The following is a 70,494-nucleotide window of genomic DNA, read 5'->3' on the forward strand; positions in this document are numbered from 1 at the left end:
TATCTAAGTTTCAAATTACTTTATCTTCATGGTGAATTAAAACATCTCTACATTTTATTGGAGATTTTATAAAAATTATGCATGTTGACTTTTAATGTTCTGTCTGCTTAATTTCTTTTGGACTTGAGAATTTATTTCATTCATACATTGTAATAACTGATAGGAGTTGAATTTAATTGCATCATCAAATTTTGTACTTTTTATTTTCTTAACTATCTTTGGATTATTATTGCTTATGTACTTATTTACCATTATGTGTCAGAAAGTTGAATACAATGTTTCTGTTCTCATAGTTATTTCCTTGGAAATTGCATCACAGTTCCTTAATCTAAATGAAAGGTTAATGAACATATTTGCCCTCTTTAAGTAAAATATAAAATATTTGAGACACTTTAAATTCAACCATTCTCAGCAAATTATTGGTACTTCCAAGATAATTCAATTCAATTTTTAAAAAAGTAATCAGGATTTTATTCTTGATTAAAATAGTTGATATATGTTTAAGTAAAAATTTTATCATCTAATTAATCATTTGATTTTGCATCTCAGAACTCTGTTTTGTTTCAATTACTTCTAATAAAACTAATCCCTTTAGAAGTCCATCTCATGAGGAAAAAGGCAAACTCATTTTCATTTATCAGTAAAATTAATTTGAGAGACATTTTTGCTTTACAGTCTTCTTGGTTTACATTTTTTTTTTTTTTTGGTCAGGACACTAAAGATAGTACTACCATTACTTGATTTTTTTTTTAAGATAACTTCAGTCATAGGTTTTAGGTAACTTACTTTATATTTTACCTAATTTCTCCCTCTCTGCTGCATTCTTGATTATCTTTTACATCTTCTAGCTTATTAATTCTCTTATAGATTATTTATAATGTTTTTTTTAATATTTTAATATTTTTTAATATTTATAACATTTTTATGTTTTTCATATTTTGAAGTTGATACACGCATCTTTCAAATCTGGCTTAATATTTTTTATCCTTTTTCAACACTATCCAACTTTTGTCTTCTGTTTTTATTTCTTTAAATATTCGAATATTAGTTTTTAAAAATATAAATCAGATAATTCCAAAAGCTGAAGTAGAAAAACTAAAACCAAACAGATAAAGCCAGATTGAGACCCTCTAAAATATTTGGCTGAGGGCTGGGGATGTGGCTCAGCGGTAGCGCGCTCGCCTGGCATGCGTGCGGCCCAGGTTCGATCCTCAGCACCACATACCAACAAAGATGTTGTGTCCGCCGAGAACTAAAAAATAAATATTAAAAAAAAATTCTCTCTCTCTCTCTCTCTCTCTCTCTCTCTCTCTCTCTCTCTCCTCTCTCACTCTCTCTTTAAAAAAAATATATTTGGCTGAGAGGACATGATAGGACCAGGCTCTGTACCTCCTCATCAACTTTTGACCCTGTGTAAGCTGTACATCCTTTTCCTACAACATACTGAAGCACCACGGGACCAGAACTTGTTACAGCCTGTAGTTTATGTATAAGAGCTATAGTTTTTATTAAAGCAGAACATTCCAAGCCTTACATAGCCTCCTGGGTCATCTTGCCCCTAACTTCCTTCCTTTTCGAAGAATGTCTTTGCTTTTGTCCATTCCTCCTCCTTTTCTGAAACTGCTTTATGCATAGTCTTTAAATTACTCAACCCCTGTCTTACAAGACAGCTTGCTATCCTGACTATATCAATATAAATTCCTGGTAAAAAAAACTTCCTAGTTGTGAGTTTTGCTTTAAAACTTATTTGAATTCCCTAAGACTCATATTAGCTGCTGAAAAATTTTGTCTCCTGAGTTGTAAATCTGATCAGTCCAAATAAGCTCTTTTTGTTTCTTTATCACTTTGTGCCTCTGTTTCTCCTATGAGTCAAAAAATCTTGGTGAATCTGGTTGGATTTGTTTGTAATTAATTCATTTGTGGTGTCTGATTTTCTTCTGCATTTTACATTTCTTTGCCATATTAACTGATGCCTTTGAGGTATAAATTAAGAGTATGAATTCTTCGAAGAAAGATAGTCTCCCCGGCCAGAGGCCTAAGAAAACTACCAATATAATACGTCTTTATTTTCATTTTACATTATTTTAGTTTAAGCAATAAGAATAAATTCAGGCTGAAAAATCTTATAAAGACTAGATTGTAAGTCTGGGTTTATAAGATGTACCTTTTCCTCTTATTTTTTTTCCCTCTTTTCCCCTCTCTTCCAGATTTTCTTTCCTATCTTCAGGTGGGCAAAGAGCAAGAATATTTCTAGCTCATTCAGTGACATTTTGTGTCTGTATCTTCTATTATTTACCACATATTGGATAAATTCTAAACTTTGTCTTATCTATGTTCCATGAAAACTAAATTCAAAGTAACAGAGCAATAGGAAACTTTCTCAAGATGAAAGCTTCATTGATCTCCTTATCTCTTTTGGTTCTTTGCCTCCTTTTATTTTTGGCTGTAAATATTACTAACTACATTGCCTATGTAGCAAGTAACTATTAAACTATAACTTTTATGTTTTATCCAGTATTATTTAAAAAGTTTTGGTGAGGGGAAGGTCTTCCAGAACATAAAACATATACAGTATGCAATATTACCATGAAGAAAATGGGAACAATAAGAACTGGGTAGTGAATTTGAACTTATTTATTAACCAGGAAGTATGAAATATAGGAAAAACTATTGAGAATTTTAGAATTTTTAAAATGTGGAAGAAAGTATAATTATTTCAGAAAATAATTAACAAACTAAATACGTATAGACATGATAAAAAATAGTGGACTCATATAGCTTAAAACAAAATTTAACTGTGATCCACAGGAACATGTTGATATAAAATAAGCTGAGCCTCTCTTCCTTTCTTTTGTTTTTGTTGTTGTTGCTGTTGCTACTGTTACTGTTGTTACTTAGCCATAGAAAAAATACAGAACCAGACCAGCAGCTTGAAACATTATCAATTAAATTTTCTCATTAGCTATATTTGGTTCCTTAATTGGCCTTTTTGACTGTGTAATTTCAAGTGATAATTATTCGTGGCACTAGCCCATTCCTATATCAATGTTATCTCTTAATTAATTCAAGAAATTGACTTAACATTTTTTTCCATCTTCAGACACAGAAGTAATTTGTGAGTTACTATTCCTTAGACGGCACAGTCAGCAGCACTTTGAAAAATGACACTAAGAATGTCCAGTCTCACAGACATTAACCACAATAGCATTGATAATGATCTTAGAGAAGCTCTGCTCAGGAAGAAGTGTATGTATTTGGTGTGAAATCAAAAAAAGCACATGCATATAGATGAGAAGATGAGAGAAGCACAAAAAATTAGACAAGATAATATTAATTCATCTTCAAGAAATGATGTTCTATTCTCTAGACACACCGAAGGCCAAAAACTCTGTTTCTCCTGCTCCTCACTCTTTCCAAATCATTCCTAATTATTATTTTGTTGTATTTATTGTTTGCATACTTTGGCAAACAACTTAATATAACAAAGGGCAGAAATGCTTCTGTTAGTTGCTAAACTGGAAAAATGATGGAACTTGAAGTTTCCACACAACAATGTCTTGGGAATTGCTATTTCAAGGTACTGCTTCCTTTGCTGTGGCAAAGAAAGAAGTCCAGGCTGCCACAGATAATCCAGAGATTCTCTTCTCAGGATAACACACTTGCAACATGAAATAACAAATAAGAAAAGACTGAATGGTAAGCTTGCAATACGAGTCTTAAATCAAACTGACATGTTGTATAAAGGTGATATTCTATACAAATTTCCATAGAAAAGGAATATGATGAAAAGTGAATAACCTAGAAAAGAATCAGTATAATAAGTAAAGGAAAGAAATATGCACTTAGTAGAAAGCAAAGACAGAACCAATCAATATTAAGAATGAAATAAATGCATATGAAATAATACAATTGGGGCTGGGGATGTGGCTCAAGCAGTAGCGCGCTCAGCTGGCATGCGTGCGGCATAGGTTCGATCCTCAGCACCACATACAAACAAAGATGTTGTGTCTGCGAAAACTAAAAAATAAAATATTAAAATTCTCTCTCTCTCTCTCTCCTCACTCTCTCTTTAAAAAAAATAATAATACAATAGAATCAGTGGAAAACTTATTTGTTAAATATGGGATTTAGAAAGGGTGCTATTTATTGGCAAAGCGAAAATAAAATATAAATAGTTATCTTTTAAATTCATCATACTACTTAGATTATTTAATTCCTATAAATAAATTTTTGTAAGAAATGTGAAGCAACATAAAGAAGCTAAATGGAAATAAAAGCCATGTTTTGTTCTAAGATTTTAGAATTATGAAATTATGTCATAATTCACATATTAATTTATAAGTAGAATTCAATTTGAATCAGTGGAATTTTTCTTCTTTTTTTAAAAGAAATTTTGTACTTGAATGTACTTCTAATGTTTAGCTCTGTTATATAGTCTATAATAACCAAATATATTTTGGAAAAAAAAGTGATAGTTATTTTTAAATTAAATCTGAATACTTTTTCAATGAGATGCCCATATGGAAGAATTGCACAAGAACAGATACACTAGCTAGTAAAATAAAAACAAAGCATTACTATATATATATATATATATATATATATATATATGCTTTCTTATAAATTATACATACAATATCACACACATTATTTCAGTAGGATAAAACAAATTAAAAATTAATAATTACAATTAAATTTTTTAAAGCTCAAACAATATTAATTTAAAAAGTGAATAATCAAGCAATAATTAAATACTGTTTTTTATTAATTAAACTGATAAGATAATAAGAAATAACCTCACTGTTATGAACAAAACAAGATATCTAGTACACGGACATTGGAATTACAGTTTGTTAAGGTATTTTTGAAAGACATTTTTGTAATGTGGAAGAGCTTAAAATATAAATGACCTTCTAGTTTTGAATATTCACATGTTATGCAGAATGGGGAAAGTGAGTATTAATATAAGTAAAGTGCTTAGAACTTTACCAAGATTATTACTGATATACTTTTTAAAAATGTTTTCTACAATAATTTGGCTTTTCTGCTAAGCATGTCTGATAAACTCAATTTTTGTTGTTTTTGTTTCCTTCTCTAATTATAAACATTTATTTTCTTAGAGCAGGAAATTACTAACCTGATAAAAATCTCAGAGCTGCAAAAGCCCTTATTCCAAAACTGGAATTCACAGACTTTCTAAAGACGTTATGTTCAGCTGGTTTAAACTATCTTTTTTTCTGAAAGGGTTAAGTATTACACCTTACATTTCTTTGTTACCAAAACAGAAAGATTAATTCTGAATTAGGATGTGGAAAACAACACAAGGTTCCCCCTAAATGCTTTCGCACATTCTCTAAGTGTTTGGGCCATCAGCAGAGTGAAATTCAGGCATATGAAGTGATCACATTGGCTGCGTGGTGGCACAGGCCTGTAATCCCAGTGGCTTTGGAGGCTAAGTCAGGAGGATCTTGAGTTCAAAGCCAGCCTCAGTAAAAGAAAGGCACTAAGCAATTCAGTGAGGCCCTGTCTCTAAATAAAATACAAAATAGGTCAGGGGATATGCCTAAGTGGTCAAGTGCCCCTGAGTTCAGTTCCCAGTACCAAAAAAAAAAAAAAAGGTGATTACACTGATATTACACAAATAGAACAGTGGGGACCTTGGGACCAAAGGCCTTCCTAAAAATCTGGGTCATATGAGGATTGTGTTCCAAGTAGATTAAATTTCACAGGTTTTGCTTATCCCAGCATAAATTGGAAGTGAAAGACTGTAACCTTAAGATCATGATCTTAAATAGCAATTGATAGGATATAGAAAACTCTTTTTGATTCATTAAGTTTTCTGAGTCTAGCTGGATGCCTGAAAAAGAGGTCAGGTGGCTTTAGATTGTAATGAACATTGTCAACAACAGATTTGCAGGAGTGGACTAAGGTATGAGGGGAAATTCTAAGTTTTTTTTTCTGCCTTCTGGCTTTCAAAATCTCTTTACAGTCTTTTACTGGTTTTATACCCAGAACTGTCTTTCTCAAGGACCTGGGAGCCCTCTCTTGAAAATGCAACCCTCAAGGAAGATGGTGTCCTTATCTTCTAGTCTCTATGGGGAGGTAGGAGCCCAAGTTTTCTGAGCACCTTGTTTCAAATTATGAAACTTTCGTCATGAAGACAATAGTTTACTTTCCTTTAGTAAAACCAAATGGCAGACACAGATGGCTTACAATCTCCTTCCTGTCCTTTGAGTCTTCAGAATTGATATCAGACTGTCTTGAGTCTACTCTATTGCAATAATTTTGAATAAAGTCTTTCCTGCGTTTATCCAATACAATTTGCTTTGATAGCAGCATACCACCTCGTGTTTCTAGAGAACATCCTTTTCATTTCTAGATAAATTATTAAAACTATTTCATTTGATATTACCTCAGTGTTTTTAAAATCAAAAGATAACATTATTTCTTATTTGTTTCTGTACCATTAATCTTCCTCTTATAAGAGTTCTCTAAACCCTGCTGGGGTTGCTAATTGCAAAAGCAAAGTAAAATCTGATTTGCAAAACTTAGCATCTGAAAAACCACTGTCAAATTGTCAAATTCTTTTACAGACTATTTCACCCTTTTCCTTGTTTTCCTTTATTAAACATATGCACAATTTCAGGCCTTTCAGAGCCTTAATTTTCCTCTCAGACTGGGATGTGAAGAAAAGTAGTATGAAATTAGTGGGCCAACATCCTGAAAGATTAGTCTGACCACTCTATACACATAATTAGAACTAATTGAATTAGTCCCACTCCTAGCAAAGAAGTAAAATCAATATTATAATTAAAACTGAGTTTCTGTATAATTGGATTTTCAAATGAAACCTGAAAAAGGGGGAGGAGTGGAAAGTGATTCTTATGTGTAGAAGTAATTAATATTTGTATTAAGTTTATATCTTTAAAATAATCCTACAGGAATTTGTGGCAATATCCTCAATTTCATTAGCCAGAGCTGATTGCAGGAGTTCTTCACTTTAATCCTTAAAGAAATCATGCTTGCAACAAAAGCCTTCCTGTCTGTTGCCAGTGAACTGCCTAGCTAACTGGTTTGCCTCTTCTTTCCTACTTCAACTATTTCACTCAGATTCAGCATTGAGGGTCTTAGGACTGTTATTGTTTGATATAAAGTATCCCCCCAAAGACTTGAATCAGAAGCTTGGATCCCAGTGCAGCAATGCTTAGAGGTGGGGCTTTGGAGAAGTGATAGGATCATGAGGGTATTAACACCATCAGTGGATTAATCCACTGATCCATTCACAACCTGAATGGAATAATGGTAGGTAGGGCAGGCAGTGAGAGGTGGGATGTAGATGAAGGAAGTAGGTCCCTTGGAGACATCCCCTGGAAGGGTATTTCTTATTCCTAGCCCCTTTCTTTCTTTCTCTGCCTCTTGGCTGCCATGAGCTGAGCTGCTTTCCTCCTCCATGCCCTTTTGCCAGAATGTTCTGCCTCACCTCGGTTCCAAAGCAATAGAGCCTGCCAACCATGGACTAAAATAAATTTGAGTCATGAGCCAAAATAAATTTTACTTCCTTTAAGTTGTTTATGTCAGGTACTTTAGTTGGCTAACACAAGGATCATTTTATTCAGTCTAATTGTTTAAAAGTTTTACTTGAGATTTTTTTTTTCTTCCTAGAACAAAATATATCAATCTGAATAGGACTGGGCAGCTTAACTCTTCATCTGTTAGTTATTTTCCTGGAAATAACTGGCATTTCTTCAAGTGCTTTTGCCACATTCTTATATACAAATGAAATTCCCTTTTTCAGTGTAATGTTAGAAGAGGGTCACAATTCATTTAAAAAAACAATAGTGACATGATTCAGATTACATGAAGAACACAGTTTGACATGGCTCTTCTCTCAGAACTTAGTGATTTAAGAGGTTTAATAAATTAGCATGTAGACAGTTTCTTAGGTCAGGAAGATTGTTAAATCCTGGGTTGAGAGGGAGGAAAATACATAGAAAATTAGATGCACTCTCAAAAAGTTCTGTGTAATTCGGAAAAGTATATATTATGCGCCAAAAGGTAAAGATAAAAAAAAAGTATAGTTCATGTGCCAAATGAGTGTCACAGAGCTATAAGTACACAAATATAAAAAATTGGAGACATTCTTGAAAAAAATTTGAAGACCTGGTTTCTATCATTGATAGCACATAAGCCAGTTGATCCCTGGGCACATAAATCAGTCATCTAAGGTCCTAGTTTTCTCATTTGTAAAGTGAATTGTGGAACTAGATTAGAATGTTCCTTCCAATTCTGAAATTCAGTGGAATTCAGAAGAGGGAGATCATACTTTGAGATGATTTGCTCATGCAAGATTACATGAGGCATATGAAACATGAGCTGAACACTGAAAGAATGAGGGGATAAAAAGGAGACAAAACATGAGCAAAGGAAACAGTTACCATGTCTGTTTTGTTCACTCTGGTATCCTCAGAGCTGGCCACGTTATCTGACACACATCTATCAATTTTATAATATCTACTTAATGTTTAAATGAATGAATTAGGAGCTAGCTGCTCCCATTGCTTACCAGAGGTGTAACATCTAAAAGATCACATTCTATATTCACTTCAAAACTCCCAAGCTTGGAAATAACCAAAGAGACAGATTTTCATGGGAACATTCTTCAGTGCTTCATATGGATGAAACAGAATTTTTTTCATCTCAGTCCATTTTGCCTTCTAGTTTGTATGCTAAAATCTTATGTTGATATTCCTTAAGTTACATAATTGATATATGACAATATCCAGAATCAACGCATGAAATTTCTTTTCTGACATCAGTTTCTAGACCAGGAAAGTCCCTAAATTGTCTTTGAACTTGATATGCAATATGTACTTGACTTTACATTCCTTTTTACCATGTTCTTTTGTCAAGCTCTTGACTTAAGTTCTGCATTTCCATTGCAACTTTTTAGTTCTTCAGTCTTCAGAACTAATCCTCACATAAATTAGCAATATGTTCTAAAATAACCCCAGTCTGCAGGCATCCCCCACAATCACTCCTAGAACTCTAGTTTTTGCTGTACCTTCTTTCCACTCTGATGGTATCTTGGGGGTGCTTTTAACCAGTTATCTGCAGGATTGATTTTGGATGCTAAAGAAAAGAGAACATTGTTTTGATTTCCCCTGAGCTTGCTGAAGTTCTAATGCCTAAAATAAAAGTGCTCTGAGAGGACATCTTTGCTTGCATATCACTTCTTGGCAATAGATAAATTGTTTCTTCATAGTTTTCTCTTTGAATTTTATGTTGGATCAGTTTTTAACTTAGAAAGCATTCTCTTTTGAGTAATACATTTTCCAATGTGTCACACCTTGAGATTTATTGCACTAATACATCATCAGAGTGGCAGCTGGCCCTGATGATGTATAGCTTAATACATCATCAAAGCAATTTCTCATTCAGGTTACATATTACATAGAGGTGTTAGTGTTTTATTTTTAAAAAAATGTATATATATATATATATATATATATATATATATATATATATATATATATACAAATAAAAATATTACAATACATAAAGAAGCTTCCAGAAAGCTGTCAAACTCTCAAATTTGTTCTGAATCTACATGGACAATAAAACTAGCATCAAGTCCAAATAATAAAAGTGTCTGCCGATACCTCTCTGCATCACTCTGCATATTTTCTTTTAAGGTTTTCTTTTTTAAAACCGGAATTTGTGCACTGTGTAAAGAATCAAAAACTACTAAATATCCCTTCTCTTCATAACTGGTAGATATCCATAGCTCTCTTCAGAGGGAAAAACTTAACACTTCTTTTGGAGGAAATAGAAAAATGTAAAGACATCTCTTCATATATTGGCTTTGCTTCACGTTTTAAAGGCAATCAATAACATACTCCTCTGCAATTGTTTTTCCCTGTTAGTGGTGTAAATTTGAAATTTCTACATATAGGCACATAGACTCAACTCATTATTTTTGGAGATAGCATAGTAAACTATTTAATGGATGCTGTATACTTTAAATATTTCTTTGGTTCTAGTATTCTACTACTATGAATATTGTTACAATAAAAATTCTCACATAAACCTGGCATATTAGAATGCATATATAAAATTCCAAAATGTGGAATTTGTGGGGTAAATGTTTTGTGCATACATTTTTAAAAAAATATTTTTTGCCATAATTAAACTGATGTGTTTTATGGAGTTTGGACTCCTCCAGCAAGGTTCAAGAGTTCTTCACCAGTGTAATCCATCTTGTCCTCAATGTTATGAAAACCTATATTTTAAAATATTTCCACATGAATTTGAGGTTATTCTTTAATTTTATACTCTTTTCCTACATGTCTCTTTGATATTTTCCCCTAGAAACCATACCATAAATTGTAAATTACTATAGATTTCAAAATGTTTTCATAATTCATAAAGAACTACTAATTTCATTATCTTTGGTTTCCAGAACTTTCTGGTGATACTTCATTCAATATTTTTTTCCATGTCAACCTTAAAACTTGTATAGTTACAAGAGAAAATACACCTGTGTTTTAATTGGTCATGTGAAATTTACAGGATAACTTAAAGGAAATTTGACAAATTTATGATAATAATTATTTCTATCTAGGATCGACTCTATTTTTCAATTCTGCTCTCTTACTCATAGAAGGTTTTATGGATGTTTTAAATATAGATCATATTTAAATTTTTTATTCATTGGAAATAATTTTTTAATTAAATATTTCAAACTATGACAGAAATTACAATGAAAGACAATATATAGAGTAGTTTGAAAACAACGAATCTCTCTTGAAAAGCATAGTATTTTTATCATGGCTATCACTATTGTAATAGGCAAGTCGGCCCTTCACCAATCCTTCCTTTAATTTTTACATTGATGGTTTCTGAGAGTTATTCTATATATCCATTACAAATTTGATTTTTAATTGTTTGCTAAGTCACTTCCTTTAGCATTTACTTATAAACCTAAATCCACAAAGAGAAGCAATTTTAAAACTGTTTAACTAAGTATCTTTTTGTGTGGATGTGTCAGACTCAAGTTTTATTTCTCTGACCTCCTTGGTTTAACCACTTTAATACACTTTAAGGGTGTACGAATTTGTAGATATTCAATGACTGTGATATTCTCTCTCTCCCTCTTTTTTTTTTGTAAATCTTTTAAAGAGATGACATGTATCAAGCAATGCTGCTGGGAAATTTACATGGATGAAATTGTATGTGCCTGTACATGTGACTATACTTATTTCCTATAAAAACTGCAGAGCTGGTGGGAAGAAATTAGTTTGGAGAGGATGGGAGAGAAAACATTTTATCTAAGGACATATTCATCTCAAGGCACTCTTGAGAGTAGAAGTTGTTAACAAGGGTTGGGGAGTATAGAAAAGAGGGTAAGACAGAGCTCCCTGAGAAAGAGATGGAGGGGTAATAATGACAAAGAGCCAGAAATAGAGGAAACTGACCATTTTGATGGCAGTGTGTACTCCTCATTGTTCAATAACTTTTATTAAATAAAGCTAATGTTAACTAACTTAAAATCTAACTTAGAAATCAATGTTTTTAGAGTTCTATCTCTTTGAATTTTTTTTCTGGTTATGAAGTGGAATAAATTTAAGATTAAAAGTATGCATTAAGTCCCATCCAGACAGCATTACCTTGGAAAATAAACATTTTTCATTAGCAGAATTAATGGCCATTTTAAGATGCTAAGATCCATTCTTTTTTAACATAATGAGGTAATCCTTAAAGACTGAATTTGTAAGACCTTAGAGACTACATCTTCCCATCTCTGCTGGTTTCATAAGTTGCATGATTCATAGCCAAGCAGGAGTAGTAGAGAATAATCCAAGGTCTGAGTTTCCTTCCCCAATACCAACATTTAATACCTTTGGCCGATTTAGTAATTCAAGGGATCTCAATTTTCTTATTTAATTCTCACTCCAATTTCTAAGTTTTTTGTTTGTTTGTTTGTTTTAGGATTAAGCCGAGTATTACCTGAATTAAAAGCTAAGATTTTTGAAATTCACTTAATTTGTTAATAAATCTTGAACTTATTTTTGTACTTCAGAAATCAATAATTGGCTAGGTAGGAGGATGACAACTGTATAGACTATTTCCTTTTGAATTCAGTTCATAAAGTACTAGAAGGCAATACTACATAGAAAGGAAGAAAGTATTAAACCACATTTGACAGAAATGTGTTTTTTTTGCTGAATACACCTGCCTATAGTGTTTCTGATTATTCACAAGGGTTTATTGGAAAAAAATTGTACTCAGATATATTGTCAAATGACTTTAAAGGAAACACTTGTATCAAGTTACTGTATATACTTACCTTCATCCTACACTCCAAACTTCAATTACTTGTAAAAAGTATAGTCAGATTTATAGAATAATATATCTTGATTTTTGTTTTTAAAATAGCCATAAAAATGAGTTAGTGCAGAAATAATCTTGTATATAATTTATGAACTAACATAAGAGCAAATAATGTCATAAAGTCATTCTCTGATCATTGAATATGACATTATTCATATGTAGTTATAAGTTGAAATTTATAAAATAATTACATGTTTAATTCAGCCATAGTTTGAATTTAGGCATTGAAATTATTTCTTATAAAATCTGAAAATTTAATAAGATAGTATACCTTACACATTTCTTAACATGATTAAAAAGAAAATCATATCTATTTGTAATGAATAAATTTAAGCACTATTTTTTTATTTTGATTGAATATAAGAAAATATTAGTAAGCCTTAATACAAATACAAATTGTCATTTTAGAGGCAGAAATATTTTTATTGTTTGTTTTATTCACTTCATTTTTTGCTTTTATTATTCTAAGTGTTAATGTTTTTATACCTTTAAAATATGACTGTTTATTTTCCCATTCTCCTCACAACCTCTTATATGTAATTTTGTATAGCAATGAGGGTCTCCCTCATTATATCAAAGAATTCATTTGGTATTTGTTTTTTAGGGGTTGGCTAGCTTCACTAAGCATAATCTGCTCTAGTGCCATCCATTTCCCTGCAAATTCCATGATTTTGTCATTTTTTAGTGCTGCGTAATATTCCATGGTGTATAAATGCCACAATTTTTTTATCCATTCATCTATTGAAGGGTATCTGGGTTGGTTCCACAGTCTAGCTATTGTGAATTGTGCTGCTATGAACATCGATGTGGCAGTATCCCTGCAGCATGCTCTTTTAAGGTCTTCAGGGAATAGTCCGAGAAGGGCAATAGCAGGGTCAAATGGTGGTTCCATTTCCAGCTTTCCCAGGAATCTCCAAACTGCTTTCCAAATTGGCCGCCCCAATTTGCAGTCCCACCAGCAATGTACAAGTGTACCCTTTTCTCCACATCCTAGCCCGCACTTGTTGTTGTTTTACTTCATAGTGGCTGCCAATCTTACTGGAGTGAGATGGTATCTTAGGGTGGTTTTGATTTGCATTTCTCTGACTGCTAGGGATGGTGAGCATTTTTTCATGTACTTGTTGATTGATTGTATATCCTCCTCTGAGAAGTGTCTGTTCAGGTCCTTGGCCCATTTGTTGATTGGGTTATTTGTGAAATGAATTACAGTAGATGGGGTAGAGAGAGAAGATGGGAGGGGAGGGGAGGGGGGATAGTAGGGGATAGGAAAGGTAGCAGAATACAACAGTTACTAATAGGGCATTAGGTAAAAATGTGGATGTGTAACCGATGTGATTCTGCAATCTGCATTTGGGGTAAAAATTGGGAGTTCATAACCCACTTCAATCTAATGTATGAAATATGATATGTCAAGAGCTTTGTAATGTTGTGGACAACCAATAAAAAATAAAATAAAATAAATAAAATAAAATATGACTGTTATAATTTAACTAGCCATATAAATTGACTTAAATCATTTAATTAACTTTGCCCATACGTAAGTTTGCCTTTATTGAAGCTTGCTTATAAAAACTGGAGGAAAACTACAGATGTATCTCCAAACTTTCTCCTTTCCTTCTATGAACATACTTACATTTGTGTATGGACATTAGAAATACCAAAGCGTTAGACAGCAGTAATGGCTAACTTTGTTAGCATCATTACTATTTACTTACCAGATACATTTTTCAGTATTTTCTATGTGTAATCTTGACAATAAGACTATGGAGGTAGTACTATTGCCCATAATTTTACATAAGAAAAGTTAATACTTCATCCAAAGTTATTTATCTTGTAATTGACAATGTCATGATTCATAATGACATAATCTGTCTTATGAAGTGTGGCAATTAGCCACCAAAATTTACCATCTTAGTATCATCATATGTCAGATATATTACAGAAAATATTTGGAAGTGTTATGGAAAGCTTTATTTAATACTATCCATGAGTTTTCATTTTTTCAAAAACCGGATGTTGGAAAAATAGAAGATTAAAATATATCAAATAACCCAAATACTTATAAAAATATATTTAAGTTGTGTTAAGTATTTCTGCCCATTAAAAGAATTAAAAATCTTTTCAGTGGCTTCTCTTCTCTGTTTCAGTTTTATTTTTGTCTTAAGAAACAGAACTAATTCTTAAGAAAACAGAATTGTTTTCATTTTTACACTCACTAGACATTCTAAATATGTTTGAAATGTCACTGCACACTGCTTACTAACTTGGTGGTAGCAAGTGAAGTCAGAATTATTAATGAGAGACCTTTGCCAACAAAGGCAAGGGATAGTGAGCAATACCTTTCCATAAGTACAAATGAATGCGCATTGCTGGAATCTCATATAAGATGACAAATGTCCTACAGTGCTGATAGGAAGGATAAAAATAAGGACTGTGGTGGAAAAAGAACTCACCACTTATGTACATTTGAAAGAATTCATGGAAAGGAGAAAAACAGATGAAAAAAAAAAGATAGAGGGGGAATATTTAGAGGTTGAGGAGGAAAAGGACAATCAGGAATTAAAAGAAAAAGTAGGCTAAATGCAAAGGAGTATAAATTAACTAAAGTAAAGGAGCTTAGAGTGTAAGGAAGAACGAAATAGAGAAAAGGGTCTTAAAAATACTGTGTCTCCAGTTTTTTGCCTCCCATTTCTAGCCTCATTATTTGGTTCTCTTTCTACATATATGTAATGTTTGCCATTATAATTTCATTAGAAAGTGCCTTGAGACACTTTTTAGTGTATCAGAGACTTTGATTTTCCTTTCGGGGTCATAGATAAAAGATTTTTTTAAAAAAAATTATTGGGTAACATCAAACTTTTGAGGAAACGTCTTTTTGGGCAATGCTGTTAAGATTTCAGAAGAGGGGCTGGGGTTGTGGCTCAGCAGTAGTGCACTTGCCTGGCATGTGGGAGGTACTGGGCTCGATTCTCAGCACTTCATATAAATAAATTAATAAAGGTCTATTTATAAGAACTATTTTTTAAAAAAGATTTCAGAAGAAACCATTTTTCCCTAAACAAACTTAATTTTATACCAAAGCAAAAGCATAGAGAGCAAATTTGGAAAATATAAACTGGACTCTGATTTGAAAAAGCAATATAAAATCTAGAATTTTAAAACTGCTCCTGTCGTCTCTTGATCACTAATAAATTCCTCTATGTACCAATGTGATCTCTGAAAGAATATTTCCTCACCTCATCACTATAATCATCCAACTCCTGCCAGGACACTGGCCTTCCTTGTAGTCTTATTAAGTAGCATTATTTTTTGCTCCCATTCTCCTTACTTTGGACCTTAGAGTTTGCACAGGTATCATAATTCTTCATTCTTTCTTCTAGGCCATTTCTCACCTTTATTCTCTAAGGCACACTAGTTTTGATCTCCCACAAACTTCTCTTTGCTGCAATCATTCCCATTTTCCACTCACACAAATAAGGTCCTGCTTCAATTGTTCACATGTCTTTTAGTAGTAATTTCATATTTCCAAACACTGTGGCTAAAATATTCTGTAGTCACCCAAGGGGATTGTTTGTTTTTGTTTGGGGTCTCACACCTTTCATCAGAAAATTCAGTTGGTTCTCTCTTCAAAATATATCTGGAGTCTTCCCATTTTTCATCACTGCTCCTACAATCACCATAGGTCTATCTCCATATACTCCTTGCACTGAATTTTGAAATAGCTTCTTCTTAACTGGTCTTGTAGCTTTTATCTTATCTGTCTATTCCATAAATTGAATTCTCAGCAAAGCATTCTGGATAGATCTACTTATGCATACACAGCAGGTCACTCTTCTGCTCAAAACCCTCCTTCTATCTTCAGATTTTCCTTTGAATGAAAGCCACTGTCTTTAAAATCGCTTAAAAATCACCTATATGATTTGTCTCTTCACTCTTTACTACCACTATGATTTCCTTTGCCACTACTTCCTGTCCCTCTCATTCTTCTTCAGTTATGCCCATCTTCAAATATGTTAGGCAGACTACTGTCTCTGCATTTTACACTTGTTTATGCCCAATACCTATGATGCTATCTCCCAAGATACCTACATGGTAAGCTTCCTAACCTCCCTTACAGTCTTTGCTTAGCTTTCATCTTCTTTACAGTAACTATCCTATTTAAATTATACCCCACTCTTCAAGTGTGCCCTAGGCTTCCTTTCCTACTTTATTTTCTCAGTACCACTTTTCATCTTCTAACCTACTCTGTAGACTAAACAAGTTTTACATTGTCTTTCACACAGAATCTCTGTGAAGACATGGAATTTCTTTTTTATTTACTGATGTATATCCCCAATACCTAGAAAAGTGCCTCTCATACAGTGAGCACTCAATATGTACTTTTAGCTATTGACAAAATGGGTGAGTGGTCAAATAAATGAATACTATTTCTTTAACTGAAAATATAAGTTACAATGGTCCTTCATTTTGAATGTGTCTTCCAGAACTATCCATAAAATATTAGGGACCATCATTGTTTTACCTAACTGCTTAACTACTTGTGTTTTATGAATACATGGATAATAATATGTTGTAGAGCCCTAAAAATTTAGGTTAAGAATCATAGCTGTTAGAATAGATATTGATTTAGAATAACTTTCTTAGTCTCTTCAAATCCTGACATTTGAAAGGTATTCTGAATTCAGTGGCAAAACATGATAGTACTATTCATAGACAAAGACATACACACGGTATCATTCTTCTTTTCACTCATTTTTATCAATATTTTGAAGGCTCATAGACATCATTTACTGCTACTCATTTTATACTTGTTATGGTACCCGAATAAAGGTTACTGTGATAGCCAATAGTAGTAATTTTGTTTTTAGCATTTCCCCTGTGATTCTGATTCTTAAACATGCTTATAATTCAGTTTTTGATGAAGACCATTTTTAGTGCTACATGAAATCTGGAAGTTGGGCTAAAGATCTTTATGTTTTATAAAACTGCATCATTCAGAATTCCTATTAGGTCATCCCTCACACTGGAAATGTAGGTACCCAAAATCATAAATACCACAGATGGAAAAGGAGGAAAATTAAGAGATGGCTGGTCTGCCTCAATACAGGCACCTGATTCAGAAAATATGTGTATTTGCACAAAAGTTCTGGCCCACATGCCATCCACCACTGTCCCTGAAAGGGAAAGGATTTTCTGAAGATTTTTTTGAGGAAGGGAATCTGGTTATTTCTGATGACAATAAAATTCAGTGATAGGGAAAAATTCTGTTTAAAGAAAATTTCCTGGACTTGTTGATCTGTCCAAGATTCTGACTCTTAGAAGCCCAATTATTCTGAGTTCTTAATTATGAACCTAATATTCTTGATATATTTTCTGAATTCTTTACCTATTTTTTCCTAAAAAGCTATTCTGGGCAGAGACCTGAGTTCTCAAGCTAGTTAATATACTCAGGTTCCATTTAGACCATAATATATCTGAGCAATGTACTAAATATTTATGAAAACATTTATTTTAAATGGCTTTATTATACTTTGGTATTATTTGAAAGCCCATTACTCATCCGAAAAAGTCTACTATGATACAGCATATGATTTAGTAATCAGTGTGCACTTTTCCAGTTTGAGAATAAAGGTTTATTTTGATTCAATCGTGTCTTACACTCTTAAAAACTCAATATAATTAATTGTCAACAGAGATTTGCATTTCCTCAAGCCAAAACAGTGTTGCAGGAGATACAGTAATATAGAAAGAAAACCTGTATGTAAGCTACTTGCTGAAATGCAGATAGGCAGAGTATTCTTTAACTGATATTGTGGTATTTCAACCTAACAGTGGCAAAATCCTAGTCTTGATGGAAATGTAATGATGAATATGGCAATTTTCAATTATCACACTTATATTATCTGTATGATTATTCCAACCTGATCTTAACTTTTTCTATGTTGAAAACAAAAAAATGCAAGGAAAAAAACTTTTAATTACACAAATGGTGCATTGCAAGGATAAATTACACCATTTCTATCCATAATATTATTGAATTTTTAGACAACTAATACTATGCAAATGCAAAATGCTATTATAGTTTCTTTTACAGAAACTGAAAATACTGTACAAAGGATTGAGGATGGGAGGAAATGAACCATTTATGTTAGTTTTATTTCCGAAGAAACATATTTGGAAATATGTAAGCTTGAGCACTCTTAGTTTTTCCTCCTTCAGAATGCATTTATCTTTGTTCATCCACAAAGAAAAATAGTTATTTCTAGCACTTGTTCAGGATCTTGATCTCACACTCACAACGATACTTCAGCTCTCTGCACAGAAAGAGCCATTTGACAAATTGAGCATTTGAGTTATCGCAATCTTATGTGATCTCCCCACAATGCTGCACACCTCTTATCTGATTCCAATAGCTCAGGGACAACTTAACACATTGCATTTATCTTTATTGCAATTTAATTTTGAACAGTCAGGATTCCGAATGAAAGAAGAAACTGCCAGAATTTTGAAATCAGGTTGTTCTGCTTGTAGTTTGCTTCCTCTGTTAAATACTTGGAAAGATACCCACTATGATGTTTTGACACCCAATCCATTAAAATCTCCTCTTAGCATTCTTGACCTTGACTATGGATGGTTAATTTTTTTTTGCTCCATTTTCCCCACAAGTGGTGCCAGCCCTTAGAACAGAGAAGCTGTCATGATAGCGCTGTCCTCAAAATGGCTGCAGGAGCAACCCCCACTTCATCCATCACCATCTTTTGTACCTGCCACTACAGGGGCTCACCTCAACTTCTATCTTTTCCTTACCTATAGCTATTGACAGGCACTTGTCAGGCTGAAGGATGGTCTTAATACAAGATAAAACTAAAGATCAGAGAAGAACAAAGAAACCATTTATTGGAAGTGAAAGTGTACTCTAGTGACAAGGGGAAGAAATTGCAGGAGGATGAAATTCAAGAGATGACTTCCAATAGCAATATCATTATTGGAAGTTGTATAATATTCAATCAATAGCTGTGATTTTTTTAAAAAAATATGTTCTCCAAGATTCTTGGTGTAACATGGAGGTAGTCCAGATAGTTTTCAGGTTACTAGTGTATCAATGTCTTGTAGATGCTAAAAAAGAAAAAAAAATGTAAATCATATGAAAAGTTAATGGCAAATATTAGATATAGCTTCAATTTACTCACAGATAAATCAATGTGTACCTTATTCAAATTTATATATTTAAGTCATAAATTTAAATGTAATAAACATGTATAATCAAAATTGGCCTGAATAATGCTTTTAAAATGCTCCTTCTCAAAAAGGTATTGTACATGAATTTATGTTATGTCCAATGCCATTGCATTGTATTTAAAGACTTCCCTGGTAAAAAATGAAAAATAAATTTAAATAGAGTCACATTCTACCTAGTAAAATACTCATGTTACAAAATGCATGCAGGAGAGGAGATCAGGATTAGTATCTCCCATTCTGTAATCACTCAGAAGCATGTGGGATCAATGATATAAAGTTGCTCATATGTTTGGTAGCTTTTCAATTATAAAAATGCCAGTTTCATACAGTTTAACAGTAGGTAAGAAGATTACACTTTTATTTCTGACTGTGTGCAACTAAATATATATAAATTAAGTATGGGTATAATGAAAATTTCTTTACAATGGTTGTGACAGTGAGTATTGCTTCTGGTTTTTGAAACATCATTTAATGTATGTTTATTATTAAATTATTTCATGCTATATAATGACTTTTGAAGTTTCTTCTTCCATCTTAAGTGTGTCTTTACAATACTTATGTATAATATTTACATTTCAATAACAAATGCATCTGTAGAAATGATTTTTGATTACTATATAAGCAAATTTGGTTGAAAGTGGGAGTTATCATTCACATAGTGTACAGTGATTAGATGGGATTAAATGTTCTTATAGGTTCTTTGCCAGCCTCAAGATTTTGAATTGTTTCACTTCAGAGTAGATTATATGGTAGAATTTTTGAAACCTATAAAGTAATGGAGAGGTGCACAAGTTTACAATTTTATAGAAAAAGCCTCAGAACTGAATTTCAGGTATAGATAGATCGGTTACCAGCTCCTTGTGTGCAGTGAGCATTTTACTTCAACTTTGTGAGTTTAATTTTTCCATTTGTAAACTAATAGAGTATAATTTGGTGATTATATGTTTTGTTTAGTTTTAAGATTCTAGAAATAAGTGAGACTTTGACCTGAATTAAGCATGTACATCACCCACTAATAAAAATAGTGGATATGGCAAATAGTGGCAAAATTTTTTATGTTCTGTAAAAAGGAAGAAAGTATGCAGAATCTATACAGGAGAGGTCCAAGAACATTCAAGAACATTTTCCATTACCTTTGAACCCTCTGACTCAATGAAGAGCATAAAATAAATGGAGAGGGAGGATTTGCAGACACATACAATGCTAAGAGTTGTGGCTATGCCCACTCTTAATGAGTCAAAGCTCCCATTCTATCAAAGGGTACTTCACTTTCTGTGACTAACACCCTCATTCCCATCCTCAGTTGTTCATGGATTCTGTGCTGTATCACTTCCTATAGTTATGCAATATGGAGTCTCCTCCATATTATATTCATCAGTTCGTAGCGAGGAGGGGTACTGCCTTATTAATTACAAATTTAGTGAAGAGGTGATGAGATCACCTTTGATAACAAGTTTTCTATGGCTTCATTTATAATCCTTATAATTTTAAAGACATATTTTTATTATTTTTGTTCTTGGAGAAATAAACATTTCAGCCATGTGTTCCATATTTTATTGGAATCAAGTTTCTGAAGTGATCTAGGAATAGTTAAAACAGAGAGAAAGATAAAGGAAAAGGAACTGTATATTCAAGGTAATATTGTCACATGTAAGAGGAATTTTCAATCAGTGAAACAATACAAAGTTGGGAAAAGAGAAAATCTATCTTACCCAAATTTAACTCTTCATAGGACCTTCCTGCTAATAATTTGACCAAGAAAACCAAGTTCATTTAATTAGCAATAATAAATGCATTAATAATTATAATGATAATGCAACAACAGAGTAAAATAATTACATTAAAATAGAGTGTAAAGGCTGGGCATGGTAGTGCACTCCTATAATCCCAGCAGGTCAGGAGGCTGAGACAGGAGGATCATGAGTTCAAAGCCAACCTCAGTAATGGCAAGGTGTTAAGCAACTCAGTGAGACCCTTTCTCTAAATTTGAAAAATTACAAAACAAGGCTGGAGATGTGGCTCAGTGGTTGATTGCCCCCTGAGTTTAATCCCTGGTACTGCCCCCTTCCCCCAAAGGGGTAAAGGTCAGAAAATCTCAGTAACAAGAAGCAAATTCATGAGAAAAAAATACTTAATGGATCTGATAATACTATGAAACATCATTCCAATGTGAATTTAAATGACATTCTCATGCCATGTACTGTGGCACATGCCTCTAATGCCAGCAACTGTGATAGCTGAGGCATGAGGATAAGAAATTTGAGGCTAGCCCGGGAAACTTAGCAAGACCGTGTCTCAAAATGTAAAAATAAAAATTATGAATAAAAAGAAAAAATTCTCATGTTATATTTATAACCATAAAATAACATTAAGAAACTGAAAACTCTAAGAAAAAAATGGTTAAGATAATTAACTCTAAACAAAAATGGATATGAATTAATAATCATATAGAAAAAAATCAGTCATTGTGAAATAATCACTAAATAGCAAAATGTCAGATCAAAATGCCAACAGGTAAGAAAATAAAATGCAATAAAGGAGGGTATAAGTGGAGTATAAAACAAAGGGAGAAATACTAAAGACATACAAAGGTGATCCAATAAATATACAACTGGAATCCAAAAAGAAATAGCAGAACAATGGAACAAAGCAAATATTTTAAGTTACAATTAGGAAAATGATCTTGAAATAAAATAAAACATGCATCTAAATAATTAAAGGGCACATTCTGCACAAAAGAGAATTGATCCAGAATCATCAATATCAAGGTAGTTTCTGATGAAATTATTGTATATATAAGGAAAGAGAGAATACTGTCAGTGGCAAGCCAAAAACATTTGTTCAGGATGTGCTGTTTAACTACAGTAACAAAGGATCCCAAAAGATAATCTCATTGTAACTTTATAGTTGATAAGGAGAGGTTTGCAAGAGGGAGAGGAAAATGATACATTCTAATTTTATTGTTTATCAGTTTGGGGAAAAATATGCAATCAAAAATAAAGAACTGAGAGTATCATGGGATGGTAGTAATATAAAGATTAACAATTTGATACACTAAAAGAATATCCTAAGTATTAGAAAATCAAAGGAAAAATGAGAGTATTGAAAACTATCTCATAATGAAAGATATCTAAAGCAGTAAACACATAATACAGTAACATGTCAGAACTGACAAAAATTGTCATATCAAAAAATGGAAATGAAATTAAGTTGCTTATTAAAAGACAAAAAACCTTCAGGTTGCTCACAAAGCAAAATCTTGGTCTCTTGTTTTATACAAGAGACAAGTGTAAGCAAAGGCATTCAAAAAACCTCAAGGTCAAAAATATAACAGACATGCCAAAAAGCAGGAAGGATATAAAATTGGTTACAACAGGGTAGAGTGCAGCCACAGAAGTGTTAAACAAGCAAAGGAAAGAAGTTTATAAATCTGAAGTGTGTGCCTTACAATGATGACATGACAGTTATGAATATTTATCTACTAAACAGCAAAGCAGAAGCTGTCATAAAGCAGAAAGTATAAGAGATTTGAGGCAAAATGGTCAGATACACAAAAATAATAGGAGACTTTAGTATACTGTCTCTGCCAAAGCCAGATCAAATAGTCAGAAAAGCAAGAATATTCAAGACCTCAACAAGGTATGTAATAAAGTAGAGCAGCTTTTGTATGTACAATGAACTTTGTGATCTAAAAACTGAAAATAATTAGTAAATTATTAAAAATATTAAAGTAGAATTCAAGGTAGAAAACACTAAAACTAGTAAGAGTAATTTTGTTGACAAAGAGACAAATAGAATGACTAAGACATGAGTTGGTGTGAATATACTTTGTATAGAACCAGAGATATGAAAAAATATGCTCTATATGTGTAGTAAGAATTTTAGTGCATTCTGCTATCACATATAAATTAAAAAAGAATAACTTAAGCAAATAATGGAGAAGAAATAAATAACAATAATCAGGAGCAGGCAGGACATAACAGTCAAAACATGAGGTGTTTTGCAAAACTCTATGCAGTCAATTGCATGATTTTTTTTTTCAGTAAAACATACTTTACCAAAACTCATCACAGAATAAATGGGAAGTTTCATTTTATTGACACAATGAAGCTAATTACCAAAGAGCAGTCCTCCCAGGATTCAACATGTATCCACAGTGAATGCTACAAAACTCTGAAAAATAAGTAATTACTATGTTACTTACAGTGTTTCAAAGCATCTTTATCCTCCATACAAACAAAGTGGAGCATTTATAATAAATCTTCATAAACAATACACTAAAAAGAAAATTAAATACAATCTTATTTTCCCACAGATCACTGCAAAGTATAAGTAAAATACTAGTAGAGTTCAATATCTTATTCTTTGTTTTAAAGCAATAAATAACAGTTAAGTTTTATTTTAATATAAGAAGTGAAACTAGTATCATCTGGCATGCAGACCAGAAGCATTTGCCATCAATTAATATACATTACAGGAATTAATGTATCTATGAGTGTGAGAGACAAGAAATGGTAATAATATGATATCATAGTTTATTATAATATTTTTAATGAAGAAGTTATATAAGAATGATTATCAATAATGTAAGAATTTTAAAGAACAAAGTAGGCAGTTTATAAACATTAATATGTTATTATTACAACATCAGTAAATGCATAATTTAAAAAGTTAAAAATAATAAAAGGATATCATGTGCTCACTACCTATTTATAAGACTTCTGTCCTACGTAGTTTACATTTATTTTTACAGATATCTTCTAAAGTGCAGGTGTGTTTTAGTATGTGTGTTGTATGTGTCTATGTGTTCTGTATATGCCAGAATCAGTCTAAACTTTTTATTCCAAATTAAAACATAGTACTACTTTATATAATACCCTACTTGATGGTTCTATTTCTGGAACTCCAACAAATAACACCACATTAAATGAAATTAATTTTTTCCAATAAAGATATATAATCAGTTAATGAGAAGGGAATAATTATTTAGTTAGTGTCTGCTCTATGCTAGTTGTTCAATAATTAAATGACAACTATATCATTTAATCAAAAGTAATATAAAAAGAAAAATACCAAAAGATATATAGCATTATCCAAATTCATTGAAAATAATGAATCAAAATCATTAATCTCCTCTTGTACATCATTCTAGTAAGAGAATTAAGATTTGCAGCTAGTCATAACTAAGCCTGAGTTGTATTTCTGCTATAGCTTTCTTCCTCATGGAAAATTTCTACACATTTTTTCATCATTTTCTGGATGAAACCTGATATTTTCTTTGAATATACGTGAGGAACATTTCCCATTTGTGGTGCAATTGTTGTCACTATTGTGATCAAGTATCCAGTCGACCACCAGAACTTGCATTCTCCATTCACATGTTGAACTCTTCTCAAAAACTGTGCTATTGCTCCATATAAAAAAGGGGAAAACAAAACAAAACCCTCTCTAATTCTTTGAAAATAAATAAACTCACATTAAATTTAAAAAAAAAAAGATTTGGGTGTACAGCTCAACAACCTTCTATGCCCAAAGCATCTCTCCTGTATTTTCCAGCCAGTTAGCAGCAATGTCCATACTCTCAGTAATCACAATGTGTACGTGTGGATGGTTATCTTGTAGGATAACTTAGTATATAGGTCTTCAGGTCCAAAAGAAAATAAATGGTACAGGTTATTTTGTGTGTGTGTGTGTGTGTGTGTGTGTGTGTGTGTATGTGTTTACTGACCATAACTTTAATGCTTATGTGCCAAATGAATAAGGGTTATGATTTTCTTGAAAGCCCTCTGAAATTTATTTCAAAGACTTTCTTTGGCCAAACATGCATATTGGCCCATTCTTTGCCTTATTTCATGTTTTAAATGAGTGTCAACGGTTACTCGTTGCTATTAGAGTAAGACATGGGTGGCAGCAGAGGTCAGGGACTCTCTGGCATTCCATTAGAGCCATAAAAACAAAACAGAATGATAATTTCACCTGCTCTAACCTCAATTTTTCCAGGATGGGATGGACATTGACCTTACTGTTTGTCAGTCATTGACTCTATAAACTTCAACTACTTTAATTCTGCTTACTAAACAAGAAGACTTTTTTCACAAAAAGGATAAAAATAAAACAATGGAAAACACTCAGCAATGACTCAAGGGAGAGGCATATACAGGTGACAGAAAAGATAAAATAACATCTTCTTTAGTCCTGGGTCACATCTCTCGTTTGGCTATTTTACAATAACCAACAACCTTCAATTTTATCTTCTTTTGTAGAATACCTTATAACTTCTGTTATGTGATCAAGTACAAGCAATAAATCTAATAAATTGTTCATTCTCCCTAAAACCTATTTGTGGTACTTGAAGGGTTTATGAATTTCTATGAAAGTTTTTTTTTTTTCTACCATTCCCAACCTTCAAAGTTTTTAGCTGAAATGTCCATAGAGAGTTAAGAGAATAATTAATCTTTTAGAATTTCTTTTCTAAAGAAGCACAAATAGCAGTTAATAAAGCATATGTTAAATGTGTTTCTTTTAAAGTTATTTGGAAATTGACTTCTTAATAATAATTTAATGAAATAAAGGCTAGAACCTGAAATAACTTTCCTCCAGTTTTATTTTTTTGACAAAAATCATTATTTGTTGGTGGTTTTTCATAATTAAATGGGAAACAATTTAAAGTTTAAGTGAGGTTATTCAAGTGCAACTTTTCATGAAAAAGCACTGTTCAAAGGACATCTGAATATCTGATAAATAGTGCCCTTTAAAGCAAGTCATTTTCTTCTCTTAATTTGTTCATTGTTTTAAGTTATGATTTGAGAGTTAATATTAAACTTTGGATTTTCAGAATAACAATAGGTCTTCACTTTTAGTTCTCATCTTAACATTACCAAGACAAAAAACAAAACAAGAACAAAAACAAAAACATAACAAAACAAACAGAAACACAGATAAATTTCTTGTGGAAATTATTGATGTTTGTTAGACTGATAGATTGCAATTCCCAAATTAATGAGATGCCACAGAGTTGTTAGGTCACTCCTTAGAAGGTAGACATGCATTTCTAGGGACATGATTTCACATATAGACATTAATACAGAAAATTAGTGATATTTTAATTCCTTGATTTTTCTTACAAAAATTAGTGATATTTTAATTTTTTTATTTTTATGTGGTGCTGAGAATTGAACACCAAGTGAAATAAAGTGATCTGATACATGAAAAAGATTAGCTTTTTAGCCATTAAAAAGTAAAGTTTTTTATTCCACAAATTGATTTTGAATTTTCCATGAGTGATTTATTTCTGCTTATTAATAGCTAAAATAACATAATTATCATGAAACAATGTGTTTTTTTTCTGTATTTATCTGACCAGGAATCAATGTAAGGGGATCAATAACTCATTAACTGTATTAAAAATTCCTTAATATCCAGTAAAGTTAGCTGAATTTTCAATCAATTTGATCAGCTGTGTCTTTGAGACAACACTGATTTTCCTCTTATGCTTCGATGGGTTGTTAAATCACTGATGCTGCTGAGCTGAATTCGTAAAATTTGTCAAGGTGAAGAGTTATTCTGATACCAAAAAGTTAGATCAGTTGCTCACTTTGAAAATTCTAACTTTATTTTGTATACTTCTTTCTCTTCTACCAGGTGAGGGGTTCTTGCACCACTGATTTATGGCAAATATCTCAGATATTCGGTAACTATTTTCTCAAGGCTTGAAAAATTTCCTGGCAAGGTCTTATATCTCAATGAAGAGTGGGTGGTGTGACTGTCTCATCAGCTTTCCAGAACATAGATGTCCCCTTCATATAGCAGTTCCAGAGACAAGCCTATCGCTGGGCAGATAATAGACTCAACAAATGAGCTGATTCTTTTACATTTGACATTCAGGTAGGTCTTGGCAAAGAAAATTTAATGTATTTTGATGATAATATTCCAGAAATATGTAATTATAGGGCATATATATTCTTAGAATTAACTGACTAAAAATACAAGAGAGAAAATGAAGGGGAGTCTTTATAGTATTATTTTTTTAAATATGTATTTTTTAGTTATAGGTGAATACAATATCTTTATTTTTATGTGGTTCTGAGGATTGAACCTCTGAGTCACAACACCAGCCCCTGTGGTGTTATTGTCATATAAACTAAATTTCACATTATTTAAAGAAGGATCTAAATTTGACAAATTCTGTGTTATTTCAAAGAAATGGATGGTTTCTCTTATTAATGTGTGTTCTCTAAACCCATACATGAATGAGCCCTAATAAAGCTCACACTCAATGAACTCTAATTAACTGACCATTTCTCCAAGTTCATCTTACAGCCTCTCACACAAATACCTTTGTTTGAACCTACACTTTTGAAAGGCATTGATTTCTTATCATTGACAATGCTTTATAAATAAGATGTTAGCCATAAGAAAGGTGCATAAAAGGATGGCATGATCTAGGTTTTAGGAATATTTAGAGCAACAATGAATCTGAAAAGAAGACAATCCTATTTCATTTCCACTGAGGTCCGTATCCATGGAAACTCCCTTTTAATAGCATCCACATCACACTGGAAAAACAGGTATGCTACCTTTTGAAAGTGAGTGCATTAAAAGAATTTAGCTCTTTGCTAAGAAGGTCAGCTCTTGAAAGCCTTCAAGAGCTTTGGTAGCTGAGAAAGCTGGAGGGCTGTAAATCCTTCCTTTCGTTGCTAAGAAGCTTGGCTCCTGAGAATCATATCAGTGCTCTCTAACACAGAGTGTGGAATGTGAATCCTTTGTTTCCTGCCTATGATGTTACACTCTTGAGTACTTGTTTCTTTAGCTAAGAGAACATGCAGGAGAGGCCTATTACATGAACCCAGAGATTAATTATGAATAGACACAAACTGAGAAAGACAGGTAGAAAGATGTACAGTGTGTGAGGAAAGAAGACTTATTTGCAAGAATGCCAGATGGCAAATGCCACTACAGTAGAAATATATGCACTAAAATAATATTCACATGGTAACATTTTAAAACATTTTGTAATCTCAGCACTTGTTTTTTTTTTTTTTTACTATAATAAATTTCTGTCAAGGAAAATGCCTTCCCTATTGGATTATTCAACATACTCATTGAAAATGAAGGAAAAAAATACTAAAGGTCATTGTGTTTTTAAATCAAATTTGTGACACAGCAGAACTACTCTTCTTTTACTATATAGTAAGAGAAATACTTTAAACAACTGGATGATAAATAATTATGATTGTTCAATAAAAAATAAGTACAGTATATTTTAGGTACACATATAAGTCAAAGCATCCTTTTTTTGTATTTACACAACTAGAAAATAAGCCAAGAGTATTAATTATCTGATAAACTTTTCTATTTAGGAGATTATCATCAATATCTATAAATATTAGGATACTTGTGAAAACTGAGGTACTACTTTCTGTACATATTAAGTTAAAAATTTTATATGGCCTAATAGACCATAGCATCAACATTAGATGGCCAAATAATAAAAGTTATAAAGTTAGAAATAATGTTAGTATTAATAATAGCAATGGCATGTGTCAACTTACTCTGTGGTTCATTTCTTGACTTACTAAGTGCTATATACTTTCATGAGCATCTTGAATCCATCATGTAATGATCTTCAATATACTCTCCTGAGTTGGTTACTACTAGCAGTTCATTTTACAGAACAGGCAGAGAGTTTGATTGATTTGTTTAAGAATAAGATTTTTGCATAACAAAACTGGGATGTTTTTGTTCCATGAGTAGAGCCCCAGACAGAGAAATAATGATAATCATTTTAGTTTTCATCCCTATATATGTTACAAAGTAATATTCCATATATGACCTATTTTGATCTTTATAGCCCTTCTGTAACTAAAAAGACTGATACAGGGATGTAAAGTGAATTCCAATATCAAAAGTTTACTAAATGCCAGGATATGGAATCAGAATGAACTACTAATGCTCCTTCCACAACTTGTATTCTTTTTATAAATGAATATAATACTGCAAAAAGCCTCCCATCAATTCAAATGATGATAAAGCAACAAAACAATAGCTAATAAATATAAACATTAATCACCATCTCATTTACTTTCTCAGAATCTTTCCACTTCCCAGTTTCCACTGCCAACAGCACAAGCATTTTGCATGACTCAGAGACTTGTGGCCATTTTCATTCTTCAAAACCCCCGTCAGCAAATTGTGATTTAAATCCATTCTTTTCCTTTCAATTTCTACAATTATGAAACTAGTTATAATCTCATGGTTGGATAACTCCCAAAGCCTCTTACCTGTTTTCATTTGAACTTTCTATTTCAACCAAACCTCAATAGGACAAGTAATCTCCAATACAGTACAAAGAAATGCATGCTGAAGCTTCTTGCTGCCCAGATATCTAAAACTTTCATACAAAAAGTAGCATTGTATGTGGACTAGGCAGTTTAGGACTTGAACCCTTGCTCTGAACTCATGAGCTGTGTGATACTGAGCAAATGTTTAAACTCTTCATGCCTTGTTACAGTCCTCTTTAGAGCAGGATGATAATGCTACTTACTCATGGATTGATATGACATCTGACGAATTGTTACACCTAGAGTGATAAGGAAAGTATCTAGCATGTGAGCACTTAATATATGTTACATAGCTTAATAGCCCTACTCATTTTGTTTCTGAGATGTATGGGTGAATGCATCTTCCAGTCTGCTACTCTTAGGTTTGAATTCTAAGTGTGTCTTTTAGCACTTGTGTGACCTTGAAAAATTCACTTGAGAGTCTTCGTCTGTAGATTTCACCAACAATTTTCTAATGAACATTAAATGAGACAGTAAATGCCTAGTACCTAGCACTGAATGTGGCTTATAATAAACACTCAATAGTTATTAACTATTATATTGAAAATGTTTTGGAAGGGTTGTTTCTTATAACAATTTCTTAGGATTTCATAGGACACCCATGAAATGTGCTATAAAATTGACGATAAGAAAAATGTTCAGGAAACTATTGTATCAACATCCAAATCTACCAGATTTTTTTCATCAAATGTAATGTCAAAACTTCATCTCCTATTTTTTTAATAATCTTATGGCTATAATCAGTTTTGTAAATAAATAGCTCTATTTTCCTCTTTAATTAGCTTGCTATAACTCAAACAAAAAGCCAAACAAACTTGGAATCTAAATTCAGAAATTGAAAAAATGTCATAAAATACATTTATTTTCTCAACATATGATTGATCCATTGGCTTCTTTTAACTTTCCTGCTTTAATATTCTTTCCTCCTAAATTGTCTATTTATATTTTGGGGATACAATATTTTACTTTTTTTCTTCCTTATATTACCATTAGATAAAATGTAGCTTCCATTTTCAAGTTAGATAGGATTTCAAAAATTCCTTAATAATTAAAAATACTTTTTCCATTTGAATTTCATTTCCAATTGAAAATCATATTTTTCATATTCTGATTTCTGTACCCTTCTTCTGGTAAGTACAAGAAAATCATCTGATACATACTATACAAATGTGATATCTGATACATTTACAATGGAAATATTGGAAACTCAGATGGAAAGTTGTGATACTGAGGAAATGAAAAATGAGTGCATTGTGAAGGTCATTTTCACCATCTTCTCCCTATGATGTGATTCTCCAATAACTATTAGAAATTCCCTGTTCTTCCTAATGATAATTTGTCAAAGCCATGTGCCAAGTTCCAGGACTTCAATGACAGTGATGAAATTTGTTAAATAATCTTGACCAAAATGAGATATTATATCAAGTAAGAACTCATCCATCGACTTTATTTTGGATGGAAGAAAACCAAAGGCATTGAAAAGCTCAGAACCCAGCCCTAAGAAATAGCCTTTTTTTTTTTTTCCGTCAGGTGTGAAATTTAACTTATGTTGTTTTTTTGAAGATAAAATTTGAATTTATTTCTTTTGATTAACTTGCTTTGTTAGTCTCCTCTTATTTGACAACATGGCCACCCAAGAGCCTTTTCTTTTTTTATGACTTCAATCAGATCTAGGGAAAAATGATTACTATTTTTCATTACTTTTTTTTATCATTGCATTCTGGTCTGTACCTTATTAAAAGCCAAATATTTTCATTCCCTGTAATGGGAACTATTACTGCTGATAGTTTCCTTTTTATTTTTTATCTTTATCACTAAATGAAAACTTAAACCTGTTTACTTTATAGAAAAATATTAAGTACCTATTTGGCGACTGCACAGTTGCCTTTAATTTAATGGAATAGATAAATTCTAGTAAGTCTAGCTGAAATATTTACCACAAATCCTCATTATAAATCAGAAACTTATTTCTATGCAGGGGTAGAAATGTACCAAATTCAATTGAGTTCAAATCAGCAAATATTTATTGAGAACGTACCTCAGATATTGTGCTGAGTACTGCATGATACACACAGAAGAGAAAGACATTGCCACTGCTCTTTAGTAATTAATAGTCACCCTAGAAGGGATACTAGGTATGCAGATATGTCTAATACAGGAGAAATACTCAGGTCTTAAAAGGCATGTAAACAATGTGTTACAGGATTTTATTTTAAAATGATTTCGTGCCCTGTTTTGGGAAAAGAGGTTCTGTGACATTTTTACTACTAGAGGAAGGAGAAGGCTTCCTAACAGAGTAAAACTAAGCAAAAACATGGAGGTAGTAATGTGGGGGCCTCTTAGTAAGGCCACTTTAGACACAGCATGGGATATGTGTAGAGGAATACTAGGACATAAAGTTTTGCAGATATTGCATGGTCCTAGGTGATCAGTTAAGATAATTATATATGATTAAATAAATATTTGGGAACAATGGAGGCTTTTGAGTGAAAGTATAAAATATCTAGAACTGTTGAAAGTATGCAGAATCAATTCAGATAAGAAACCAATAAAATAAGCTTTTATTACCATGACACCTTTTCAATTTCCTCCTCTTTGGCACAGATGAAGCTCTGAAACTCCTTTCTGATATGCCTGGTAAGTTCAGTCTTTCCTCCAAATCCCAAGGAGGATTAGGTCCAGGACCTCTGAAGATATTAAAATCTCTGCTGATGCTCACATTTCTTATATTAAATGGAAGAATACTTGCATACAACCTATGTGTATATACCTATAGTCTTTAAATCATCTCCATAATACTTATAATACTTAATGCAGTGTAAATATTATTTAAATAGCTCTATACTGTGCTGGTTAGAGAATAATAACAAGAAAATATCTCTACATGTTCAGTATAGACATAATTAATTTTTTTGAATATTTTTTATCTCACATTGGTTAAATCCTTGAATGCTAAACCCATAGTTATAGAGGACTGACTTTAATTAAGATATAGCAACCAACCAAAGAGTTTGAATATTGATAAAAGGACAAAAACACAGAATAATACAATTTGTTCCTGGGCAGGGGGGTAGTAAAATTAGTAAAAATTCCATAATAAGTACATATTTATCTCCGAGGCATACTATTAAATGAAAACAGCATGGTGTAGAACACTGAGTGCATTATCTCTCATTTATGTGAAAACCATGATAACTCTTCTCCCCTAAAAATGAAAACCTGAAGGGTAATCTTATATAGGTATAGAAAATTTATTAAAGATTTCACAGAAACTGTCCTACTTGTTATATTTTGGGAGATGTGGGCTGTGGGTTTTAAGGTAGGAGAGAAAAAGGTGTGAATTACTACCATGTATCACAAAATTCGGAAAAAAAAAAGTTCTTTTCGATTTGATGAGAGACATGGTATTTTAATACCTTCTCCCCTCCTCCAGTAGTTGCAAAAAAAAATGTCTTTCTATTTTCTAAAGTAGGGCATGAAATCATTTTTAAAGAAAATCCCACAATGTATTGTTTAACGTCTTTTAAGACCTTTGTGTTTAGTTTTATACCATGTATTAGGTTTTTAGTAGAGAAAAATGTACTGGATAATAAATCAGGGCTTTTGTGGGTTTTTGTTATAAGTCAAAATGTTAGAATGACTTCTTCGGGAATTAACTCATCATTGATGCTTAGGGAATTTATATATTTTTTTATTTACTTGAAATATCAGTTTGAGAATATTAGAAATCAAAACATTATTACCTTAGTTTTCTGCCGGAATTAAGAACAAATTAATATTTTCCCTGCAGCATGGAAAGGAAGCAGAGGAGGGAACTGGAGAAGAGGAAGAGAAAAGAGTCTGACTGCTCTTCAGCTTTTACTACAGGGACCTCCAAGGTGATGACTAAAGGTGTGTACAGTCAGTCATTAATAGGACTTTGCTCCTGGAGAGGATTACTTGAACATGGAAGATGGTGAATCCTTTAGACTTTTCTGAGTCTGACTAGTTTTCTCTATTTTGAGCTTCCATATCTGCTTTTCTTAGGCCTGAATCCTGCCCTGTGGGGCCCCAGACAGCAAAAATTCCCCACAAACCCTCGCTGGTGGACAGAGAAGGCACATCACAGGAGAAACATGGATAAGCATCAGGAGATCTCAGGCAGCCAGCACTTGGTCTGCAGGATCTCAGACCCTCTATGGTGTGACCACTGCCTGTCGCTGTGTGTCCGTGGGCACTCTGCCTCACCCTTGTGTCAGTGGCAGGGTCCTCAGAACAGCACCACATCCCACTTATGCACCCTTAGATCTAACCTTATCTTCCAGCTTGGGCAGTGCTTGCTGAAGACCAAGGATGTCTACCTAGGCTTCTTCAGCAGAAGACTTTCAGGTATCTCTCTCTGATGAAGAGGGTACCTCTGGCAGTACCCTCTTTTTTCAGTAATGAGGATTGAACCCAGAGGTACTTTACCAATGAGCTACATCCCCAATCCTTTTTTTTTTTTTTTTTTTATTTAGAGAGAGGGTCTTGTAAGTTGCTTACATTGCCGGCTATGTTGCTAAGGCTGGCCTGGAACTTGTGATCCTCCTGCCTCAGCCTCCCAGATCTGTAGTCCAACTCTTAATAAGCTTCTGGGGACAGGAAGGTATGTAGAGATTCCAGGGCAGGTGGTAGCAGAGGGGAGCAGTCAGGCAATGGTGCTGCCCAGGGACAGGGTAGCCATGTCAAGTTAGGAATGGCTCAGAGAGCAAAGAGCCCAGCAGGTACCAGATCAGGGTATGAGCTGGATCCACCCATGGCCACATTGGGTTGCCCCATGGACAGTCCTTAAGACACTGGTAGCTGCCATGTGCCAGGGTGTGTCAGGAAAGCCACTACCCCAGCACTGAGAATCCACCCTGCAGCCTGAACAGCTGAGGGGGCTCTCAGGTGAGTCAGAGCAGCAGCTGACCACCTGACCCCTTCTAGCCCTTTCCTTTTCCCTCCAGCACCATCCGTGATGATTCAGCACATCCCGCCCAAGGTTTTCTTTGTGAAGGAACTGCCCAGATATCCTCTTGTTTCCACCTGGCAGTCTGGCAGAGACCCCACCTGTACCCACTCCTCTCCCCACTTGGGGATGACCTCTGCCCCAAAGCTCTGCAGACAGCATAGCCTAGTGCCCCTATCAGGACTTCCTGGTGGGCTCTGGCCCTAGGGCTCACAGGGCCTGTGAATTGTACACAGAGTGAACTCTAACCAGCACTGCTGGGCTGGACCAATGAAGGCCCAGATTCCCAGAGTAAGGAACACGGGTCCCTGAGGCCTTCACACCGTATTTGTGCTGAGTGTCAGCTAAAATGAATGGCAGGAGGACAGGGCAGGCACACATAAGCACAGGAACACCCCTCACGCAGCATTGACACACATGAGCACATGGGGCCCCTCACTCCACCCCTGCTGACACACCCTTGGGACGTGGAGTGGGTGAGACTGCACTTAAGGCCTGTGTGCTACTTAGCTCTGGTGGCCCTGAGGGTGCACAACATTTCTACAATAATTTGAGCCATGAGGGAGAGAACTGCACCCTGCCCCCGCATCCACTCTGCAGGACAGCAGCTGCTCCCATGCACCCCTGTGTATGCTCTAGTATCCAGACTGGGCCCAAGTGTGGCCATACTGTCTGCAGGGAGGAGAATATAAACCACCCTCACATCTATCTCAGTGAGAGACAGATGAGATAGATTTGGGGGCCTCAGGGGGCACTAGATAACTCATTTCTTTCCCTTTGCTTGGCTCAGAGTTGATGGGAGCCCCTCAGTTTCTGCGCTCCAGATCCATTTACAGAGGAAAGTGTCTAGGGTGTGCAGGGGTTTGGTGCTCCCACCTCCCATAGCTGCTCTGCTGACTGTTTTACTTCAAGCTAAAGGCGGCTTTAGAAGGTGGGTTTTGAGCCCACCTCTTTAAAGAAGGCTTTAGAAGATGGGTTTTGAGACCACCTCTCATTTTCAGATGGGAAAGTAAGGTCCCAAGAAGGGCAGAGAAGACTGGGTCATGCAGCTGCTGCAGGAGGGTCTGAGGCTCTGCACACCTGCTTCAGCCTCCCCAACAGAGTCTACCTTTCGGTGGGACCACAGCACCAGGAAGACTGCCCTAAGATGGGGGCTGCTTCTGCCCCCATGTGGTCAGAAACAGGCATCTCTGTCCCTTCTGCAGAAGGGCCGAGTGTACAGATCCACTGGTGACAGAGGATCAGGCCCATGCTGCCAGGCCAGGAGGAGAGGCCTCTGTGATGCCTTGAGGGTGAATTCAGGAGTGCTGAGCACCTGTGCATCACTGTGCCTGTGTCTGGTCACTGCCTGTGTTGACACCCTTGAACATGACATATGACTGTCACTGCACAGGTAACGTCACTCCAGCAGTACAGGGCGCTGTGGGTGCCTGCTAGAATTCCTGCATGTGTGCATCTGGACACCAACTGCATGGCCACAGGAGTGGGGTGAGGCTGAGCTCAGGCCCTCTCTCTTTGTTCCTTTAAGTGGCAGAGACTAAGGTAGTGGACAGCCCCAAAACACCATCCTGCATGCTGAGAGACAAGGCATGGCTTCTTTTCAGCTCACAGCTAGCTGCCCAGGTGTCCCAGCAGGGCAGCTCTCCCTAGGTCTGAAAAGGCTACATTCCTGAAGTTTCTAGCTACTTTGCAGGAATGTCTGAGGGAGCCTCATCTGGCTAACCTCTAACCCCTGACCTTCCAGGTTAACTCTTTCTAGACCAATAGTGCAACCAACTGGGTGTCACCTGTGCCTGACACCCTGCCTTGGCAGGTGAACATGTGGAGCTGGCTCCATCTGTGCCTGTGTTTCAAGTCCCAGTCTCGGGATATCTGTGATCTGTATCTCTTAGCACACATCCTGTCTGTGTTGGTGCTTGTGGGAAGTATTTGAGGATTTGTGTGCTCCATGAACCTGTCCGATGCATTCAGGCTCAGCAACTACTGTGCTGGCACACAAAAAGTCATGGGTGTGACACACCTGTGGTTGCTCTTTGTATGTCTTTGAGCATGCATGCATTTGTGGGTGGCTGGGCAGCTGTGTACACAGGTGTGCTTCCTCATAGCTCAGTGTCAGCCACACCTGTGGCCCATAAGCTCAGTCCCTGCATGTCCCCCTGTTCTTGGTGGGTCTGGGTGCGCTCCCATGCAGCACCCGCCTCATTGAAGAAGTTGGTGAGCTCAGGCAGAGAAGCCGGGAGGCAGGCCAGGACTCTGGGAACCCGCACTTCCTTGGACTCTACACCTGTGCTCTCACTCTTCCTCTGCATCTCTCTTCCCACAACCCCTTCTCTGGGTAGGCTCTTCCTGGGGTTACACCACATCTGGCGCTCAATAAATGGTTGATTGACTGATGAAAGAATGGATAAAAAGGGGGCTTTAAGAGGCAGGCACTCCAGGATGGGTCAAGTCTGGCGCAGTGGGGTTGGGGGCAGAAGTGCTGACGGCCGTCCCTTCACTCCCCCAGGACGTCTCAGGTCACCGTCTGCACTGCTGCCCGCGGGTTATTTATGACCCTCCTCCCCCTGCCGGCGGCGGAAGAGGCGGCTCCGGGCCTCAGCCCAGCGGCGGAGGGCCCAGCGCGGGGGAACCTGGAGCAGCGACGGTGTGGCGCCTAGTGGAGGGCGGGCGGGGCCTCGCGGGTTTGGAGGTGGGGCTTTGGCTTTTGCAGCCTTCTTACCCGTCGGTCTGTGATCAGTAGCAGCTCCGGCCACACCATGTCTGGGTTCGCCGAGACCCCTGCAGTAGGCCGGGTAGCAGGAAGGGGCGGCCCTGCTGCAGCAGTGGCGGCTTCGGGTGCAAGGGCGCAGTAGCGGGCGGGGTGGAAGCGCGGCCAGGCGCCTTCAGGGCCGGCGGAGACGCAACTCCAGCCAGGGCCAAAATAAGTTGCGCCGGCGACAGAGAGCCGGCTGCTGGGCCACCCGCGCGACATGCCGGCGGTCAAAAAGGAGCTCCCGGGCCACGAGGACCTGGCCCTGGCCCTGGCCACCTTCCACCTGACCCTGGCCGCGCTGCCTCTGCCTCCGCTGCCGGGCTACTTGGCCCCGCTGCCCGCCGCAGCAGCTCTGCCCCCCCCGGCCGCCTCGCTGCCGGCCTCTGCTGCAGGCTTTGAAGAACTGTTGGCTCCACCACTCCTGCCCTCGCGCGCCTACCTTAGCCTGCACGAGGCCACGCCGAACCTCCACCTGCCCAGAGACCCACTGGCCCTTGAGCTCCTCTTGGCCGCAGCGGCCGCGGACTTCCAGCCGCTGCTGGACAACGGTGAGCCCTGCATCGAGGTGGAGTGTGGCGCCATCCGTGCTCTGCTCAACGTACGGAAACTCTGCCAGAGCAGCAAAGGCCCGTCCATCCGCCACCGCAGCGAGTGGCTCATGCCCAAGGAGTTCCAGTTCGTCAGCGGCCGCCAGACGGCCAAGGACTGGAAGCGCAGCATCCGCCACACAGGTGCGGCTGACGAGGGGGCGCAAGCCGCTGTCCCTCTCCTTCGCTACTGGGGACCCGCGGGTCCGAGCCCTTCGCTCTGCCACTGAGGAGACTTGGTTTTGGCCCAGAGAGGGCGCTGCAGCTCCAGAGCACGTGCTGCCGGGGTGTGAGTGCACACTGGTTGGGGCTGCGCAGGTACGTGGGGCCGCGGGAGTGGGGCGGGGCGTGGGCGCGCGGAGCTGGAACAGTGTCAGCGAGACCTGGAGCAGCCCGTTTGGATGGTGACTCCAAAGGTGCGACAATACACCTTTGGAGGCTGGATCGGGGGCACCTGATAAGCGCGGTGACCCTCTGGCGAGGGTCTTGGGAAGTTTGGGACCCGGTAGCGTTTGGTTTAGGAGTTCAGGCTGCGCAGTGGCTGCCCTTTCCTGCGTTGGGGACTGACGCAGGCCTGGGTCGCAACTGCGCCTCCACTCACCAATTCCCCAGCTCAGCCTTCCACTGCCCGGCCACAGTTCGGGCTAGACTGGCTAAGAGAGGGTGGGGCAGGAGGAGGGGCGCCAGGGCTGAGAGGAAGCCGCCCTCCACCAGGGGAGGGCCTCGCCCAGGATTAGAGTTTCAGAGCCCAGCAGATCCCCTTCTCGTCCGAGAGGGTGGGGCGGGCAGCAGGCTCCGAAGTTGGACAACAGTGGGTTTGGAAGGTTGGTGTGCCTTGCATACACCTTCCGGGAGTGGGGACTGGCTTTGCGGGTGACGGCGCCCCAGAGGCTCCATCTATGCCCTGACTGCCCCTCACCAGCTGTGCTCGGCTCTCCTCACAGGAAAAAGTCTGAAGACGCTTATGTCCAAGGGAATTCTGTAGGTGCATCCTCCAATCTTCGACTTCCTGGGCTGTCGAATATCCTCGCCTGTGGTGAGACCTGGGAATAAGCTGGGTTGGGGTGTCTGGACTCCTCTGAGAGCCTGGTGATCTCTAAGATTGGGAGTCCTAACTTCAGCCCTCTGGGCAGGCTGGAGGGAATCCTCCCAGGGCAGATGGGGTGGGTGGGGTTGCTTTGTGCTGTTCCAGACCATCCCTGGGAATGGGTGGGAATCCTGGGTCACAGGATCCTCTCCTGTTTGGATGAAGGGCGGGTCCTGCCTGTTCTTGAGCAGCCTCCCTCATGGGTGTCTTGGAGCTACTTCTCCAGCCTTCCGGGTTCCAGGGTCTTCCCACTGTTATTGTCATTCATTGGGCCTGGGGACTTCCCTGTCCCAGGTCTGGAGATCACCAAGTCATCTGGCTCAACAGAGAGAGGTGCTGGGTGCTGGGGCAGGACTCTTTTGAGGTGTAACAGTGTTAGCTGGCCAGGTTGCACATCTGGGTTATCCCCAGGCTTGAGCCTGAGTGGTGTGTGTCTTGGTGCTCCTAATGTTGAAGTGCTGCCCTGCAAGGGTCTGGACCTCGGAGGGTCCATGACATGGAGCCTGGCTGGGGCAGGGTCTTTGCCTGTAGGTGTCCAGAGAGCAAGAACCCCACCTAGGATAGACAATCTCTGGCCTCCCCACTGGCCTGGGGAGCAGGTATGAGACTCCAGGCAGTGAGGAGTAGAGGGTTGATCTGAAAAGGAAATTGCCTCTAGAGAGGAAGCTCCCCCTGTGGGGTACATCTAGGGACATGGGGGGTGGAGGCTGCTGTTCCTAGGTCCACCCAGCAGTCCCCTCTTACAGGAAGGAGCAGGAGGAGTGGAGGTACCAGTGGTCCTGGAGGGCCCAGGCTGCCACCTTGGGTTTATTCCCTTTGACCGGGTGGTGGGGTATCCTGGCTTCCCCCTGGGCTCTGCAGGATGCACGCTGAGCAGGCTGGGAAAACTTGGACACATGGATGCTGGCAGGGGAAGGAGAGCCACAGGCCCAGCCCACACCTGGTCTGTCACAGTCACAGCCTCAAGCCGCCCGCCCTACACACTTGAGTCTACAGGAGCACAGGGCCCTGTACAAGAGCTCCCCAAGCAGGTGTGCAGAAACACCTTTTGCTTGCTGTCACATACCTACTGGGCAAAAGATTGAAGTCCCTCTCCATCGTGGCACCCCTTCAGGCAGCTGGAACTGGATGGGATCCTCTGGGTGCCCACCTCAGACTAGTCTGGGTTCTCTTTTCTGTTTGGATGGGAGTGCCCCACAGTTTCCAACCTGCCACCCCTGAGGCCTGCCACAAGAGAGGGGCAGAGGGTGACCTGAGCTCAACATCTGCCATCACCTCAAGTGGCAATCTGAAGCTCAGAGAGGGATGGAGCTGCTGCCTTTCTGAAGCTCCCTGGTTCCTGCCCTGAGTGAAGGGCACTTCAGACCTGGGCCTGCCGGCCTCTCTGTGCCTGGCCGCTTCCTTGGAGGTATCTCCATGGATCCCCTTTCTAGCCCCAACCTATTGGTGCACAGAGGCTGTCTCTACCCACCCTTGTGGCCAGTTTCAAAGGTGTGTGCACTTCATGGTCACAGATACTCCAGGGGTAGAACATGGTGTGCATGTGACTGTGCATGCTGGAACCCACTCTCACCATTTCAGAAGGGGTCAATTATTGGTTAGGAGCCAGGTTCTCAAATCTGTTGAGCAGTGGGGAGCTAAGTCTCTGATGTATGGGGGGGCATGTGTTCCCCAACCTTGGGCAGGGTTAGAGTGGCCATCTGGGTTCTCAGCATGCTCCCCCATAGAGTTACCCCCAAGAGCCACCCCAGACCTAACCTTCCAGGGTGCTTTCAGGGCATACCAGGGACTGGAAGATCCTGTGCCCAGCTCTGTGCCTCATGTGGCTAAGACTGGCATATAGCCTGGGCTCCTTCCCAGCCAGCCGGTCCTGGCCCCCTTCCAAGTAGCAGTCTTATAGAATCTGTGTCCCCCTCTTCTCTTCCCACAGATGAGAGGCAGAGAGATGTTTACTCCTAGTCTGGGTTCTACTTTCTGTTTGGATGGGAGTATTTCTGCCACAAAAGAGGGGAAGCAGGTGGCTTTGAGAAAATACCCCTTTTCTTTTCATGAGAGTATTTCACCTAAGGCTGAAAGGTGACTGAGGAGAAGGGCAGAGCTCATCTCCAGATGCCTGGCACTGGGCTTTGGCAGGCTGGACAAGGCAGAGCCATGGGCCAAGGGGTGTTGAAAATGATACCAAACCTATGGATTGACAGAGGCCGAGACATAGGTGGGCACTCACCACTGCCGTCTCCCTGCGCTCTGCTGTCACTGGACCCTGTCATCCTGTGGGCTGGCCCTGAAAACCCATTGGCCCCATGCCATGTGCCCTTATATTGCTGGGTCTATTTCACTCACCATGTTACAGAGGGAATCAGGGTATCCTGGGCAGACCCCAGCAGATGTGTGAGAGCAGGTGTGGGGGATACTGTGGCTCCCAGAGCTGGGGGAGGGAGCACTGAGCTGGGCAGAGCCAGGCGTCCGGAGATGATGTGGTGCTGAATCTGAAGAGAAGCGTCCTTGCAAGGACAGGACTCCATGCAGCAGCCCACCTCAGGATCCTGGATGACCTGGGGCAGGGACCCTCCTTGACCCCTTCCTCACTAAGCTCATGGGTGTGGTGAGGATCAACTCTTTCTGGCAATGGGAGGACTGAACAGGAGAGGAAAGTAGATACTCTGAAAGCCCATGTAGCCTCTGAGCCAGCAGCCTCTTAACCAAGTAAGAAAAAACCTCTGTACACTGGAAAATAATCAATGACTTTTTTTCTTTTCCCTGGGGCATCAGGACCTGGAGCCAGGAAGGGTAGAGAAATGCCAGGACTGGGGCCACACACTCATGTCCACCGCTCTGTGCAGAAATGTGTGAGCTGGGTGCAGAGCTCCAAGCTTGAGCATACACAGCACCACACACTTACACATGGTGCAGGGGGGACACTGAGGAGAGAAATGAACCATCAGGGCTGGGGAACAAAGGGTCAGGGCTGTCAGTGCTCTCGGGCAGCCTGTGGCTCCCAGGCCTGCAGATTGCATGGGACCAGCAGTCTCAGACAGACTTCCCCTGAGCTGGGCTCTTCATGGTGCTAACAAAATAGCAAAGAGGGGCTGGGGCTGCCGCTCAGTGGCAGAGTGTTTTGTGAGGCCCTAGTTTCACCAGCACTGCAAAAGAAAAAGAAAAGTGACTTTGCTTGTTGATATTGCTGTAAGTTTTCAGGACTGACAGAGGAGATGGGATGTCAGCCAGACACGTTGAGAGGGACCTGCTCCCTGACTGCACACCCACCAGGACCAGCCCCATGATCCCTGCCCCAGGCTGTATGCACAATCCCAGAAGACTCTGGGGACACAGGGAAGGAGCTGAAGGTCATAGCTTAGGCATCCCCAGGGCTCCCTGCCACAGGGTGGGTACCCACACTCAGGCTGGGCAGGCAGAACAGCCCACACTCTGCTGTCCTCACAGGCTGTGCCTACAGCAATGAGGCCCCTGGGCCTTGGCCCAGGCCCAGGAGGCTGATGTCTAGCTCAGCCTTAACGTTCTCCTCCTGCCCAGAACCGGGGGCGGCTGGCGGACAAAAGGACAGTGGCCCTGCTCCCTGCACGCTCCCTGAAAAAGGAACAGAACCCCAGCTTTTCTGCCAGTGATGGTGACAGTGATGGAGGTGGCCCAGCCTGTGGACGGCAGCCAGGCTTGAAGCAGGAGGATGATCTGCATGTCCGAATCATGAAGAGAAGGTACTTACTCCAGATCTGGGCGGGGAGGCTCAGGCTCCTATGGAAGGGGGCACGAAGACCAGGGGTCTTCTGGAATGCTGCTGTGGGGCGGGGGTGCAGGCAGAGGCTGTCCTCTCTCCTGAACTGGCGCCCTGGCACCTTGTTCTGCCTCAGCCATGCCATGGTCACTTCTGGGTAGAGGTTGGCCAGCAGAGAAACCCAAGGTCCGGTACCCACCTGGGCTGACACCCACAACCTCCCAGAAATTTGTTTCCTGATATGGGCCTCGTCCTGCCAGCACCTAGGGGTGGGGTGTCTGTGAGTAAGGATGGTGGGGGCTGTGGTGCCTGGTGTTGCCAGGGGCTGTTCAGCCTGCTCCTCGTCCTCATCTCTGGGAGGCCAGAGCATCTCAAGCCCTGGGTTTGTTCAGTGGAAGCTGCCACCAGGTTGAACTGGGCATGAGGTGCCACCCTCATGACTGCCCTGGCTTCTGGCTGGTGGGATGTTAAGAGTCAGGCCCACACCCCGCTGCTGTCTCTGTGCCAGTAATGGAGCCACTGACCCTCTTTTCTCTCCCAGTAGAGTCCACACCCACTGGGATGTGAACATCTCCTTCCGAGAGACATCTTGCAGGTAGGAGCCTGGCTTGGGCAGGGGCAGCTGTTGCCATTTCTCCTGGGTCCCACCCACCCTGCTTCCCTCCTCTACCCATGGTCTTTTGTCTTGTCCTCTGTCCCAGTCAGTGTGAGCCAGTGTGGGCCATGCGGTTGACAGGCTGGTTTGGATGTGTGTCCTTACCTGGCCTGGAAGGTAGGTGGCATGGTGCCCAACTGAGATCAGGAGGCCCATTTCAGCCAAGTGCAGACTTGTGCCAGGCCTCAACAGCATGGGCAGGGTCCTAGACAGCCCACCCGTGGAGACAAAGCATGCTATGAACCTCACCACTGGACTGTCCATTGGAGCCCAACAGCTCTAAGATGAGGCTGTGATTTTCACCTCTCACCCTCCCAGAGACCCACCAGGAGGGAGAATGGTGATGTGTGAGCAGGTTCTTGAAGGATGCATAGGAGTTCACTGGGAAAAGGTGGTCTGCAAAGCTGTGGAGGGATGAAGGATGGGATGGAAGGGAGGAGAATGGGAACATGGCAGGTCTGGCTCAGTGGGATGCTAAAAGGTCTGCACCTTAGCCGCTGGACCAGTTGGGCTTTGTTCTCCAACCTGAGCCAGCCACAGAAAGTTCCTGAGCAGGGAGTGATCAGGTCTGTGTTTTGGAAAGATCCTTCTGGGGACCCTGGAAGGTTGGGGTTTCCTCACATGGATTTGGGTTATGGAAACAGGCTGGGGCCTGTGAATCCAAGACATAGAGGATAAAAAAAAGCCAGGAGGAGGTCAGGTGTCAGGGACCTAGTTCCTGCTCCCAAGGGGCAGGGGCTGGTTTCTGGTTATTGGGGCCAAGTTTTTCCTCAGGGCTTCGAGGGGAGCACCACAGGAAGGCCTGATGGGGAGCAGAGGGCACCAAGGGCAGGGAAAGCCTCTTGGGACTCAAGCTGTGGGTGCCTGGCCTCCCAGGCCCAGCTGCAGGAAGGCAGCTTGTCCTGGATCTCTGCCAGAGGTGTCATTATTTATGTCTTCAAGAATGTCTGGATCCTGGAGCCGAATTACAATAAAAACATCTTTAAACTTATTTCCACCTCATTTTGGAGTTGCCAGCTCAACGGATCATTTTTATGAACCGTCATGAACATTGATGACATTTTATGAGCCTTTTACTCTGGACGCTACAGGATAAATTTGCCAGCAAGGCCTGCAGGGAAACCCAATGGCTGTGCCTCCCCTCCGGACCTGCACCTCCTTGCAGTACACCTGGCCTTGGGGTGCGGGGAGGCCCCAGGAGTCCCATGCTGAATTCTTACCAGTACTGGCTGCTGCAGCCTGGCTGTGCCTGGGAAGAAGCAGGCCTGCATTAGTGGAGACCCTGGTCCCACAGAGGATCCAGAGGGGCAAGGATGACTTTCTGGATTTCATTGAAGGGAAGGTTACAGTTCTGGAGAAGAGCACACCCCAGAGGACTAACAGCCCATCATATCCCGTCTGCTAACAGCCCCCAGTGTCTGGACAAGGAGGGCTGTGGACCGCCAGCTGCCTCACACTGGGTCACCAACTGTGTTTGTCCCATCCCGACTGTCTGTCCATCCCCATTGTCTGTCACTCTTCACTGGTCTGTCTGCCTCTTGCATCTGTCTGTCCTCTTCGTCCTTCTCACCAGTCCTGCTGGGGATGCCTGCTGCTGGCTGCAAGCAAAGGCCCAGGGCCCCTCTGCCCTGTGATGCCCCTGCAGCCTGGCTGGCAAGAAGGGCCTTCTAGGTCCCTGACCCTCTAGGGCCCCCAGCTGGTGAAGGCTATGTGAGAGAGTTGGGGTGGGGAGGCCCTCAGGGGGGAGTCGGGTCTCACCCTTCTCCTGGCCTCCTCACAACCCTCCCTGCAGCCTTCCTGACCCTGCCCCAGTCTCCTCCCCACGTGGCACAGCAGCCTGCTGAGGCCTTGCCTGTGTGTAGTGGCCCCACACTGTGAAGACAGGTGCAGAGCTCTCACCTCTACAGCCTGGGTGTGAGTCTCTTGGCATTTTTTTTTAAATGAACCCAGCATAATTTGTTCAGAGAGTAACTAAGTGACCAGAACAGGTTTTCAGGACTGGCCCATCTTGGGACCTGAGGAATGAACCCCCAAGGCAGGGACTCGGGTGTGGAATGCAAGGGCAGGTCCTGTCTAGCCAAGGGTGGCCCCCATCGGCCTGCACCTCGAGAGCCCGGGTAACCCCCAAGTGATACTGAGCCGATCGCTGTCATTGAGGCTGGTCCCAGATGCAGGTGCTGCTGGGGGTCCAGGCCAGGGCTCACAGGAAATTACTGTGCTCACCTCTCCAGTCCCTGGAAGCAGGAAGTGTCCAGTGCACTGTGGGGAGCAGCTCCATGGCAGCTGCAGCCCTGTACCCGGCCAGCCCAGGCCCCTTCCCCATGCTGAGGACAGCAGTTCTGTCCAACATCCCACATCAGTGAGGATGATGGGGGATGAGCCTCGTGAGAATAATCCCATAAAGTACTTACTCCCCACCTGCCTCCCACCTTCATGGGGTGGGGGAGAACCTACATCTGGGTCTCTTAGGGGCTCTGGGGCCGACCCGGGGTATCTGGTGCTGAAACTGATCTGCTTAGGGCCTGGCCCTGGATTAGCCTGGCTCCTGCCAGCCCAGGCTGGGGGCTGGGGGCTATTTAATAAGGTTCAGGGTCGGTTCCTAGGTCACTGTGAGGAGGCTCTGCTAGTGTCAGTGCTGCTGAAGAGGCTGCTCCACCACAGGTGGGCCGGGAGGGCACTGCTGGGGGCACTGGGCTTCCCTGCCCCTGCTCTGGCTGGCCTTGACTTCCTGTCCCCTCCTTCTCTGTTGATGATGGGGTTGCTCACATAACCCCAGGGTGCCCCACTTTCTCCTCCCTCTTCTCTCTGGGGCTGTGGGTGAGGGCTCAGCAGGAGGGAGAAGGGACAAAGAATCACATGCAGGGTGATTCCAAGGCCAGGCCTGGGTGCACCCTGGGGATCACAGGTGTCCTGAGCCTGCCAGGGCAGATCTTTTTATCTACAGGACTTTGGTCTGAACCTCAGTTTCCTGATTTGGAGAAATGAGGGCCCCAAGAGGGTGTTGCAAGTTTTAACCAAAGTGGCATGTGCCAGGTGCTTGCTTCAGAGCTGGCAGCACATGGGTGACAATGTGCCCTCTATATGTCTGTCCTGTGAGACAGAAGGCCGTCCTGTCCTCCCTCTGAGGCAGGGAGCAGAGCACAGCACTGCCTCTCTGGAGAGAGGAAGGTGGGAGGGGCTGCTCTGGCTCTGCACAGACCAGCTGGGTGCTGGAGTGGGGTCCAGGTGCCACGTCTCTGCTTTCTCTTGGCCTGCCTGCTGAGTGTGCGTAGTTGTGGCATCCCAAGCCCACAGAGGTAAGCGCACACATCACCATGCTCAGTGCACACTGTCCTCAGCCCCAAGCACCCTTGTACTCATGCTCATCAGGTTGCACTGCCAAGGCTCATGGCTCCATCCTCTGTCTTGCTCTGCTGCAGCCAGGACAGTGACCTTCCCACACTCATATCCAGTGTGCACTGAAGCCGCCACCTCATTATGCCCGAGCACCAGAGCCGCTGTGAATTCCAGAGAGGCAGTGTGGAGGTTGGCTTGGGACCCACAGGTGAGGAGGCCCCTGTGTCCTGAGGGCGATGATGGGGCTGCCAGGGCCACAGCAGCTCTGCCTAGGGACAGCCACCCTCCCTGTGTCTGTTCAGCAGCTCTGGAAGCCTTGGCGGGCAGCCAGGGAGGCCAGCAGAGGAGGCGGGAGGTGTGAGGCCGGCTGTCCCCTGGGGCTCCATGTGATGGTAATTGTGTTAATCCCAGCCAGTTAGGCAGACTGGCGGCCCAGGGCAGCTCCAGCGTGGCTACTGCTGGGGTGGGCTTGGAGTTTCGAGGCCGACCACCCCCTCCTCACAAGACAGGCACAGGCAAAGACCTTCCAGAGCTCACCTCCCACCAATGCCCACCTCCCACCAAACCCACAGGGCATGTCGGCCTGGTCCTGCTTCTCAGGGGTCCTGGGAGGGAAAGGGCCCATCCCCTGCAGCCTGAACAGCTTCAGGTAGGCCAAGAGGGTGCTGGCCCAGGAGCTTCCAGGGCCACCAAGGAGATCTGGTTCCTGGAGGCAACAGGAACTCAGAGGGAGAGAGCAGCTTGGGGACCCAGGCAGTCTCCCATGGAGCAGGTCATGAGGGGTTGCAAGATGCCACCGCTGAGAGTGGGCACAACTTGACCTCAGGGGCCTTGTCACATGGACCCTGGACAGGGTTGTTTCTGACAATGGCTACTGCTCTGGGAAAGGAGGGTGGGCATCACCCACCACCCTGGACACTCCCAACAGAGCCCCCATGAGCCCAGAAGGCCCTTGTGGATGGGGGTGGGGGTTGCTTCTGGAGCTGCTTTGGAGGTGGCTGATAAAATCTAATTGCCCCATCGATCGGGCGGAGCCGAGGGAGCCCCTCAGTGATTGAGATGTTCTGAGGCAGCAGGCCCTCTCCTGCCTATGTACAACCTCCTCAGGTACACAGACCTGCATGTGCCCTGTGTGTCTCCTGCAGGGCTTGCTCACCCTGCCAGGTAGCCCTCCACACTCTACAGTGAGTGCAGGTCACATGCTGTGCATAGCAGCCAGGATGCTGTGTGTGTGTGTGTGTGTGTGTGTGTGTGTGTGTGCGCGCGCGCGTGCACCTGCCAGGTCTGCAGCTCCCCGTGGGATTCCTCTGGGCCCTGAAGTGGTCTTTACCTGTCACCATGTCTACTTCCTTCCTGTGGCCCAAGGGGGTGTCCTTCGAGCCACAGCTTCCTGGGCTCTGGACAGGAAGGATCCCAGAGGACTGAGGAGCTCAGCGCAGGTCTTGTGACTTTAAGGTCCACCCCTGGTACGTGTGTCTGCCTCCTGTCACTGCCTACATCAGGTGTGACTCTGAGCTTATGCAGTCTCCTCAAGGCAGCTACAAGGCTGGGTCTCACTGCGGGGCACTCCAACCCCAGTATTACCTCCCCTAAGCTGTGACTCTCAAGCTCCCCAGGAGCAGAGAAGCCCAGCAAGGAGGCGGGAGTTGCCACTGTTGAAACAGGGAACAGACTGCAGAGGTTACCCTTGCTGACCCCTGAGCATGTACAGGGAGCAGGAGATGGGCAGCAGGTGTGGAGAGAGGCTGCAAGACCCACTCCCTGCCTGGTGCGCTCGGGGTGCCCTCCTGCTTGCTGGACTCTGACACGCAGCTCGTGATGCCCATGTGCACCTGAGTGCCCTCCATCTGTCCTACAGGGTCTGTCTAACCTGACCCCTCATGCAGGCAGTGGGGACTGCCCCCTGTCTTTGGGGCAGGGCCTGGGGCCAGCCAGCTAAACCAGTGGCAGTGAGGTGGCTGAGATCAATAAGTTATTAGCATCATTCTGTCAGCTGTAATGTGGAGATTGATCAGTGCTCTGGCTGCCGCCGCACTTCCCTAGCCTGATAAAAATGACAGATTAAAGGAATAAGGAAAAGGAATTAGGCTCCTGAGCTGACAGCAGGGCTTCCTGGGGGCACAGGTTGGGGACCCCCAAGTACCAAGGTGTCATGAAAGGCTTGAGTTACACAAGGAGCAGCCCTCATCCCCACCACCCTGGGTCTTCAGAGGCAATAGGGTCTGACCTAGAGGCCAGGATGATGACCTGCTATCAGCAGAGCCCCATGATGTCAGGGTCCTCAGGAGGAAGCAGAGCTTGGGGGTGCAGGGACAGGTTTGGAGAGGGACCTATAGATGTGTGTGGCTTTTATTTTCATTTCATTTTTATGGTACTGGGGATGGAACCCAGGGCTTCTTACATGTGAGGCAAGCACTCTACCAACTGAGCTACATCCCCAGCCCTGTGTGCAGCTTTTGATGTGGAGATGTGATCTCTAGAGGGGATAGTATAGGAATAGGCAGACCAGGAGCCAGGCACCTAGGGTCTGTGTAGGGCAGGTCAGCTGTCCAGGGGTGACCCTTGGAGCGCAGAGCCTGGCTGGGCAGGTATGTGCTTGCCAAGGCTGAGTGCAGGAAAGAGGAGGGTCTGGGCTTTTGGTGCAGAGAGGAGGGCTCCCCTGAGCACACCCCTGGTGTGGGGAGTGACATGTGCCTTCCTGACTGACTCTCTTCCCCAGCACCTGCACAGCCCACCCCCAGCCCTTCTCAGAAAGGGAAGGTAGTTCTGTTCTCCAGGAGAAGCTGAGGTGGGCTCATGAGCACACATGGGAATGGACTGGCTGGTTAGGGGCAGCCAGAGGCCCTTGGGGACACAGTCACAGTCACGTGTCACACCCATCACTTCTATTCAAATGCAGCCTGGGGCCCAGGGTCAGGGCTGCCCTGTTTCCTTGCCTTGCTCCATACCTGTCATGATATCCTCCAGCCAGCTGGGCTCACCAGGTGGAAGCCTGGGACCCAGGGCTGGCAAGGCCTTGCCCACCAGCACCCAGGATGCTCCTGAGTGGAGGGGACTGGGGCTCACTAGACTGAGCTGGGGCAGGGGTGGGTCTTCCCCACCTGGTCTTCCCTGCCTCCTCCTCCAGTCCCTGAGACTGGGTGTGGCTCACTCCACCCTCTGCAGGTGGCTTGCGAGGCAAGAGACTGGGCTGCTCCCCGCACTTCACCAGTGACTGCTCTTCAGAGAAGAAGGCCTGAAGCGAATCGAGTGTGAGTCTGAGTACCCTCGAGGTGGGAGCCCAACCCAGGGAGGAGGGACAGGTCACTGGAGGAGGAAGCAGTAACTGAGTGCTTGGAAGTGTTGTTAGACCTTCCAAAAGGGGCAGGTGTGCACAGAGGAGGGACTTGGGTTTCGTAGCAGGGGTGGAAGGTCTTAGGCTTAGGCTTAGGGTGAGGTGTGCCTTCCCTACTTGCCTCTCCGCCTGGGTAGTATTTCAAGGAAAATCCCCTCCCTATGTGCTACCCCAACGCAGAGACTCTGCTGCTGCCAGAGCTGCAACCCAGCATGGCGCCTGAGGACCACTACCACCGGCTGGTTTCCGCTCTCAGTGAGGCTGGCAGCTTCGAGGAACCACAGCGTCTCTACCACCTGGGCCTCCCCAGCCATGGTATGTGACCTCCCCACCTGCCCCCATACCTGTGTACACTCTCAGTTGCCTCTCCACCCCAGAAGAGGGTGTTGGCTGCTGACATCAAGACCAGGATTGGATCTGTCAGTGACCCCCAGCCCTTTGTGGGTAGGCGATGAGGCCTGGCTGCCCCAGGTCTTGTTCCAAGTCCCCACTTTTCATCACATTCTCAGGATCCCCTCCAGGCATGCACACAGCTTACTCAGGGGTGAGCCCAGGTGAGAGGAAGGGGTAGGGGCTTGAGTAAGCCTATCTGCCCCCTATCCAGGAGACCCTGTGGTCTGTGCCCATTCTCCTGACTCCCACAGCAGTTGGTGCACAAATTTAAGTCAGTGGACGCTGACCTGTGGTCACATTCAAATAGTGCCAGATCTTTGTCCTGCATGGGGGGCAAGCCTTCCAGAAAGACAGGACGACTAAGAGGCAGCTGTGTTTGGCCACCATGGCCTCCTGGATGCCAAGAGAGGCCCAGCTAGAGGCTGGGATGAGGCTCTTGCCCCTCTCCACTCACTGGGTCTGCTCTGTCCCTTGTGGTCATAGCCCAGGGAGCAGTCAGATACCTGTCCAGCTGCACTCTAGCCTCACAGGCTAGTCTCCTGCTAGGTGAACTTGGCTTTTATGGTAGGAGGTGGATGGGGTGCTGTGAAGGGGCAAGATTTCCTCTCCTTGCACAAGGCACCAAGAGTCTGAATAATTCACCAAATGTTAATAATTTAAAAATCTTCCCTTTTAATTGCTTTGCCTGCTCTGCCTGGGGCCCGCTCTGCAGGCCTATGTGGGGGAGGGAGCGTGGTTGCGGCCGCCAGGGAGCTGCTGTCAATCACGGTGCCTAGGAGCCGGCTGCAAATAGCTGTGACCGCGGGCTGGAGGGCGGGGGTGCAGGCCCCGCTGGGATCGACGCGGGCAGCTGAGCCGGCTAGGCTCTGCGGGCTGGCACCCAGCCCAGGGCAGACCCACCTCTGCTTTTCGGGTAATTAATTTATAAACAGAGGCAGGGGCTCAGCGGCAAAGGTATGCAAAGGGGGGTGGTGGGGACTCGAAGGCCCGGCCCTGGGCAGGAGCACAGTGCATCAAACCACTGCACGTCGCCGCGTCCAGAGATTGTGGCTGGTGTGCCTGCAAGGATGCGTATGCATGGGCCTGGTGTGGTCTTGCTGGATGCTGACTGTATGCAACCACTGCTGGATGACCGATGTGAACGGATGTTGGTGTATGCTGGTGTGGAGGTGTGGCCACGTGTACAGGTTCAGTTTCCTGCCTCCCATCTAGGAGACGGTCACCTGGTGGAGTCTGGAGACCCACTCCTAGACTTGTCACAGTGACCTCCAGGAACTGGTCTATGCTCTCATGGATCTGTGCACAGTCCCTCCCCTCAAGGCTCCAGCCTCAGGTTCCACAGCCTTGCGTACCAACACTGGGCTTTCCTCCCACCTCACATTCCTTTCAGGTCCTCCTGCAAACCTGTCTCCCCTGCCCTGGGGCTGCTCCTCTGGCCCCAGTGACTGACATCAGGCCTGACACACAGCAGGGATGGTGTGGAAGTGGGCCCCTGGTTCCCTTTCTCCTGGGCTCCCCTGGGCCAGTGTCCTGTGCTCACTAGGATGAGGGGAGAAGTCCAGGGAAGGCTGGGCCTCAGGGTCGCTGCTGTTGCCCATCCCCTACCCCCCCACCCCCAGATCTCCTGAGGGTCCGGCAGGAGGTAGCAGCTGCAGCTTCGAGGAGTCCCAGTGGCCTGGAAGTTCACCTGCCCTCATCCACAGCAGGTCAGCACCAGAAGCAGGGTCTGGCTCAGCACCGGGAGAACACTGCTCCAGCTCCAGCTGTTGCCCGGTCCTTCTCAGAGAGGTACTGGGGCTTGGTATCTGACTTCTGCAGGCCCCATAGCCTGCACCTTCCACCCACTTACTCCTCCCTGATTGCAGCTGCACAGTCATGTGGGTATTGCCTGCTTTGGGTTTAGGGTCTGTTGGGCAAAAAGTTCCTGCAGCTGGCTGAGCTGGGTAGAGGCCCAGGAAAACATTTCCGGGGCAGTATGTACCTGGGTGCCAAGAACCCTGGGCAGGAATGTGAAGGGTCACTCTTGTTTCTTTGTTGAGCAACTGGGATCCAGCAAAATCCAGGTGCCCCTGGGACAGTGAGTGGGGGATGAGGTTGGGGAAGCAGAAGGCAGAGCGGCTGGAAGTCTGGAAACCCAGCCCAAAGTAAGTCCGGAGGGGTCGGCCAGAGGACTAGAACTGGGGGAGGAGGGAAGCCCGCTTCGCCAATTCAGACACACTAGCGGTCTGGGGAGACCGCCTCCCGGGCGGGCGGGGACAGGGGGCGACCTGTACAGAGCAGGGAGGCGCTCAGGGATGCCCCCCCCCCCCCGCCCGCAGCGGGCCGTCTCCAGTCTGGCGCACCCCGTGCCCTCCACAGCGGAGCTCGGCGTCTGCAGCTGCCGCTGCCTCAGGATTGCGGCTAATTACGCTTCGTGTCCCCGGCAGCGCTGGGCCCGCTACGGGGAGGGGGTGGGGAGGAGGGCCCCGCGCGGTAATTACCGCTGCAGTCACCACGGCCCTCCGGGTTAGCGCCTCCTCCGAGATTAATTGGCGCCGCCAGGGGGCGAGAGCGGGGGCAGCGCTCGACCTAGAGCCATAACGAGCGGCACATCGACCGCCCGCAGGGCCAGCAATTAGCGGCGACCAGGATGCGCTTGGAGGCGGTTAGGGGAATCTGGGGCGTGGAGGGGGCCGGGCAAGCCACGCACGCCCCTCAGTCCTGCCTTTCACAGGGAGCTGTCGCAGCCGCCCCCTTTGTTGTCGCCCCAGAATGCCCCCCACATCGCCCTGGGCTCCCATTTCAGGCCCCCTTTCTTGGGGGTTCCATAGGCTCTGTGCCAGACTCCAGGTAAGGAATAGGCAGGTGTGCACGTCTTTTATGTCCTATGGGCACGCTCATTGAAACTGGTCCTGTAAGGTCGCCCATTAATGTCGAGGATGGACCAAGGTGGTGCAGAGGGCCAATTCATCAGGCCAGCACCATTTGACCACTTGGCCCTGGTCTGTCCCTTTTCCCCAGGGTACAGCTTCCTGCCCCCCGCCCAGGCGGAGATGCTCCCCCTGCAGCAGGAGCTCCTGCGTAAACAGAACTTGGCCCGGTAGGTGCGGCCAAAGCCGGGAGGGGAGGTGGGTGGCACTAGCCCTCAAGCTGATCCTACTACTCCTGGCCTAGGCTAGAGATGTCCGCGGAGCTGCTTCGCCAGAAAGAGCTGGAGAACACACACCGGCCACAGCTGCTGGCACCTGAAGCGGCCCTGCGTGCCCCAGACAGAACAGAGGAGCTGCAGAGGCGCGGGGCCATGCTGGTACTGAAACATAGCTCCGCGCCGCTTCGCCTTCACAGGGTGTCTCTGGTCCGGAGCCTCCAACCTCACCCCGGGAGCCTGCTGGCAGAGCACCGCGGAAGGGGGGGCCCTAGTTCTGCCTCAGTTCGGCCCAGCGAATCCAAGGAGACAACAGCATCTGGGCTCTGGGCTCAAGATGTCTCAGAAGAGCCCCCCAAGGACTCAGATGGAGAGGACCTGGAGATAGCACCCACAGGGGGCCGGGGCTCCACCCCAGGTCAAGCCCTAGGAGGGACCAGCACTGAGGGAAAGGGGCTTCTTTCAGGTTCCACCCTGCCCCCTCCTCTGTCCCTGGGCTTCCCCTACTCGGTCAGCCCGTACTTCCACACAGGTGGGTGTGGAGACCCAGGCCAGCCACCCTTGGAGGTCTTGTACGGGGAGGGGGTGCAAGGCCTCCACAGTCGAAAAATCTTAAGTCATGGATTGCATGTCTCTAAGCAACTAAGGCAAGCAAAGGTCAGCAGACCAGTGGGGTATGGGATGGGAGGAACAAAGCCCTAGTGACACCCACTCACACCTAGGCACCATGGGGTGACTCTTTGCTGATGGGGAGGTGGCCACATCCCCTGAGGACGTCAGCAAGTGGACTGTGGATGATGTCTGCAGCTTCATTGGGGGCTTGTCTGGCTGTGGGGAGTATGCTCTGGTGAGGCAGAGCTGACCTGGGTGTGCAGCGGGCCTGTCACTTGCCCTCCTCTCCCTTCCCTACACCCCTCAGCCCCACCTGCTCCTGCCTCATGCTAGCCCCTGCCCAAAGCAAAAGGGGATTCCTTCATTTGACCACTCCCTGAAAGCTACACAGCCTGCTTACTCTCCCTGGCTGCTCTCTGGACCTTTGCTGTGTGGGACTGATAGGCCTGACCCTATCCCTGTTCTAGGTATTCAGAGAACATGAAATTGATGGGGAGACCTTGCCCCTGCTGACAGAGAAGCACCTGCTGACGACTATGGGGCTGAAGCTGGGGCCCGCCCTCAAGATCCGGGCCCAGGTAAGCATGGACAGTGGGCAGAGGGCATAAAGGCTCTTTGAAATCACCCAATGTCCTTGGCAGGCACCCATCCAGGCTTTTCTTTATAGGTGGCCAAGCGCCTGGGCCGAGTTTTCTACATGGCCAGCTTCCCTGTGGCTCTGCCTCTGCAGCCGCCAACCCTGCAGGCTCCTGAATAGGAGCTTACCTCCAGAGAGCAGCCCCTGTCCCCACCAACAGCCAACTCCCCCTATGGGGGGAGCCACCCACCCACTAGCCAAGCCTCACCCAAACCAGAGAATGGAATAGCAGCAATACTCCCAGGGGCCCCAGATGCCACCCAGTCTCTGTGTTGAGTTGGCCAGCAGGCTGCCCACAGTCCCAGCACAGGATGCAGTGGTACCTCCCCCACAGCTTTCTCCCTTTCAGATTTGGATGCAGAAACACCAAGAATTTTTAAAAGGAAAAAATGTGACTTAAAAGGACTGAATGAGTTTTCAAAAACTTTCTGGGGGTGAATGCAGAGGTCCACAGACAAACCAAAGACAAAGGAGTAGAGGAACCAGGGAGCCACCTCTGTGGAGCAGGCTGCTGTGACCTGGCAGCAGAACCAGCCTCCTGCATAGGGCTGGCTCTTGCTGCCCAGGTCAGCACAGCTCTTGGTTCATCTGGTCTGTCGTGCTGTGACAATAAAGCCCTGTCCACTGTCTACTGCCCTCCTGCTGCACAGACACTGGCCTCAGGGCCTTTGGGGTACTGCAGGAGACCCTTAGTCCTCCTCCGAGAGCTGCAGATCCTCTAGCTCATCCTGGGGCCCCTGGGCCAGCTGCCACAGCTCACCAGGGTCCAGCTCCACCTCTGTGACTGGGCCTTCATCTGCAGGGAGAGAAAAGGCTACATAAATTCTGCTTATCGGGAGGAAGCCAGTCTTGGAGGTTAATCATCACTAATTAATCAAAGCATTAATTAATTTATTGCTGCACTATAAGCTGGCTGCTAGAGCCCATGAGAACAGAACAGCTGGCTGGGCACCCCAGGGAGGAGTGGGCCAGGCTTGGGGCTGCCCTCCCATGGCTCTGTTGCCAGATGGGATTAAGGACCAGATCCCTTGCCCCAATAACCACTCACCTTCTGAGTCTGCTATCCTCCTCATCCTGGTGGTCCTTATCATCTTCTTCCGCCCTGAGACCCTGCCGAGTTCTCAGGGACCCATGTGTTTCTGTGAACCCAGAAGAGTCCATGATGAGCCCCCCCACCCAGCGACCACCAGCAGAGGTTCACAGGAGGGTATGCCACAAGCTAGAGGACCACCCTTCTCTCCACTTGCAGGTGGAAGACCAAACAGAATAGTCAGAAGTAGGCATGCTTAGCAATCAGCACAGAAAACACTGAGGTGGGGACCCCTCTGGCTGTGAGGTCCCACATCCATCCACACCCTCCCCATCTCCAGGAGCACATGCTTCAGCAGGGGCAGCCCCCACCTCTCTCCCAAAAGTCTGTGGTCTCCTCATCCTCAGTACTGTCCAGGTCAAAGAGGTCTTTAAATTCCTTCCTGTCCTCATCCTACCTGTCCTCTATCTTCTGCCGTTTGATCTCTGGGAAGTTCAGATTTTCTAGCTGGAATAATCAGAACCAGAGGAGTAGGTAGGCATGGGCAGGGGGTTCAGAGAGGCCAACACTATTTCCCTCAGAAGCCTCCAGCATCCCTCAGGAGCACCCTGCTTGGCCACTTGCTACTTGACAACCTTTCTGCTCCCACATCCGTATCATCCCTCCCAGGACAGCCAGCACCTTGGTGGCATGCTACTCCAAGTAGTAGTCTCTCAAGTCACCCCAACTCATAGCCACAGCCATGCCCAGGGTCAAAAGCTAAAGCCCTTCTTGCCTCTTCTACCTGCCTTCCTGGGGTCCACAGGCTGGCCTGTGTGACAAGTATGTGTAGCCACTCCATTCCCTCCAAGACCCCTACCCTTGGGAGATGCCTGGCTGTGACAACTCCTGACACCACCCCATAGGATCACCACCTCCTCAAACAGCCATAGTCCTCCGATGCCCCACCCACACCACCACCAAGACCCCATCAAATCTCTGCCTGGTCCTAAAAGTCATGCCAATGTGCAAGATCTGAATCTAGCTGACCCACCCGCTCCCTTGGCACCCCAGATGTACCCGCTCTTTGCCACTGATCTCCAGCTGTATCTCGCGGTCCCTCAGCTTCCGCCAGTGGCTATAGTACCTGGTGAGTGGGGTCCCCTCTTCTCGGGCCTGCTTCTCCCAAGCATCCTAGGGGTGGGGCAGTTCAGAATCATGTCCCACTATGGGAAAACCTCAAACCCAGCCATTCCCTGACAAGTGCCCTCAAGCAGCACCACCCCCACTCCAGATACCAGTTCCCTACTGACCACTGCAAGCTGGTCAGAGACACCAAAAGAGACCCTCTGGCGGTGACTGTGGATGTGCTCTGCATTCTCCTGCACCTTTTCCAACAAGTGGCACATCTGCTGGCAGTAGTTGGCCACCTTGCACTCCCGGAGGAAGGACTTGAACTGCAGAAGTGGGGGGCAATCAACCCAGCAGGCAGACAGGAAGTCCAGGGCCCACCAAAACCTCATGGCAACTCCAGGGAGGTCCAGAGCCCAAGTGCACACAAGTGGGCAGTGGGCCACAGATGAAATCAGGCTGCTCTCCAGCCTGCCCATCTCTGTAAATAAACCTCTTCTGGCAACAGCTGCACTCATTCCCTCACATGCAATGAGCTTTCTGTGGCTGCTTTTGTACTGTGGCCAAAGGCCAGTAACCAGACTGAGAAACCATGCAACCATAAATCCAAGAACACTTATTGAAAATACCTGTTTACCCCTACTCTAGTCCCCTATCCCTGAGACCTTTGAATCCAGCAGCAGAAGCTTCCTGACTGCCAGGCACTCCTATCTGGGACCCAGGCCACTGCAAAGTGCCAAAGAACAGCAAGTGACTATGCATGTGTGCACAACTATATGACTGCAGCCTTGCACGCACACACACACACACACAACCTGTATGGATGGGCCTCAGATGCAGCTCAGTTGTGAGCAGCAGCAGTGACCCTCCCCCATGAGAGGTACAGGCCTGAGACAGGGAACAGCAGACAGAGAGCCATACTCTCATGGGAGAAGCAGAGAGAAACCCCCACCCCAGCCCCAGGACCACATAGGAAATCAGTCAGGGACCAGCCCACCCCAGTGTAAAGACTTCTGCAGGCGGCTGATCTGGTCTCTGGAAGGCTTAGACAGCCTTTCAATGGACCAACATGATGCTAGGATCCTTGGTGAGCCATCCAGACCTGTCCCAACCTGCTGAGTGACTGATAATCTCCTACACCCCCAAGACCAGTACCACACATTGTGGTCCAAGGGGTCCAGCTACAAAGCGGTGCCTGTGTGGAGACCATAAAGGATCAGGCTCTGCTACTAGCCCTGTGAAGCTGGGACAAAGACACCTCCTTTCAGTCCCTGTGTACAAAGGTCACTGAGTCCATTAAAAGATAATCGAAGTCCATCATAAAGCATACCCCGGGGATTTGGGGAGGGAGCCAACCATTGGGTACACACCTGTAAGACAGCAGGCAGTGCCAATTCAGGGAAGGCAAAACTGTGGGCCTGGCCCTGCAGGTACTCCAGCATGAGGTCATACAGCTGCTCCACTAGGCCATCCTGAGGCAGCAGGGAAGGACCAAGCTCATCAGGGGATGGGGCCCAGATGCTCAGAGTCCTCCAAATCAGGCTGATGAGTCTGCTCCAGGTCCAGGGTGGGGGCCACAAGGAAGTGGCCACACCTCCCAGCCACACTCAGGCTCATGGGGGCTGGAACTATGAATCCACTGGTCTCCAACCCAGGGAACCAGGAAGGTCCACACCCAAACATCATAGGATGGCAGGACCCTCCCATCCACCTCAATGCTCTCTGAGGTCCTGCTGTGACCTCAATGCAGCACAGCCCTAGGCCCATCTACAGAGACTTAGAGGGGAACTCACCAGGTATGCTTTTTCCTGCAAGTTGACATTCGATAGTTTCAGGACTACAGAGAAGCTGATGGGCCTGGAGCTCATGCGGCTGGGTCGTTTGTTGAAGTCCACCTGCTGGAAAACCTACCCCAGCCAATCCCAGTGCTCAGATCTTAGCTCATAAGCCCATCAAGATAAGGGGTGAACAGCCAGAAAGCAGCACACCCCAAAGCCTGCAGACCCCTCCAAACTCTGTTTGCTTTCCAGAGATCTAGCCCCCTTTGCCTCTTCAGTGGATAGGGCAGGACCAGGAGCACTGGCCCTCCCTCAAAGTCAGGGAGGCCATAAAGACCAGTTTCAGAAGTCCAAGAAGGTGCCCTCTATAAAGAGCCCTGCCACTTAACCTACCCTTCCCAACATGCAGCACTGAGGCCTGGGCCTGGCAGAGCTTCAACCAGTGTTACAAGGCCAAAGCAACAACAGAAGGACAGAGCACAAGAAGATGGGAGTCTTGGGAGGGTCTGGCAGCTTACCACACCCTCCATACACTACAGGCTGTGCACCCAAGCCTTCCCAAAAAGGGGAGGGAGTGGGCACTGAGCCTGGCCTCTTGGCCTTGATATTCCTCCTCAATTCCTAAGAGACTCACACCCAAGGCAGTGGAGCCCAGGGTACATGCAGGAGCCTGGAGGGGGAAAGGGGCACAGAATGGAAGCCATGGAGAGACCCTAGGTCAGGATGCTGGGCAGCTGAGCTGGGCTCCAGATAAAGATTGATCCCAGCAATAAACAATAAAGTGGTTCCTTCTGGGGGGAGGCCTGACTCCCAAAGGGAACTGCTCTCAACATCCCTTCCTACCCTCACATCAGGGAATAGTAGGCCCAGATGCCCTGCTCACTTCAGCCTCTGTGATCTGCCTTCTCAACCTACAACTGGGCATGGGAGGCCCCACAAGGTGCAGCTACAATAAACCAAGGCAGGGTCAGTGTTCTAGCACTGTCCAGGATGAAGGAGAAAAAGAAACCATGCCACAGCACTGGAAGAAACTGGGGAGACACCTAGAGCCGGTTGGCAGGGTAGGAGGCCCTCAGTGGGGTGCCAAGGTAGAGAGGCCACAGCAGGGGCAGTTAGGAATCACACCTGGCTGTCACAGGGAAACAGATTGGCTTCCACAACAGCTTCACAAAGCACAAACAGCAACCTGCCTCAGTGGAAGGGAATGGGAACAGGCATGGGTTCCCTTTCCTTGTGACCTGGAGACAGCGAGTCTTTGAACATCCTGTGGGCTAAGGCCTAACCTGACACTAACCTTCCCCCTCAGAGCAGCACTGGTGCTCAAGTGCACATAGTGGTCCAGGCAGAGCCTTGGAAGCTCTGAAACCACAAACCTGGGTTTGAAACCCAGCTCTCCTGCCTGCTGCAGTCCTGAGCAAATATCTCTGTGGCCAGAGTCTGTTCCCTGACTGCATGACATATGACATCTGCCTCCAAGTGGTCTGGATCACATGATATAAAACATGTCAGATACCAGCTCAGAGTTTCCCTGAAAGTAACCCTCAGCCAAGGTCACTATGTTGACAGGTCATGGCTGGTGAGATCATACCTGCAGCAGAACTGGGAGCAACTTTACAGTGAAACAGCAAACATGGAGGGCTCAGTAAGGTCCAGTCCAGAACCCAACTGAACCTCTGAGGACAGGCTGCTGGAGACACAGCCCTTGTCACTGGGTGCCTGCCTCCAGTGGGGATTCAGAATGGTAAGCCCATCCTGGCACAGGGCTGCCACAAGGAGAGCCAAATTACCAGTTTCCAGCAGCCATCAATCCCCAGCAAGGCTAAGAGATTGAGCAGGCAAAGAAGCAACAGGCCCAGAGTACACAAGGAGCCAGTTCCCAATAGTTGTGACAGGGCAGCACCAGCATAGAGGACCAAAGAGAGGGGCCCAGAAGGGTGAAGAGTTTCAAGATGGTGAGAGTGGCATGGAGTGTTCAGGGCCAAGATCAACAGAGGAGGAAAGTGAGAGGATCCTTGGATGAAGCCACTTGAAGGCCATCAGAGCCATGGGAAGTGTAGAGAGAGGACGTGACCAGAGATTCTGGGCTTGAGGGGGGAAGGGAGGGCACGGAGTCCAGGAGTCCTTGGAGATGTGCTGATACTGGTATGAGTAGGGAGATGACAGCCCAGTGATCTAATTCTGATAGACAAATCACCCAGAGACTCTGGGCCATGGCGTCTCCATCATAGACTGAAGATCCTCATAAGATCTTCCTCCAAGGGCAGTTTGGTGACAAGAAGTAGACCCAGGGAGAATTGGGAACAAAATGTCTCAGAGATATGACTAAAATTATAGTTCCTTACCTGTGATCCTAGACCAAGTAGGGACTGTGGAAGACCAGGGATGTGGGCAGGGATAAGCCTGGGATAGCCCCAGAAATAACCAGATTGGGGATGGACAGAAATAGAAAGGGAGAGGAATTGAGGAGAAGTCTGCCCTAATCCCTAGGGAATTAGGATCAAAGCTGAGCTCAACTGAATAAGGGCCCCTAAGAATAGTACTTCCTAATCCTGGAGCCTGTGAGTGTATTATGGTTTGTAATCACAGGGACTTTGCCCAGGGGATGATGTTAAGGGCCTGAGATGGAGGATTATCCCAAATTATCTGGATGGTCCAAGGTAGGGGAAAGAGGGAGGTGGGAGGTCAGTATAAGAGAAGGAATGTGAGAATGGAAGGAGATGAGGGAGAGAGAGAGTAGGGAAAGAGAAAGAAGAGAAGATGGGAGAGGGAGAGGGAAAGAGAAGAGGAGAGAGGGGGTGGGGCAGAGAAAGCCAGAAAAATAGATTTGTAGATGCTGCACAGCTGGCTTTGAAATTAGAGGAATGGATCAGGAGTCCAGGGATGTGGTATCCTCTGGGAGCTGGAAAAGGTCAGGCAATGGTCTCTTCCTGAGTCCCTAGAAGGAGCCTGGCCTCCCAACACCTTGGTTCTAGATCCCCAGGATGCATTCTGGACTTCTGACCTCCAGGCCTGTGACAGAATAAATGCATGTTTTTTTTTTTTTTTTTTTTTGAGCCACTGTAGTGCAGTCATCTATTTCAGCAGCCACAGAAAACTCCCACAGGAGCGAGGCACTCATTGAGACCCCTCCACAGCCCCTGCCCATGGTGACACAGGCATGACCATAGGCCCTGAGCCCCAACCCTGCTAACTTCCATGGTAGATTAGAGATACTGGAGCTCAGGGACTGCCTGAGCCGATAGGGTGGGGCTGGGCCACAGACTCACCATTCATTCATGGTTACAGAGTGGCTGGAACTCTAACCCTGCTAGTCACTGCCTCACAGAGAAAGTCTCAATACAGGACCTAGTTTTACTGCTAATATCCACAATTGAATGAAATACTCCCAATAAATAATGACTTCCCTGTCACCAAAGGAAGATGGCAGGTGACCTTCTGTGCCACACACTTTAAAGAATCACTATGTTCTTGGGCCACAAATTGGTCACCTATGTGTACATCAGAACCCAAGTCCCCTCAGTGCTGAAGCCTTGATAAAACATTTTTCCACCTCTAACTGTGGTACAAGATGCTCTGTCTCATTTCCCTCAAGCAATGTCTTAGAAATTATGAGCACCTATTTCCTGTACACACTGGTTCCCTAGGAGTTAGGAGCTCATTGTTGGCAACTGTCTGAAGTTCTTCGCAGACCTTTTGTGTAGCAGTTTTCTCTTTATCTTGCTCCTATTTCTCTTTTGTACCCACACCTACCCTTGGATAAGGAATTGAAGTGGGCTCTGAATTTAAGAGTTTGGGAAGCCAATGGCATTGGTGTGCCCTGAATTCTGTGGACAGACTTGTTATCAGGAATGGGGGTTGTGAATATGTGTGGGTAGAAGATGAGTTGGGCAAAGAGGATGAGGGGATTCCAGGAGTCCACCCAGAAGAGAGGGGCACAGTTTATTGCCCTTGTTTGATGCAAGTGATAAACTGTCTGTGAGGGTCAGGGCTTGTGGAACCAAGCCTTCCCAAACTGTTCAGGCCCTGGACTCACCCTCCCTCTGCTTCCCAATCCTGAGAATCTCCCCCACCCCTTGCTCCTGCCCTGGCTTGAAATTCTGGTTTTGTGGCATGGATGCCTATGGCAGCCACTACAGCACCAAGAGGGGTCCAGCGGGCAAAGCCAGAATAGTAGAGAGGCAGAATGAGCCCTTGTGCAGTCCTGGGCCTGTGGTCTAGAATTTCTCCTCAGGGGTTCTCAGTCTGTGCATCTGGAAGAAGGGTCAGGAGGAGGAAGACACTGAGAGAGAGAGAGAGAGAGAGAGAGAAATAATATGAGTGTGTGTGTGTGTGTGTGTGTGTGTGTGTGTGTGTGTGTAGTGGAGGGAGTATATGAGCAATTGATACCTACTCCAACCCTGTCATAGGGTTACTGAGGGCCCTAGCTATTTGGTTGTGCCTGGTCAGTGAAGTTCATGCTTTTAGGTACATAGCCTGGTGGGCCCTGACCTCTGACCCTCAAGCAAGTCTGCCCAACCTTTTGTAGCCACCCATGGTATAAGTCCTAAGAACTGTGCATTGTATCTCCTCTCCAGCCCCATGATAATTCTCTCAGGGGCCAGTCTCTGCACCTTTTAGTGTCCTTGCCCTGTAGCTAGCTGCACCTACACCCTGATAAAGGTCACTAGCATCCTCTTTGTGACCAAATTCTAGATGTTTGCATTTACTCACCACCATCTACTCATTTTTCCATTCATTTCTGGCCTTCAGACCAACTCTGAACCAGACAAATGAAGGAAAGTGATCCTCACCTTGGGTTAAGTGCTTTAAAGGACAGGCAGTCACAGAGCCAGCACTGGAAGCCCAGCCAGCAGGGTGGGCACACAGTCCCACACCTCTGCGTCTCTCTACACCATCTCTGGAGTATGTGGGTCTGGCTGGGTCCCACTACACTGTGTGTTTTGTGCTGAAGTTTCTTCTTTGTGACTATATTTTAAAAATTTGCACATTTGAAACTATTCTTATTCATCATGCTTTACTAGTGTGTGTGGAATCCCTTCCAGAAAATGCACTATAATTTATTTATTCAAACCTGCATTGGCCTCTTATACTGGCCACAGGCAGGCAGCTGGACTCTAGAGATGTGTCTCCCCTCTCATATGCATACCCCAGCAAGTTCTCAGCTCTAAGGATGGCCATCTCTGCAGAGGTTGTTTCAGGGCCACTTCTTGCCTACCCTTTCCACATAGCTTCCAGCCTTACCAGCTAAGTCTAATAGTCTTCCCTATCTCTGGGTGGAGTCCATATCCTTGCCCTGGTGTGGGAGGATAGAGACTGAAATGATGGTGGCACTGACCTGCCTTGTTTGATGGCAGTCTGATGCCTTGTTCTGATGGAGGCTTCCCATGGCCCCTGATGACCCTCCTTAGGGTAGCCATACACAGGTAGTGGGGCCAGGAGGCAGGCGCTATTGGTAGACCTTCCTAAGCAGCCTTGGGGAACTGCTGAGTGGATGGAAACCAGAGTTCCCAGGTCAGCCCAGTTGGGCCTGGCACACAGTGAGTCCCATTCAGCATTCTGATACATGGACCTGGGCTGATCTGGGATACAGGGGTGTTAACAGTTGATTTAGTCTCATTCATATAGCCTACCTCATTCCCAGGGGTGCTCTCTGGCTCTTCAGTCAATACCTCAGTGAATGCTGACCAACTCCCTGCCATATGTGGGACCTATACAGCCAAGAAGAGGGTCTTCAACTCCCTGGGCTACTTCCTGCTAGCAGCTCCACATCACTCCTGTACACAGCTGCACTCCACTGGGCATCCAGGACCCCCTAATTCTGTCTATGTGATATCATATCCTTTGTATTGGACATCCAACCCCACAATCTTGGCCTGCCCACTCCACTAATCCCCAAAGACAGATTCATTGTACAAAGTCTGACCTTCTCCCTGTCCATTCCCTTTTATTCCTCATGGCAGGCCTGCCTTATTAGATCACCCCCTCTACTTCCTGGCTCAAGACCACACCCTGCCTACTATCTTATTTTCCACTAAGATGGTATTTTCCACCCCTCCTGCCTAAACCCTCCCAAGGCTACCTCTAAGTGAAGCTTTTTCTCCTTACTTTCAGGGCCTGGGCCTGAAGGTCTCATGTGAAAAGCTTTTCTTCCACCTTTGCTGGGGGAAGCTCCAGGTGCTATTTTCTGTCACTCCATCTCCGTGTCTCCCAAACAGTCTAACCCTGACATGAGAGAGCAGAGAGCTATTTGTGGGTAAAACAAAATATAATTCAAATTAAATGAACATAATGATGGATGATGAGATATCTCATGTGTGTAATGCATCATGATAGAAATATTAAAATGATGTCACAATTCTATAGAAATGTCTCACACCTTTGCAATGATTAGGGTAAAATGTACTTCTGACAATCAGTAGTTGAATTTAATTTAAAATTGCAACATTGCTTCAATTTTTATTTGTATATCTTAACATGAGACTCTTGAAAATTATTTTGCAAATTTGACAATTTCCTCAGATGTAAATTGATGCAGTAATAGTAATATAAGGTTATTTGAAGATTAATTGATACAATGAATTTCTAATTATAATCTCTTACAAAGTGCTTGATATATAGTAAAGTGAAATAGAGCTTAAATTCTTTCTGCTTAATAAAATGCAATGAGCAATCAAATCCCCACTATTTCCTTTTACTTAAAGATAAATGTCAATTTTAGCATCTAATTTTGTCAATGGCAAACCAGTATTTTTCAATATGCCCATTTAAAGAAAAATATTTTGACTTTCCATTTAGATTTTCTAAACCCGTAAATTTTTCTTTGCACTTATTTTTCTTTTTATTACATGTATTTACAATATATAGAGCAGAAATACTATATATTACAGTAAATATATCACGCATTTCTTATTAATTAAATTTTAAAAAATATTTTAATGGAAAAAAATGTGGCAACTTTAAATGTTGACCTTGAAAGTGAAATATTTTCCTAGTAATATAAAGTGTTATTTGGTCATTTTTTTAATTTTATGTTTTGTAGTATTTTAAACTGTGTGTAATTTTAATTTCCAATATGATAATTAAATCATTGATTAAATATTGTGTTATCGGTTATCTTTCTTTTTTATTAAAGGCTTGAATTTAGAAATTATGATTCAAGTTAAATAATTCAACACAATCACAAATTTATAGGATCAAAATTATGGCAACTCTATCAGGATTTCAAGATGCTTTTAAAAAGCAAAACAAAATTGGAATAATAAAAGTTACTTAACACTTAACTGTAATTCTTGTGAGTGCCTGGTAAAAGAAAGAAAAACATTCATCACTGTAGTTAAGCAGGACTTAGAGTTTAGAGTGCTTGTCCTCAATGGTGACAAAGCAGCTTCACACTCTCCCTCCAGCCTGGCTAAGGCATCAGGTTTTCTTGAAGATGCAGCCAGGGTTACAATGCTCTGAGTGCTGACACCATCTGAGTTCACCACAGAAGCAAAAGCATGTGATGTGAAGCCTCCTGGAGTTCCTGATAGTTTTCTCCATATTATACTAATGAATTTATTATGAGTAAATCGAGGTTTTTGAGAAACAATAACAGGGATGTGTTGACTATTGGATCCAGAGCTGTAATAGTGTTTGAAAGCTATCCCTTTGGATGCCCTTACTGAATGATAAAAGTTAGAAAAAGTATTTAATTAATTTCCAATTGTGCTTTCCTTTAACTCAATCTCTAGAATCATGGCAGTTTTCTTTATTTTTCATAAGGAATTCAATCTAATTAGAATTACATCTAAATCTAATCATTCAAGCATATTACCTAGAAGTTTTTAAACAATCACTTTATATTAAATAACAAGAGATGGGAATAAAGCTAGAGTATGGCTTTTTTTGTTATCCAGCAAAGACAAGCTTCTTCTTCATTCATGTTTCTGCACAAATTCCTTTCAAAGACAGTACTAGTCTTCAATATCTGATTTCTGATTGTGATCCTAACTCATGAATATTTGTGAAAGCCTAAAATATGTGAAAATGCATAAAATATGTATTCAGAGCTACTACCACTATTCAGTGTTCTTGAAATGATTTAAAAAATCTTTAGTCATGTTTTCATTTTATTTTTATTTTTTTTACATTTTATTATTATTATTATTAGTTGTTCAAAACATTTTTAAAGCCTCATCTTTTACTAAGTATTTATCTTCACCAAGAGAGTACAGCACAATAATTTCAAAAAAATGAAGAGGAGTAGGAGGGGGAGGAGAGGCAGGAGAGTGGACTTCTAAAATTTTGGAACTAGATTCAAAGAGAAAATTGACAAAGAGAAGACATTTTTGTTGAAATTTTGGATATTAATATAAATAAAGTTTACTAATAGGGATTTTAGAAAATAAGCTTTTAAGCAAAAATGTAAAGAGGTACAAAAAGACATAAATTATGAAAATCAGGGTATTGAACAGATTATAGATATGAATACATTTATGGTACATTTTTTCAATTAAGTTGTTGCTGGGTCAAATCGTGACCTTAATTAATATTTGAGGATCATGGTTGAAAAAGCCCTCTTTTAGCATAAGCATCCTAAATAAGTAAATGATATACAATTCTGTTTATTCTATTTTCAATTAATGCAAACAATGGTATTTATGATGGAAAAACAGCCACCTTTCCTTGTCTTGTAGTTTACAGTTGTCCCTCTGTATTCATGGGAGAGTGATTCTAAGCCCCACCCCAAACACACACACACACTAAAATCTGCTGGGTTTCAAATCTATTATATACAGTAGTGTTATATGTTTGTATTATTTATTGCATATCTTCCTGTATACTTTCAGTCATTTTCACACATAATATCTCAACAAAATATATTTTTTCAATATTGTTTAGGAACTAGTGTCAAGAATAAATGTGTGTACATGTATAGTTAAGATTCCATTTATTTCCAGATGTCTTAAAACTCATAATTGATTGAATCTACTCCTACATATCACACAGGTATTCAGGACTGACTATACTTCAAACATCATATAGTATTCTAATTATGACATTAAATGTTATAAGTTTCTTCATAAATATAGTATTTAAATAACCCCAAATTACTATATCACACTTCATATTTTATTATCCTAAATCATATAATAATTAATTTAATTGGCCAGATGACTATAAAGAATGTTATTAGTACATGGCCGACACTACCAGATGCTTTGGATATGATGCCACATATTAAAATTGATGTTAATGTCTGACACCCACAATTAAAGCCTAGACAAAGAGTCCCTTAGTGAAGTTTTATTCTAATGTAGGAAACAGATGTTAATTGTAAAAGACACAAATAATGGTCAAGTTATACTTATAATAAGACTCAGTGTCAATTACAGAATAAGTATAAATTATGTCAAGAGAGTCAAAAAACTTATCAGAAATATCACAATCAAATTAAGATTTCATAGATGAGGAAGAAGTTTTGGAAAAGAGGGTCAGGAAAGACATTCCACTGAAAGGGAAAAGCAACCATAAAGGCCTCTGGAGAGGATGAATAAGGATAGGTGACAGGGATTAAAGTCAGCATACCTGTAATCAAGAGCTGTCGGAAACTGTGGCATTGAGGAGGATGAAGAATATAGTAGGCATTCCAGTCAGGATGCATTGATCAAGTCGTTGAAGCAGGGTGATTATATGATGAGAATGGAGTGTTCCTACAGGATAAGGGAAAATATTTGTGGTTTACATGGAATTCACATGAAACTGAAATTATACAATGTCAGGATTTACAGGATTGCTTGGACCTATGTGAAAAGCCACAAAACATGGTTCCTATTGGTGACATTAGGTGCATTGGTACTAGTTTCTGCATGGACTCTGTTATTCTCTGAGGGCACAACTCATATATTGTGTAATGTACATAGAGCTGGGAATTGGTTTCTATACTGGCATATAACACAAAGCAAATGAAATATATAAGAACTTGTGTTATATTCATATTAGAACTCTCAATGTTGCTGGGCTATTGGTGGAGAGCCACAGAAAATGAGATATATCAATGTCAAGATAAGCAGGGTAGTGTGACCCTATGTGGAAAGCCATATAACTGGCATTTTATGTTGGCAAGAATGCCAATGTTTCTGAATTGATTCAAAAGTTTTGTCATTCCATACAATTTTTAATGCTGACCATAACTTTCTTTTAGTTTTACTCTTATTAAAGGTTACAAATTTATAAAACCGTAAACTCTTCCACATCTATGATCATACCATACATTTATTTCTTGCATTTCTATTCCTGTGCATACGTGTGTGTGCATGTGCCTGCACACCTCTCACTTTCCCAGGGCTGGGAATTGAATCCAGGGTCTCACACATGCTGGGCAAGCCTTCTACCACTGAGCTTCACATCCAGCCTGGGGTTGTGACTCAGCTAGATAGATAAAGCTCTTGCTTTGCACATGTGAGCCACTAGCTCAGTACCACATAAAAATAAATAACAAAATAAAGTTCTAAAAAATTTTTTTTGAAGTAGGGTCTACCTAAAATTCCCTGACCTTGAACTTGAACTTGCAATACTCCTTCCTCAGCCTCCTAATAACTGGGATTATAGATATGTGTCCCCATATATTGCCTGTGTCTATTTTTTTAATTTAAATTTGTTTGAATTAGTTAAATATGTCTAACTTTTAAACCATTTTTTTATTTTGAAAAATTAACATGTGAAATTATACGAAAATAAACTATATCCTCATTTATATTGATTTATATGGATAAGCACCCATACTTCGCTAAGAGCTCCCAGTAGTGAAAGTTGAGTTTTCTGCTTGTCTTGGTGGGTGGGTTTCTAGTAAGTGGCAGGCCTCTGGGCCAAGTAGCTTGATGGGAGACTCTGCACACCGATGTTGCAGCCAACCACAGACACTTATCACAGGGTTCCGGGCTTCTGAATTCAGACAATGCAACCTAATCCCAGCAGCCCACATAACTCTCCAAGGGAGGGCGCTCAGCTAGGTGTTTATATACCTCTTGGGTCAACCCCTTTGGTTCACATTTATGCTACTAAGGATTTGGAAAAAGTAGAGACCCTATTGGTCCAAATTTAGGAATTGCTCCTGCCACCAGCCCCCTGTGTGAGGGCAGAGCACTTGCACTTGTCCATTAGCAAGTCCACCAGACCAGGAGACCTCCAGAACTTGAGAGGAGGAGGTGGAGCTGCCACCGCCTCGCCTCTGCCAGGAAGCTGCGGAGCGCAAGAACTAATGGCGCCTCCAAAGCGCAGGAGACAAAGCCGCTGCTTCAGCTAGAGCTTTGAAGCCAGCTAGAGGTGTAGGAACCGCTGCAGTGCGGGAGCCAATGCTGCCGCCAGAGCATGGGAGCCCCTGGCCCTGCCGGACCACCGGAGTGGCTGGAG

General features: G+C 43.1%; 1 pseudogene; it reads left to right on the plus strand.

Annotated features, from left to right (window-relative positions):
• The first annotated feature begins 37,907 nt into the window (after positions 1–37,907).
• LOC144252598 (sterile alpha motif domain-containing protein 11-like) lies at positions 37,908–55,849 on the plus strand (annotated as a pseudogene).
• The last annotated feature ends 14,645 nt before the right edge of the window (positions 55,850–70,494 follow it).

This window comes from Urocitellus parryii, unplaced genomic scaffold, assembly GCF_045843805.1.
Source record: "Urocitellus parryii isolate mUroPar1 unplaced genomic scaffold, mUroPar1.hap1 Scaffold_48, whole genome shotgun sequence".
In the NCBI taxonomy this organism is placed as follows: domain Eukaryota; kingdom Metazoa; phylum Chordata; class Mammalia; order Rodentia; family Sciuridae; genus Urocitellus; species Urocitellus parryii.